The 69,924-nt window shown below is 45.9% G+C and overlaps 4 protein-coding genes across 16 annotated transcripts; 1 reads left to right on the forward strand and 3 right to left on the reverse strand.

Annotated features, from left to right (window-relative positions):
• Nucleotides 1-7,470: 7,470 nt before the first annotated feature.
• CNGA4 (cyclic nucleotide gated channel subunit alpha 4) lies at nt 7,471-13,528 on the reverse strand. Its single transcript, XM_034994958.1, has 6 exons — nt 13,467-13,528; nt 13,224-13,325; nt 12,914-13,020; nt 11,955-12,600; nt 10,837-11,186; nt 7,471-9,185 (listed from the first exon to the last, which is right to left on the reverse strand). The coding sequence occupies exons 1-6, from the start codon at nt 13,526-13,528 to the stop codon at nt 8,725-8,727; spliced, it is 1,728 nt and encodes a 575-aa protein (XP_034850849.1). The 3' UTR covers nt 7,471-8,724.
• Nucleotides 13,529-17,768: 4,240 nt separating this feature from the next.
• Nucleotides 17,769-43,371, forward strand: FAM160A2 (family with sequence similarity 160 member A2). 13 transcript variants are annotated; one of them, XM_034994944.1, is made up of 14 exons: nt 17,769-17,856; nt 21,338-21,516; nt 21,888-22,051; nt 26,548-26,876; nt 27,009-27,647; nt 28,016-28,174; nt 28,347-28,433; nt 28,641-28,808; nt 32,642-32,721; nt 32,924-33,129; nt 33,532-34,311; nt 36,689-36,867; nt 37,025-37,187; nt 39,664-43,371. In XM_034994944.1, exons 4-14 carry the CDS (start codon nt 26,739-26,741, stop codon nt 40,023-40,025), a joined length of 2,961 nt encoding a protein of 986 aa, XP_034850835.1. In that variant the 5' UTR covers nt 17,769-17,856; nt 21,338-21,516; nt 21,888-22,051; nt 26,548-26,738; the 3' UTR covers nt 40,026-43,371. The 13 variants fall into 13 exon arrangements, 12 of the variants coding, with proteins under 12 accessions (XP_034850835.1, XP_034850838.1, XP_034850842.1 ...); XM_034994947.1 differs by having other exon boundaries at nt 21,941-22,051; XM_034994945.1 differs by lacking the exon at nt 17,769-17,856 and adding an exon at nt 22,393-22,518 and having other exon boundaries at nt 17,896-21,516.
• CUNH11orf42 (chromosome unknown C11orf42 homolog) lies at nt 40,507-45,249 on the reverse strand. The gene is made up of 3 exons (XM_034994959.1): nt 45,178-45,249; nt 40,909-41,707; nt 40,507-40,637 (listed from the first exon to the last, which is right to left on the reverse strand). Exons 1-3 carry the CDS (start codon nt 45,247-45,249, stop codon nt 40,507-40,509), a joined length of 1,002 nt encoding a protein of 333 aa, XP_034850850.1.
• Nucleotides 45,250-49,182: 3,933 nt separating this feature from the next.
• On the reverse strand, nt 49,183-51,314 carry LOC118003977 (olfactory receptor 52W1). Its single transcript, XM_034995115.1, is given in 5 exon segments — nt 49,183-49,413; nt 50,357-50,505; nt 50,508-50,565; nt 50,567-50,987; nt 50,989-51,314. Coding segments are annotated over 5 exon segments (1,185 nt in total).
• Nucleotides 51,315-69,924: the final 18,610 nt, after the last annotated feature.

Here is a 69,924-nt window from a genome sequence, read left to right on the forward strand (position 1 = left end):
TGGATGCTAGAGGAATGTAGTAAGATAACTAGGGAAGTGTTGAGGACCCACTTAGGAGTTGGTGACCATGAATTTCTAGTGGTATCAGTTTCTCCAGCAGAGCTCAGATAGTTGGATGCAAGCATGGAGACTGTTGATTGTTCGGTTCATCCAAAACTGAGATTTTGCCAGTTGGGTGGGAGTGAGAAACAAAGGGACAAGGGCAAAATAATGGGCCATGAAATCCTAGCTGGACATGGAGAAGACGGAGCTATGAAGTAGGTCACAAAGTCTAAAGTGAGTAGGCTTCAGAAGGTGGAACTTTCAGCAGTGAGAAAGGGAAGAGAGTAGTGCAACGATCATTTCGAGGTGGGTCAAGGAGCAGGGGTGTATTGAGAGTGAAGAAGCAGCATTGGTGAGCACAGAGGACCCCAAATCTGTGCACTGAACTGTGAAAGGAAAAGGAGCCACCCCTTTCTGCAGAGGGTGTACTATCCTCACAGGACTGCTGGTTTTAGTTAACATGGGAGTTGGGAGAATGTTCGAAGAAGCTGATGTTGGGAAAGGGGTTACAGAGGGGGAAACTCCTCTGAGAAGCTTTCCTGGGTTAGGTGCCTCTCCTATGTACTTCCGTAACACCTTGTATCTCTCATGATGGTAATTCTTACAGTTACATGTTTTATAATTGTCCTTCTGCTTACCTATATTCCAGGGCTCTGACTCCTGTCATTCAGGTTCTCAAACCACTCTCCACACTATTCTCATTACTTGTTTGCTGTCTTTATGCTCAAGGACCTTGAATTGCTTATAGTTTCACGGTGCATTCCATGTTGTTCATTGCCCTTGTACCTTGCTCATACTGTCCCCTCTAACTAAATGCAGATGGGCAATGGTGAGGTGAGGGCCAGAAGGTGGTGGATATAGATTGTTTCAAGAAGATGGTTTATAAGAGGAAAAAAACTCCAAGTAATAGGTCGAGTGGAGAAGGGGGAATACTTTGGGCAGAAGAGGGTATGAAAATGAAGTGCTAAGATGGTGGAAGATCATTTCTCAAAATCAGGAAATTCCATCTCTGCCAGGGATTAACTCAGCCTTTAGGGAGAATGGGATTGCTCAGGATCAGGAAACAGGGGACTTTAGATCAAAGCAAGGAGGGAACTGCAAAGTCAGTATGGGTGACCAGAGGAAAGAGACCTTGACCCTCGTCCCAGAACAAGTCAGAAACCTAAGAGGTCAAGGAAGCAAGTGCAGGATGTCCTGACAGAGGGCCACGCTCAGTTCTGAGGGAAGTTGCTGTTCTGATTCAAGCCTTGACCTGCCAAGGTTGTCACGTTTTTTGGTTTCTCTGTGTGTGTGTGTGTGTGTGTGTTTTGAAGGGGAGTGCTGGCCCACCTAGCTTGACTCTTATAGCTAGAATAATTTACCTTTCCCTCGGGGAAGTCTCAATCACCTAGCTACTGCCACACTGGCTCAAGTGTGGGCACATGATCCTTCTTTCAATATTCTATATCACAACTGAGATAAGAGGGGAATGTTTAAACAACACTTCAGTAAATGTTCTGGGGAAACAACTAAAGAGGGGAGAATATAGTGCCTAATGTACAGTCAGATAACCGGCTTTAGAAGGGACTGCTTCTTCTAGGGATCTTGCAGCTCCAGCAAATATCAGCGCTTTCCCCAGGAAACCCAGTATTCACACACACACACACACACACACACACAGAGCGGTGTGAGAGTGTGGGACCTCTGGTTCTGACACACACGCACAGCTCGGGTCCAATGCTAGGAGAGGAGCCAGTCACGGTGCAGTCCTTGGGGCGCCCACTCGCCCACCGGCTCAGCCCCTCCCTCTGTGGCTCATTAGGCTGCCTTCTCTCCACATCTTTCAAGGCCCTCTCTTGTCTGCATTTCTGTGATGTGCAGCTATGTGTCTGTGCTGAGCTCCTGCCCACACACTCCCTGCCCACGTAGGAGGCTCTTCTCTTGGGATAATTAAAGAGGGAGCAGGCTGAGAAGACAGACGGGCTGCAGCCAGAGCAGGCAGGGATGTTGGTCAGAGGAAAGCAACCAGGGGAAGGAGCACCTTCCAGAGCCTGGGGCTTGTGCTAGGGAGAGCTGAGCGCGCGCGCGCGCGCACACACACACACACACACACACACACACACACACGGGCTGGCTCTCACTGAGAGCTACACTTGGCTTCAAACATGGCCTCTCGTGGGTAGGCCAAGAGGGGCCTGGATCCCCCAGGTCAGGGCCTCATTGGAAAGCTAAAAGAGCCGCAGGAAGCCTCACCCAGGAAGCCCCAGGGAGGGCTTCCACGAACACACTGGAGTTACAAGCCTGTGGGGCCCTGCGGCCCCTGTTGTGAACAGCAAGGTTAAGGACAACAAGCCAAGAGAGTGAAACTGGAAAGGCAAGGCCAGACACAGAGGGCCATGCATGTCGGATGGAAAGCACAAGGATTTTTCATGCTGTAGGGGAGGGCGGTCCTGAATACTCCCGGCCATTCGGTAATGCTGTCCCCAGCAGGGCTGCCTCAGGCTCTAGCTTGGCACAGCTTCCTCTGTAATGGCTTTTAGCATCATCGCTGCTGCATTTTAGTCTTTGTTAAAAAGTCAGGAGCTTTTACAAGCCAGTTGAGACCACGATTCTGCCCCTAAGATTCCATTTCTCCCTGTCCCGAAGATTTCCGTTCTCCCAGCTTTACATGGCCTGGGCAGGAGGTAGGAGGGGCGGGAATGGGAGCCCTGCGCCCTCTGCTGGCCAGACCTGGCATTGCCGGGGCTGGCCGGAGGCCCGGGGCTGAGCAGGGCCACAGCCCCTGGGCCCCACGGCCTCAAAGGCACAACCTCTGCCGGAGGGGTAGGAATAACGGGCACAGCTACCATTCATTATTAAGCAGTTGCTACTTGTCAGGCACTGGCAGGCAGTTTACAGTCATTATCTCGTTTACATTTTAATTCTCCAAGCATTTCTTTCGACAACCCTGAAAGATTATGTAGGAGGCTGAGAGTCGCCCAGCTAGTAAGAACTAAAATCTGACTCCGATTGGCTCCAAGCTCTTTCCCATCTGTTGTGCTTTTAGGCCAGCCTCATACTTGCCCTGACTTGGGTCTTGACTCTGACCCGCGCTCTAACCTGGCTTAACCATCCTTCTCTGATCTGAGCCTCAAGCCAAACCCTAGCTTCAGCCTCAAGCTAGGACCCACCCACCTTGCTTCCTGCTCCTGGCACCTAGTGTTTGCACTGGATCTTTCCTTGGGTTGGATGGCCCTTCTCTCTATGAATCTGATTTCTTCCCAAGCTTGATACTTAATTTCCATCTGTCTCTTGGGCCAGCAGCCAAACTCTGAGAAAGAAAAAGATGAAGTAGGGAGGCCAGAGAAGCCTCTGTATGTGTGTGTGTGTTGGGTGTGTGTGTGTGTGTGTGTGTGTAGCTAACTGGGAACATTGAGGAGGAGTGTACATCTTCAATCTTAGCCAGGCCAAGGTGTCCTGACGTTAGTGATCCCAGAAGAGACGTGGGTGAGGCCCTAGGTCCTGTGGGAGGGAGAAGAGCTAAGCTAGAAGCAGCTGGGCTCTCAGCAGCAGGGTCTTGTAGGAGAATTACAGCTCACCCCTCTAGGAATCTAGCAGCCCCTCCAAAACTTCTGCCCTCCTCCCACAGCTGTATGGGGGCAGCTCTTCTCCAGAGCACTGGGTGGTCCTTTGTCTTTGGCTGCAGCCCTGAAATGAACACTTGAGCACACTGGGCAGGCTTGCTGGTGATTCACAAGCTTTGCTCTGCACCAGCTTCTTCTCCCCAGGCTACCCCCGATACTGCTTGCAACGGTCATTCTTAAGAAAGGTGGGAGCTTGCCTGGCCTCAGCCGCAGCTGAGGCAGGCCCTTTACTTATCTCCCTAAAAGAACCAGCAAGGCAGACCTAGGTTTTATTCCATGTGACTTGGGACCCCTGTGATATTGGGCAAATCATCTAGTCTCCCAGAGCCTTGGTTTCCTCATTTTAAAATGGGGTAGTAGTAGCATCTTTCTAATGTACTTGTGAGGATTGATTGAGACAATGCACTTAACCCAGGACCTGGCATAAAATAGCTTCTGAATAAGTCATATCTAATATTTTTAGTTGTTCCACGGACTTCAGTTTCTGATTTGGAAAAATAAGCATAATAACAGTTTAAGCTTCCTAACGTTGTTATAAGAGATAATGAGGTAATATATGAGATAGCAGTTATGAACGATTCCCCAACAGTAGGTGGAAAAATGGGACCTTTCCTCGATTCCCTAAATCAGACGATCGTCATCTAAGCTTTTAACCGCCCACCTTACGGAAAATTTAATCTCATTTTATGTTTGCTGGCTTTCTTTCACTCTCTTTTCCCACAATTTAGCGTCTTGCAAAAAGCCTCTGTGGGTTTTATGTTGAACAGACTATCTGGGCGAGAGGAAGGCCTGGGCTTAGAAACCATGCTGGGTTATGGGATATGCACCTTGCTCAAGCCAGTGCTCCCCCTAGGTGGTGCTGCTCTGAGGCTCCATTGCAGGGTCTTGTAGGAGTTTGAGCCAGGGTAATCTTTCTCCCCTTTCCAAAGACTCAATTCATAGTGGTCCCTATTCTGGGCCCCCTGTGAAAGTGGGGTCCAGGCTCTTTTCCTCCCCAGAAACCCTGTGATAGGTAGAATTTTGGCTCCCATTACCTTGCTCTCTGGTGTTACTCCTGTGATTATGGCAAAAAAAGGGACTTTGTGGCGGTAAGTAAGATTAATAATCAGCTGACCTTAAAGTAGAGAGATTATCCTGGATTATCTAGGTGGACCTAATCTAACCACAGGAGCTCTTTCTCAGCCTTGTAATAGAAGGGGAAGTAAGAGATATGAAGAATGAGAAAGATTTCACAACAACTTCACAACAAATTGGCTTGAAGATAAAGGTGACATGTGTCAAGGAAACAAGGGCCTTAGCTTTACAACTGAAAGGAATTGTATTCTTCTAATAACCTCAGTGATCCTGGAAGCAGCTTCTTCCCCAGATCCTCTAGGAAAGAGGCCAGCTCACCCAACACCTTGATTTTGGCCTTGGAGGCCCTGAACAGAGGGCCCAGTTGTGCCCACTGTGCCGGAATTTCTGCCTCACAGGATTGTGAAATTATAAACGGTTTCTGTTTTAAGCTGTTAAACTCATGTTTATATGAAACATGTTATAGCCGCAAAAGAAAACGAATATAATACTCAAAAATCCATTCTTTTTCTTAGTCTTGGGGACTCTCCTCTCCTCAGGTTCAGAAGCTCCTGCTTCTTCAACTCTAAGCCCTGCAAGACAATTGGGCACAATTCACCTAGAACCCCTGGTTGTCACAAACAAAAGTTAGGGTAGAGAGTTTCTGAAAATTTCTGGTTTTGACTGTATAATTCAAAAAGCTTTAGGGCACCTGTGTGGCTCAGTTGGCTAAGTGTCTGACTCTTGATCTCAACGCAGGTCTTGATCTCGGGGTTGTGAGTTTGAGGCCCACGTTGGGCTCCATGCTGGGCATGGGGCCTACTTAAAAAACAAAACAAAACTGTGAGTCTAGGAGATACAAAGATTTAGAGGCTTTCTTATGATGGGAGGAGGGATGAAATGGACAAAAGCTAAATGAGTATCTCAATAAAGTTTCCTGCCACATATATAAGTACTTAGCTTAGTACTTAATACACAGTAACTAATATTAATATTAATATTCTGCCCATTCTGCCTGTCCTGACCTAACTCTGTCCAGTTTGATCCCAAATTGTCAAAACAGTGTCTGTCATGCAGGGATGGAAGTCACTCTAGTGCCAGAGGACCCCAGCATGGAGTTGCTGATATTCAAGATGTCTTCTGGCAAGCTGGCTCCGCCATGAGGAAGCCTCCTCATCCTGGAACTCCACAGGCAGAGCTAGACACACCTCTGGCCCCAGAAGAGTTTTGTTTCTGCATCCAGGACAGGGAAGATGGCCTTGCGTTGTAGACCAGGATTCTACAGGGATAACAGGAGCCTCCTCTTCTAAGAGAGCCTTCTCTTGGAATAGGTGTGCACACTGTGTCAATGGAAAGCTTATTCTCAGCTCCCTAAATCCATCGGGTACCACAAAAATGGCCTGTATAACATACCCACCCATTCTAGCTCAACACAATTTGAGGGCAGAGATGGTAGAAAAATCTCTCAAGAAATCGACACACACCTTTCTCCAACATTGGGCCTTTATCTGTTTCAACTCCCATCTCTTTGGTTGCCAAATATCTATCTGAGGACACAAGCTGTGTCAGGCACAGTTTTGGCCCTGAGGAGACAGAGATGAACAAGACAGACTGAGTGCCAGCCCTCATATTTTGTGAGGAAGAGATCACAAATAACCACATCTTGTTAAATGAATTAATGTGTAATGATCCTCGTGGTGCCTCCTGACACCTGGGCTCCAGCTGCAGCCTCAGTTCCTATGGCTAGCTGAGATAGTTTTGAGGGCACCACCAGTTCTGAGGGACTGTCTCCATGACTACACATCAGCAGATGCTCCCACTCATCCTGCCCTGACAGCGCCGAGGGCCCAACCCTTCATTCTCTTGTACTACCTGCAAGAATCATTCTTGATATTTGGTAATTGATGATTTAGCATCGTGAAATCATGGGCCAACCTGATCGCCAGAGTTGTTTACATCTCCTCTGTGGTCTCGCTTTCATGGGTTCTTGAAAATCATATTACAAGCTCTCCAACCACAAGCTCCCAAATCTTTGCTTCCTGCCCAGTAGGGGATGTCCCCACCTAAAAGCTTTCCAGCACTAGTGTAGTAAGAGTTTTTTTGCCCATGTTTTTCTCTTGCTCCTTCTCCTTTCTCACCACCATGGTGCTTCCCTGTGTGGCCCTGCATGGGGGGGTGCCCCTTCCTCTTGGGGACCGTAAGTAATACATTCTTTTTTTTTTTTTTTTAAGATTTTATTTATTTATTTGACAGAGAGAGACAGCGAGAGAAGGAACACAAGCAGCAGGAGTGGGAGAGGGAGAAGCAGGCTTCCTGCCGAGCAGGGAGTCCAATATGGGGCTCGATCCCAGGACCCTGGGATCATGACCTGAGCCGAAGGCAGACGCTTAACGACTGAGCCACCCAGGCGCCCCAGTAATAAATTCTTCTTTCAATGGCATTGACCTCTATGTGTCATCACTCAGTCATATTGATAAATTAAATCCAAGGTACATTTTATTTTATTTTATTTTATTTTTAAGATTTTATTTATTTGAGAGAGAGAGAATGAGAGAGAGAGAGAGCACATGAGAGGGGGGAGGGTCAGAGGGACAAGCAGACTCCCCGCTGAGCAGGGAGCCCGATGCGGGACTCGATCCAGGGACTCCAGGATCATGACCTGAGCCGAAGGCAGTCGCTTAACCAACTGAGCCACCCAGGCGCCCCAATCCAAGGTACATTTTAAAATGCCACCTGGCACAGCTTAGACCAAAGACTGGCCAGGCCCTGGAGGAGCTAAAGTTGTGAGCAGGGTGAATGTGATTCGGAGATGATATCAGATTCCTCCCCAGAGACCCCACAATACTTTCTCTGCTCCAAGCCTGCAGGCCTCCCTCCCAAGTATGCCAAGGTTACTTAAAGACTCCCCAAACACTAATCTCCAGTTGGTCCCAACCAGGATGTTCCACTCCTAGTCTCTATCTGCCACTCTGTATTTTGAAATACCATATAGAGGGAGGGCTGGATTTCTGGCAGCATCAAAGCCAGCTTGAACAACTGACAGGACAGCACAGGCCCAGGTGAGTGGCCCTGGAAGCTCTTCTCCCCTTGAAATCAGTCCCGAGCATGGGGTAGCCCGAGCCCCAGGCTCCAGGGCTGGGCCAGAGGAAGGAAGAAAGAGGAGAGGCGTCTGCTCTGGTCCACTAAGCTAGGTCAAATCACCCAGAGTTCAAAAAGTTAAGGATACACACTCTGGAATGAAATATAATCGTCAGTGTGTATATGTGAACATATCTGTGAAAGCATGTGTACTCGTAACAAGAGTGTGATGCATAACCCAGCTCTGCCTTGGCTCAGCACTGATTCTCAATTCATCATGTACTCCAGCCCCTTTGAATCAAACCTACCAGCTACTACACAGCCCGTGCCCCTCGCCCCTGTGACTCAGAATTCAGACAGAATTCATCATGGCCCACCGTCGGCTTCGCCTTTTCCTGTCCCTACCATAAATGCTTATTGAGGAAGCAAATACTTTATTGAAGTGCAACTTGCAGGTTACATTTGTGAACTTCCCATATGGGAGGCATTTAAAGGATATCCTGGAAGAAGAGGGCTCTGGGTGTGTTTCTGTGTGTTCACAAGTGTGTGCACACCTGTGGAGGGCATCTGTGTGTCCATGGTGTGTGAGTCTCAGTATATGGGTCTTTATGAGGTGCATGAATGAATGTGTATATATTATGTGGGTTTAAGACATACCTATGTTTGTGAGAAAGCATATGTGTTCTGAAAATGGAAACTGCAGAGTATTTTATACGGAATGCAGCCTTGGGTGCAGTATGTATATATGTAACTGCGTGTGCGTGTGCGCATGCGTGCTCTCGTGGCGGGTGGGGGTAAATGGGTGCTATACTACCATACCTCTAGGTGAGCATCTACACCCCAGTTCACTCCCATCTCTGTACCTAGCGGACGGGATGGCAGAGTTTCTGCAGGCAGGTTTTCCTACAACTCTGGATTCCCTCGGAGGAATCCTAGGGCTAGGAATGGGTCACTCTGGGTCTGGGGGTCCCTCCTGACCAGTCCTGCCCTCTCCACCCTGGGAAGTTCCCTCCCCAGACTCGCCCTCATCATCGGCTTCAGCCAGGTCCTCAGGCATTGGCCACTCTCGAGTCTGCCACTCGAGCCGTTCGATGCGGTAAGCGATCTTGAGTGCGCTGGACTCCAGCTCGGCCAGGAGGCGAGCGAACTTGGTCTGTAGATCATCGAGTTGCTCATCAAGGCCTCGTAGCCGGGACTCTGTGGCTTCCTGGAGGGCAATCTCAGCTGCCTCGGCATTTACGTCCAGCTTGTTCATTTTGAGCAGGATCTCACGGCCCTTTTCCTCCATGACGACCTGGGCCTGGGGATACTCGCTCAGGACTTCCCGCAGGTCCTCCTTGCTCAGGCAAAACAGGTCTGAATACCCCAGACTCTTGATGTTGGCTGTGCGGCGATTCCCAGACATGTTTCCTGTGGCCCATGGGCAGACACATGGGAGGACAGTTAGTCAGGATAGGTGTGGGGGTTTTTCAGTCCTGAAAGTCCCCATCTCCATATTTCTGCTTTTGGGCCTCTCTATTAATTCTTTCATTCAGTAATGTGACTGGGGACCAGGCAGGCCCTGTGCTGGGTGGGTAATAGTGATCTGCCTGCAAGAATTCATAGTTTAGAGGCAATAGGCATTTAACGGGTTAGTTACAAAACAGTGTAGCTGGTGCGGTGTAGACGTATGCATCCAGTGCTGTGGGAAGATAGGTAAAGAGCCCCTCACAAGCTGGCAGAAACTTTTGGAAGTGATGCCTGACTGAGCAGGCGGTCAGAGGGGAAGGGCAGGGGGAGGGGCGGGGTGGCCTCCCAGCAGAGGGATGGGGGCAGCAGCCAGTTAGGTGGCTGGAGCAAACTGTAAGCAGTCCAGAGTGGCTGAAGGACAGGGTGGAAGGAGAGTGGAAGGAGGAGCGGAGGGCGGGGCAGGCTGGGTGTGGCGAGCCATGCCAGGGAGTTCAGACCTTATGCTGAGGGCAGTGGGAAAACACTGAAATATTTTAAGTGGTGGAGCTGTATGGTATCATTCACATTTTAGGAAGATATTGGTGAGAGGTTGTGGGAAAGATCGATTAGGCTGAATGCTGCAAAGCTCAGAGCTAGAAGGACTCAGAAGGGGCATAGGAACTGAACACTCGCTATGCACCAGACACTGTCCTGAGGCCTTACCCACAGAACTCCTCTGATCCTCACAGATAACTCTTTGGGTTCTTAAAATCACCCCTGTCGGAGAGATGAGAAAACTGAGGCCTCAAAAAGGGAAATGACTTGTCCAAAATCATGAGACAGCAGCTGACTGCATCCAGGAAGTGGAGCTTGAAGGGTCCTTGGAGGACAGATGCGAGGCCTTTGGAACAACTAGAGAGTGAGATCCCCAGGCTGACAGCCTGTGTGGCTTCTGTCAGTGACAGTGCGTTCCCCCCACCCCCGCCATGTTCTTCCATCTCCTGGAGCCTCAGTGCCTTTGCTTGTGATGAGGCATGCCAACAGCGCCTACTGCAAAGGCAGATAAAGGAATCAATGAGCCAGGGTGCAGCACCCGGCCTGGCCTGGAGTTGGTGGAGTGAATGGCAATGCCTTTCTTCTACCCTCCTTTCCCCTTGGCTGTGAGAAAGTTCCTTGTACTGACTCCAAGTGTGTGTCCTTATTACCTCAATGACCTTGGACAGTTTCCCAAACATCTCTGTCCCCCAATTTCCTCACCGTGAAAGTACAGATAATAGTACTGAATTACGGTGAGAATTGAGTGAGTTGGTACATGTGAAGCACTTTGAACGTGGCATGTAGTTAGTGTGCCATAAATATTATCTGTTCTTATTCTCATCATCTCTGTCACTTTCCACTGATCTGTTGGTATCTTGGGTTGACACCCACAGAGCAGATCTACCTCCTCTTCCCAAGGATCCACGCTGTACACTAACCTTGGCTCAGCTTCTTCTCAGGGGACAGGCCCTCCATGTCCTGCTTCTCTTGTAAGCCCTCTAGTGACTCAGGTCAAGGCCAGGTTTCTGTAGCCTGTAGGCCCTGAAGTACCATTTGGTCTCAGGAGAGGGTTCTGCTGTCCCGCTGAGGTGCCTACCTTTGATGTTGATGATGCTGATCTCCCCAAAGTAGAGCCCCGCACCAAGCACAGCATACTGTGTGATGCCATCGTCTGCCACCACGGCCAACTGACCCTCACGGATGATGTACATCTCCCGGCCAACGTCCCCCTTGCGGCAGACGTATTCGCCTGGCGAATAGGTCTGGGGCTGCAGCTTTAGCACCAGCTCCTCCAGCAGGCTGGCCTCACAGTTCTGGAAGATCTGCACCCGGCTCAGAGTAGACAGGTGTACGGACACGGCCACTTCTGCCCGCAACCGCTCAGGCAAGTGCTGTAAGATGGCTACCTCGTTGGTCATCTTCTTGTTGATCTGCAGGTGCTGGTACCTGGGGGCAAGGGCAACAGTAGTTCCTCACCAGCCCCCTACATGCCTGCCTCTATTCCTTCCATCAGGGTTTAGCCAAGCTTCGGCCAAGGACCCGATCACCCTGAGATCTCACAGGGGTCATGGGAACGCTGGATAGTTGGCTGAGGAACATCTTCATTCCAGGATTACTTCACAGATATGTTTATACCTCTTCTTCCTCACCCAGGGCCTGAAAGCCTCCACCAGTTGACAATGAATAAGACACCCTTTACCTACTGTCAAGTTTGCCCCCCCACCCCCCACCATTCAGTGACGCCTCGTAGCATCTCACTGATACCTACTTCAATGACTGAACCCTGTATCTAGCGGTCCTCTGCTTTGGCTCCTAGCTTGCTGACATTTCCTTTTGTTCATCCCATCGTATAGACACCTATGACATAGTCAACCATCTTGTTGGCCATCCCCTGGGAAGTGGCTCTTCTCCCTTTACCCCTTCCAGGGCCTTCTGAGCCCTACCACGCAGTGGCAGTTTTTATTCCAGGTTATCCTTCCTTGGGTATGAGTTCCTCTCCCTATCAATCTCTTATCCAACCCAGCCCCCTAAGTCCAGATGCAACTAGTAGAAGACATTCTTTTCTAAGCCCCACCCAGTGACCCCCCCACCCCGATGAATGCCATGCCCTAGTTGCCCTGCCTGGCCCGCTAGGCAATAAGGACCCAGCCACTTTCCTCAGGCTTTATCCAGAACACCTCTCCGTGTCCTGGTCTGGGGCCCCAGCATCCTCACCAGTCAATAACTCGCCGCTCCAGCTGGCGGTTGACGTTCTGCTGCTTCATGTACTTCTTCACCAGTGCGTGGTCTGGGTAGAAAGCTGCATCTGCAGTGTTCATGTTGTAGATGACAGAGCTCATGCTCCCCATGATGGTGGCAAAACCCATGACAGCCAGCAGGAAGTCGCCCACCATGAAGAGGTACTCTTCCTCCCGCGCGGGCAACGGTGTATCGCCCACGGTGGTCAGGATCAGCGTGGAGAAGTAAAAGCTGTAGAGGTACTGGCGCCGCAGACGCTCAAAGCCAGGCTGCGCGGGGTCAGGGTACACCCAGGCGTCACGCCCGAAGCCCAGGTACCGGGACAGGGCAAAGTACAGGCAGCTGTTCCAATGGATAACAACAAAAATGTAGAGCATCAGCTTGGTGATGCGAAAGACGTTTGGGTAAGCTGTGCGGGTCTCTGTGCGGTCAAAGGCCTCAAAGAGGCGGGGCACACGCAGAAAGCGGTTCAGCCTCAGCATGGGGGTGTGTGGGCCCAGCCGCACGTAGGCCACATCTGTGGGCATGAGGGAAACCAGGTCCAAGAAGAAGCTCCAGGTGCGAACATAGCGACTTGAAATCCTGCCCTTGTCCTCCACCAGGATGCCTTGGTCCAAGAATCCTGGGGATGGGGGGTGGAGACAGGCCGGGGTCAACCATGAGATGGGGTCAGGCATGGGGCTGAATCAGGGCACCTGCCTGCTGCTGTAATAAGGGTGAGGGTGGGCAGGCCAGGGTAGGACAGGGAGACAGACATGGGGACAGGGTGGGGGTGGGCATAACCTTGCTCCAGGGTTTCTGGGATGGGCACAGGGGTGTTGGGAAGCATGGAGACATGTGAAAGTGCTCTCAAGGAGAGGGTCACTTCCTTGTGACTAAGAGGCCCTCTTTAGGAAGGTAACATGAAACAAAGGGTCAGCCTTGGGCTCACTGACCTGTGTGGAAGCGTACCACGATATCCAGTAGGTATAGCAGGTCACTTGTGTAGTCCAGCACTAACCAGGCCACCAGATAACTGTGTTGCAAGTCAGGAAAGCAGGCTCTGTGTGGTGGGGACAGAAGAGATTGGCTCAAGAGCACCCTCTGTGTAAGGCCATCTCCCCAAGGCACTCAGCACTCTGCCCTGGGCCCTCTCTTCTGTGCTGCCCCTCCTTCCGGCCTGGCCCAAGGGCCTGCCCCTTTCCTTGGCCTGACCCTTGAGCCCTTATCTCTGCTTAAGGCCCTGCTTCCAGCGTCCTGCCAAACCTGCACACGATGATGATGAGGTTATACATTACTGGGAAGACCATTGTGTTCAGCCACCAGTAGTAGTAATCCCCAGATGGGTCTAGGACAGGCAGTGACTTCCTGTGGAAGGAAGAGGAGAAGCAGGGTTTCATTTTTTTCACCAGACATTCATTGTTGAGTTTGTCACCGGGGACATCAAGAAGAATCAGGCTCCATCCAGTTAGGTGGACAGATTGGACGCAGGGGACCAGGATCTCTCACCTGGTCTTGGATGGGGCAGAGGGGCTAGACTCTGTTGTCTTCACTTTGCTGTCCTGGCTCATGCTTCCGTGGCCTGGTGCCTGGAGGTGGGGTATCCAGGGCCTCTGCCTATAGTGCCTGCCTGCCTGCCTGCCTGCCTAGAAGAGGCTGCCCTTGGTCTCCCGCTGTGATTCCTCTGCTCCGACTTCTGAAGCTCTTAGCAACACAACCAGGGCCAGCCCCTACTGAAGGTGCAGAGGCAGTGTGGCCCCAGCGCCCCGCCCTGTCCCCCAGGGCCTGGGCTTACACCTGCCCAGCTAAACATCTCTAATGAGGTCCCTGGAGAAGGTGGGGGTGCATACCTCAGAAGTAAGCCTGGGCCTTGTTCCTTCCCCCGCCCTGCCAAGCTGCACAACTTAGGGGTCCTCTAAGTCAGGAGAGGGGCCTGCCAGTATAAGCTCAGTCATTCTGTTTTACTTTGTGTAAGTTCTCCACTTGGGCCTCATTATTTATTCATTTAACAACTATTTACTGAATGGCTCATTTGTGTCAGGTGCTGAATTAGTCTCTAGGGACAAAGCTTGTCACATCAAATGTGAGCTCTGTTTTCATTATCTGCACACTTATCTACATCCGTGCCCACTTTACCTCATTTTTTAAAAAAAAGATTTATTTATTTTAAAGAGAGAGAGAGAGTGAGAGTGTGTCGTTTGTGTGTGTGTGTGTGTGTGTGCACGGGCCAGGGGAGGAGCAGAGGGAGAAGGAGAGAGAGAATCCCAAGCAGACTCTCTGAGCATGAAGACTGATGGGGGCTTGATCTCATGACCCCGAGATCCTGACCTTAGCCGAAATCAAGAGTCGGACTGCTTAACCGACTGAGTTACCCAGGCACCCCCCACCTTACCTCATTCTTACTGGATGAGTGTGATGGGGGCCATTCTGTGGAGGTTTTGCCTCATTCCTTTCCTGTTACCTCTAGTACCTGATCCCATCAGCTATTCCATGTGTTATCTAGATCCCCAACCTCCTTCAGTTTTCCCTTTCTATGAACATGCTTAAATCTCTCCCATACCAAAACAAACAAAAAAATCCTGAAAATTATCCCTCAACCTGATGTCCCTTTCACTTCTATCATCTTTTCTCAGTCAACAGGTCATAATCAGAAAAACTGCTATGAGCCAAGCCAATATTATGCTCAATATTGGGGATAAAAAATGAATGAAACACACTCGCTGCCCTCTAGAAATTCAGAGTTTGGTAGGGGAAATAGTCAGGTAGATAGGCAGTTACATATCAGTTTGATGGGTACTCTATTAGGTGGATATACATAAGGCTCTTACACTATAAGAAGGGTCCCAACTGAGCCTGGGTTCTGTAGGATGAATAGGAGTTAGGTCTAGAGATGGGAGAATAAAGAGCAGTAGAGGCAAAGTGCATAGAGTGTGCAAAGGCATAGAGACTTTAAAAAACATGGGTGACTGGGAGACATCAACTGGTTTCTGTAGAGATCATGAGGGGCTATGGGTGTGAGAGGAAGCTGAATGGAGGACAAGAGGACAGCCCAGGGAGAGCTTTCTCAGCCATTTTATAAAGCTGGGGTTTTATCTTAAAACAATGGAGAACTTACGAAGTGTTTTGCATAGTTAAGTGGTATGGTCAGATATGTATTTTTGGAGAGTTTCATGGAAGAAATGTCTATAGTCCCCAACATTTTATTTTATTTTTTTTTGAAATCCTCTTTTCCCATGGCTTCTGTGACACCATAATTTCTTGGTTTTCTGTTTATTTTTTCTTAGTCTTTTCATAAGCTTGTCTGTCCATCCTTTCTGTGTTGGCGTTTTTAAGACTCTGACCTAGGCCTTCCTGTCTTTCCATGCTCCTGGCTCTCTCTGGCCAATCTTGATTGCCCACAGGATCTTCTTTCCCATCTACTGACTCCCAGAAACTCTGAGCTGCAGACCCATCTATACCACTAACTGCTCGCTGGATGTCCTTACTTGGATATACCACAGTCACCTTTAGCCCATTGGGTCTATAATTGAGCTCATTATCTTCCTTCATCTGTTCTTTCTCTTATAATCCCTCTTTCTGGTCTTTCAGGCCAAACATCTAGCACTAGTATTTATTATTATTACTATCATTATTATTATTGTATGACATTGTATGACATTATGGCAGTTTGACACTCCTGCCTTGTGACTGTTTCAACCAATAGAATATAGCAGGAGTGACTTCTGAGGCTGGATCATAAAAGGCTATGCAGCTTCCTTCTGGTTCACTTGGGAATGCTCGTTGTCTGGAAGCTCCCCATCAGGATATTCCCTCTTGGAACCTAGCTGCCACATTGTGAGAAGTGCAAGCCACAAAGACTAGTCATGTCTCTGTACTGTGTTTGACAGTCCCAGCTGAGCTCAGCCTTTGAGTTGTACCACCCAGGCATCAGACATGTGAAGAAGAGTGAAGAAGCCTCAGATGACACTAGCCACCAGCCTCAAGTCACCCCCAGGCATTCGGGTATCTTATATGAGGCCCCAGGCATCATGGACTAGAGATACACCATTCTTGCTGTGTCTTGGTTGAATTCCCAGAATCTGTGAGCATAAAGAAATAGTCGTTGTTTTACACTACTAAGTTTGGGATGATTTGTTATGCAGTATGGTAGCCAGAACAAACATATATTAAAAAAGTGCACATTTCCTAAGTATACAGCTTGATGAATTTCATAAAGTGAACACACCCATGTAACCAGCACTCATAAGAACCCCACTCTGCCCCCTTCCAGTCCTTGCTTTTCCAAGCATAATCACTAGCCTGCTTCTAATACCATAGTTGAGTTTTGCCTGTGAATGAACTTATATAAACTAAGCATCAGTTTTTAATCCTTTGATTTTCCTTTCATATGCATCCAGGCATCAAGCCCTGGTGCCCTACCTTCTAATGTCCACATGTCCATTTCTCTGTAACTTTACTACTTCAGTTTGGGCCTTACCAATTTGACCATGTATAAAATTCTTTATAGTTCTCTGTTATCCCAAGGATAAAATCTAAACTCCTTCACATGGCATACAAATCTCCCATTCCTGACCTCTGTTCATGTCTTCAGCCTCATCGCTAGTGTTTCCTTTGCATGTTGCCTGGGCTCCAGACGTGCTGTACTGATTGTAGTTCCCAAAGCACCTCCCCCCTGTTGTTCATTCTTCCTTGCCTTGGTATGGGCTGATCCATTTCTTTTTCTTTTTAAATACTTTTTATTTTAAACGAATTTCAGGCTTACAGAAAGTTGCAAAAAAGGTGTAGAAAGTTCCCGTAAACTTCTTAGCCACATTCCCCTGTTATCATCTTATATAACCAGAGTACAATGATCAAAACCAGGGAATTAACATTGGGAATAGTTTGAACTAAACCACCGAACTGATCTGAAACTTTCATTTCTCTTAGTTTACCACACTCTTGCTTGTTTCTCTGCTCAGACATCATTTACTCCTGAAGGTTTCCCTAAGCCCCTTTTGCCCTTCTTTCCCTTAAGCGCTGAGGTCTTGCAGGGCAGATATGGGTTCTAATTGATCTGGCTGGAATCCTGCCTGGCGTGGAGGTGCTTACTCCGTGTTCCTTGAGTTAAAGAACAAGACGGTGTCCAAGGCGGATCACGGAGTAGCTGGTGTTGGGGAAGCTAGGAAGGGGCGGTCATCGGCCGGGTACAGTCCAAGCCGTGCGCGCAGATGGGGCAAAAACGACCTAGTCTGCAGTCAGCCCTCTCGTGGGCTCAGCTTTTCCACAGGCCCCGCGTACCTACTGACTCCTCCCCTCAGACCTACCTTTCGTGCTAGCTCCGCCCCGTCCAGCCCACTCTTCCACCCTAAGCACCGCCCAGGACCATTGGCCCCGCCCCCCACGCTAGTCTTCAGCCTCTGTTCTCTCCTAAGCCCCGCTCTTGGCCTTTCCGTGCCTCCTCAAGTCGCGTCCCTCCTTAGGTCCCGCCTTCTGCCCTCTGGTTCGACCTTTCCTCCTCAGGCTCCGCCCCCGCCCCCGCCCTACGGGCCTCCGCCTCCTCAGAAGTCTTTCCCTATGACACGCTGGAGTCCTTCGGAGGGGCGGGGTTTACAGAACGAAGGGGCGGGACCCAGGGAAGAGGCGGTACTCCTCGCTCGGAATGCCGTCGGCGACCCCGCCCCGGCGCTCGGCCGTTGCCAGGAAACAAGCATCGGCGCTCCGGCTCTGGCCGGGTCCAGCCAATGAGCTGGCACGCCACTGCCCAGCGGTGCGTCGCTGGGCGGTTACGTGGGGTGCGCGGGGGCGCGGGTTGCGTGTGGCGCGGGGCGGGGCGCGGCTGGTGCGCCTGAGGAGCGATGGCGGCGGCCTGAACTCACCTAGCGGGGCTGCGGCGATCGGGCCTGGTCAGGATCGGGGTTCTGTGAGTGAACGGCAAGTATGGGCCGCAGGGCCCGGAGAGGCCCGTGAGGGGCTGAGGGACTGGGGGATGACGGCACCGGATTTGGTGACTGTACTGGTTATGAGGGGACAGGGTGAGGGGCTGGCATGTGGTAAGGGGCCGGGTGTGAGTGTCTAAGGTAGGGGAGCAGCTTCAGAGCCTAAGGGTGAGCGGGCAAGTGCGGAGCTGGGCAAGAAGAGGGGCTGGGGGTGCTTTTCGAGGAGCCAAGGGAAAGGGACTTGTGAACACGGTTTAGTGAGGGGTTTGAAGCACCTGTGGGCAGGGGTGAGGGCAACCCTGGGGCCAGAGTGGGGCCTCTGCGGGGAGGGGAGAGTAAAGGGCAAAGGCGGGAGCGTGCGGGCTGGTGGGGAATGGGTGAGGGAGTTGAGGCTAGGGCATGAGGGGAGGAATGAGGATTGTGAGGCTCGGATGAGGTTGAGGTTGGTTCTGGAGCCTACTTCGATGGACTGTCCTGCCCAGTGTCCTGCCTAGTTTCAGACCGAGTAGGACAGCTTGGATGGAAATGTTGTGCACTTGGCTTTTGGAGGACAGAAAAATGAAGGCGTCATGGGCAGTAATAATTACGATAATGAAAATTATTTTGGGGGCTTAGTTTTCAACCAGAGTAATCACTGAAACTGCCGGTTTCTCAAGTTCCTCTTTGGGACTCCAAACTTGGAGATGGTCCCTCTCATGGAGGTTTTTTTTTCTTTTTTCTTTTGCCTGCGACAGCCTATGTTTGTTTTCTCTCCACTGCTTCTGGGCAGCCTTACTCCGATGCTGCTCCTCACCTGTGCTTAGCTGTGGGGCTCTTATGGTTGTCATCTAAATTGGCCTAACCATTTTCAGTAGCTAATTCTACTTTCATGAGAGTCACATGGTTTGTTACATACAACACTATATTTAGGCTCTCAAACAGAATGGCTTTGCCCTCAGTTTCTTACAGTTAAAAAAAATTCCACTTTATTGAGGTAAATTTATATACAATAAACTGCTCATATTTAAAATGTGCATAAGTTTCGCCATATGTTTACGTCTGTGAAACCATCACCACTTTCAAGATACTGAACATTTCTACTGCCCCCAGAAGTTTTCTCCTATCCCTTTGCAACTCATTCCTCTGTCCATGACACATTTTTGGGTTTACTTTATTAGTATTTTGCAGGTCCCTTTCTCCCTGCCAACCCACACTCACACGAACATTTTAAAAGTTCTAGACAGTTGGGTTAGCACTCAGTTATAATGGACACTTCACTTTCCCACCACTAAATTTTCCTCTCTAGTGACAGTCGACCACAGAGCCCAGATACCTTCCCCAACCTCAGGGAGATTTAGGCCTTTCCTATCCAGACTCTTCTCTTGAGAATTAGGGGTAGCCCAAGCCCAAGTTGCCATTCTGTTCTAGAGGCTCAGCCTCTGTTCGGACCCATGGTATGTTTTCATTGCTTCTCTCTGGAGGCCAAACATTTTCATGCTAGTGGAACCCTTGACCATCTACCCTGATGGGCAGAACCCTGTAGAACCAACATGTATCATAGCAGGGTTTGGAGCAGTGATTCCTAAACACTGGGCCAAGGATAGTGCCAGTTCATGATAAAGATTTCATCCATCCAAGGAGGAAGGAGAGAAAAATAACATGAAATATGAGTTTTTCATAAAGATAAGTTCATTTTGAGATTATTCTTTTAGTGTTAAAGTGCTTTCTGACTGATGAAATAATGGTGACAGTAGATGGTGGGTTTTAAAGAAATGGTCTTATTTGCCAAAATAAGTAACAAGCCTATTTTTAAAAATTTTTAGAAATTATTTTTACTAGTTCCTGAAATGGAGAAATTTAGAGTGATGAAGCGTGGCTGTTGTTGTTATGGTTGAGAAAGCCTGTGTTTAGACTAATTCTAGATAACTTCTGACATTTGAACAGCATTCATTCAGTCTCACATTTCACTGGGTTTACATACTTTGTGCAGTATAGATGATGAATCAAATTCATAAACCAGAGGTCACATAGTGATAAAGTGGCAAAGCTGAACCCAAACTTTGGTTTCCTGAGAGTGGGTGACTTGGGGAAAGAAGGTTTGTAGCAGAGAGTGAGAGCCATGTGGACGAAATGGCACCTTAGGTATGGGAAGAGTTGTGATGACTCGGAGGACATTATACTGGCAAAAAGCAGTTTTTATGATTTGTAGTATTAATGTGGTTCCAAAAGAGTTAAAGAGACTTTGAGGGTGACATAGAGATGAGGGTTCTGTTTAATATTGTGGCAATGACATGGGAACAGGTATACTTAATACCTGGATCACACTGTGGTCGTGGTAGGATGAGTCAAGTCGTCAGAGCATTGTTAGGGACTGTCCAAATTCTTGGGTGTTCTGGAGAAAGCACTGGGTTTGGTAAGCTATATTGAACTCTGTTGAAATAGTAGTGCAGGAAGTAAAATGGATTTTGACTTAGACATACAGCCCAGTGGTAGATCTCAGAAGAAGTAACATAAATGAGGGTAGTGATGTAGAGATAGAAACATGTTTGGAGTGCTGTATGTAACCGTTTATTCCATATCTGCTATACACCAGGCACTCTGCTAAGTGCTGGGAGAGCAAGTTCATTCATTCATATGTTAATTCATTTATTCATTCAGCACATACTTTTTCAGTATGTAGTCTGTCCTTATGAAGCTTACATTTTATGAGATAACAAGATACATAAGACACGGTCCTCTGAGGTCTCAAGGAATTCGCAGTCAGGTTGGGAGAGGTAGATACATGAGAAGATGATTTCAGTTGAGAGAGAGAGAGTGAAATACAAAAGCATATCATGGGGATGTAGTCTCTCCCTGTGTCATATATAGTCCATGGTCTACCATATATCTGCACAGGTATTACAGATTTATACATCCAAAATAGCACTCAGTGTCTTTGCTCTGAGAGTGTGCTGTTGTATCACATGCTCTATCTCAGTCCAGGCAAGGACTTCAGTGTCCTCTTCATTCTTTCTGCTCCTTCACCCCCTGTATTTAATCACTCACCAAAATCTTAATATGTTTCTCTCTAAATTATTTTCCTCTTCATCTCCATGGCTACATCTCGACTGTTAAAGCTTTAGTTTACTTCGCCTCCTCTCTCATCTGGATACCCCCCCACCCCGCAACAGTCTCCTGCCTTCAGACTTGCTCTTTTCTAGTCTGTCCCTAGAATGGTCTTTCTAAAAATACAAATGTAATCATGTAGCTCCTTTGCTTAAAAACTTTTGGCTCTTTGTGTTCTGTAGGACAACATCCAAATTCCTTAATATGGCATCATTTGGCCTCAACTCACCTCTCCAGCCTCATCTCCTGCCACTCCCTACTTTGTGTTCTAGCTTGAATAAATTGTTCACAGTTCCCTAACGAACATGTTACTGTTTTGAGCCTTGAGATCTTTGTAATAGCTGTTTCCCTTACTAAGAATATTTTTTCTTCTCTGCCCAGTGAACTTTCCTTGTTCTTTAGGATCTAGTTCATTCTCTCCTCCTCTTTTTGACATCTTCTTTGTCATCATCACCCAAGAGGGGTGGAGAAAGAGCCATGTGTGACGTGGAGATTCACTGCTGTAAAGGGGAGTCACCGTGATTGAGGTTCACGTTGTGTAAAGGCTGTGCTGGAGTCAGGTGAGATTCCCTGCAAGAAGCAGAGGTTCTTGAGGAGAGGGGAGGGAGTGAGTTGGGACCACACATTGATAGCCCATTTGTCTTATATATGTAGGCTGATGGATGGACAAGCGGGGAGGATATGTGTAAGCTGAGCTCTAGGTTAGTAGGCTCCTGTGAGGTTCCCCTCCCCTCCCCCGCCCTTTCGTACTCCTATGAGGTTTTAATCAGATCTTTCTACTTGAGAATTTAAGGTAATGGCTCATTCATACCTCTTATGTCGGTAATCAGTCATCTTGCCTAGGAAGAACCATTGTACAATGGGAGAGAACCTCAGGACTTTACTGACCTGTTCTTGAAAGATCATTTTGGTCTCTCCCTGTCTGCTGCAGGTGTTGCAGGTGTATCCCTGCTCTCAGCTCCCTCCCTCTCTTGCCTCTCCCAGGGCAAAGGTTCATAAGGAAGGCTGAGCCACTTCCTGCCCTGTGCCTGCTATTCTGAGGTTGGTGGATACCCTTGCTGAAAGTGCCTGTAAGGCTGTATTTTGTGCTGTAAGGTGAGTGACTGACCTTGGCTGTTTGTGGGTCTAAAGATCAACTCTTTCTTCCCCCTTTTCCCCTGTGGCTGAGCCTAAAAGTAAATCTGGGAAGAGGGGTCTACTCTTTTTGCTAGACTTTGCAATGAGAGGAAAGGGCACAGTAATAGGGTGGTGATTCCATTCTCTTTGTCTCGTTTTGAACTTTGCACAGTTAGCAGGGAATGAGAGTCTTAAGTAGGTGACAGGAACACCAAGCTATGGTCTTCTTTTGTGTTTTTGCAGTATGTGAAGGGGGCCCAGGTTAAGTGTTAGCTTTTGTGTTCTGAGACACTGATTTCAGTGTGGCTCTTCTCTTTGAGGTCTTTGAGAGTTGGAGATGGGGGGATGAAGAAAGGTCCTGGAGGCTATCCTGCTTGGGTCTGTGAGCAGTGCCCTTTGTTGGTCAAGCAGTGAAGCAGAAGTGGGCACCCCAGTTATATTGCAAGGTAGGAGTTGGTTGTTAATCTTTGGAATTGAGTTCTAGGAGCAGAAGGCAGTTTAGTTTTGGACATGTTAAGGCTTTACTTTGCTGAGACTGGATGCTTGGCTCTTCTTCAGCTCATCAGAGTATGAGTGTGGGGTGGTAGGGATGGACATGTGAGAGCAGGTTAGATCTCTCAGTCAGAGGTGAGAGTACCTTGGTCAGATAGGATCGGGAGAGGGAAGGGAGAAAGGAAAATGTTATTTACAGAGCACCTGCTTTATATGCCTGGTGTGCTACATAGGTTATTTTATTTTTTAAAACAGTAACAGTACTTCATCAGGAATTTATAGATAAGGAAACTGAGGCTCCCATGTGTGAAGTGATTTATTTAAAGTCACACAGCTGGAAAATGGTGGACTGAGATTCAAACTGGAGCTCCTGTTTTACCTACTACTTTGTGTTACTCTTACTTGACCTTAGGTCCTCTATTTATTTTCAGTCCTCAAATGAGATATGATTGAGAAAGCATTCTCTAACCAGTAATGCTCTTGTACCGGTTAGGGTCCTTGCAGGGGGCAGGTCGCACACATTTGGTTTGGGAAGAATTTAATAAAGGGATTATATTTACAAAGGCATGGGTAGAGTTTAAGGAAACCAGCAAGGGGAGATGCAGTCTCCAGGGCTACTAGCAGTGAGAGTGCTACTAAAAGGGGACCTTTCTTACCAGTATTCTCAACTGTTGGCTTTGCTTTCCCCAGCCCATGCTTAAGGACTTGGGCGGACAGATAAGTACCTTTTCCAGTACAACCCTGCTGCTGGTAGCTGCTAGAGTGTATGACTATTTGATGGTTTATAGGAAACCATGTGTGGAAAGACCGAGCATCCGTTTTGTGGCTCTACCACCTTCTCACTCTTCTTCTTTGCCACCCCCACTCTCTTGGGTGAGTGAGTGAGGGAAGGTTAGGTGGGTGGAGGGTGGTAGTAGATATTAGCGTCCCTGTTTCAGATTTCAGATTTACCTGAACTGGCACCCATCCTTTATTACTATTTTCCTCCTTCCTCAGAGAAAGTGTTATACCTCTTTTTCTCAGATTAGTCCTATATCTATCTGATTTTTCTGTCAGTTATCCCCATCTTATTTATCCACAACCTGTTACTTTCTTCATACTACTTTTCCTCACTTGACAGACATACTTGAGGCTCTCCATCCTAAAATAAAACAAAACCAAAGGATAAAAACTCTTTCTTTTGACTCCTTACCTCCCACCCCTCCTAGCTTCTTTAAGCTATTGCCCTATTTTCATCCTTTCCTGTGTCACTGACTTTCCTGTATTGCATGTTACACTTTTTTGCCATAGTCATTCTTTAACTAATTACTTTCCTAAGTTTATGTAAAACTTGATTGCTAAAACTGACTGATCATTTTTAATCTTCATTCTGCTTAGTCTCTTTGTAGATCATACATTATGGCAATCTCCACTTTCTGGAAACTTCCTTACCTTAATTTCTAGATTATCATTATTTCTTGGTTTTTCCTTCCATTTCTGGCTAGCTTCACAGTCCTCAAAGACACTCCTCCTTTGCTTTCCTAATTTCTGGTTTTCCCCAGGATGTCACCCTCAGCTCCTTTCAAGGTCTGCTGTTGTCTTTGGATGATTTCATCCATCTCCATAGCTTCATCTATCACCTATAAGCTATTGACTCTGGGATATATATCTGTAGTCTTGATTTCACTCGAGCTCAAGTGTAATATTTCTCTTTGCTTTCTAGACATCATGGATATCCTATAGGTGTCTCATAGCATAATGTGTCTCAAAGCTTAACAAAGCGTATTCATCCTCTTTTCTAAAACACCTTTGTTATGTGTTCCTCACCTATTAATGGCATTATCTTTTACTGAATCTCTTTACTTCATATTAGGGTCTTCTCTTATCCTCCAGCCATTTGTCAGGTCTTGTTTGTTCAAGTTAAGTGAATGCAGATGATCTGCATTTGCATCCCAGTCTTGCTACTTACCAGTTGGCTAACTTTGACAGTTTATTTGACCCTCATAGGTTTTGATTTTCTCATGTGTAAAAAGGAGATACTAGTACATCTAGAGTTTTAATGGGGTTTAAATGAGCTACTACATATAGTGCTTAGAGTAGAGCCTGCCATGTAGTAAGTGCTCAGTATATGTTAGCTATAATTATTTTTCATTTAGCATTCAGTTCCACAAGCATTTTTGAATGCCAGGCACTGTTGGCACTGTAATTGCAAAGAAGAATGAATGGTATGGTCCCTTTTGAAGGAGCTTGCTATTATTGGCAGGGATATTACATGTGTAAATAATTTCATTATCACCTGGGACATGTTAAGATAAAGGTGAATCTCACATTTATCTTTTCTAATCTTGGTCTTACCACCTTACTTTATCTGTCATCTGCCTCTCTCTATTCCACCTTAGACTGCTATCTGACATCTTTTTAAAAGCAAATTTGATCTTGTCGTTTCCTTGTCTAAAAACCTCCTTTGTTTCCAGGGTGTCAGTAGATAAAACTTAAACTTTTTAGCATGATACTCAGTGATAATTATAACCTTCACACATGTTTACTCTTCAACTCAATAATGTTTCTTTTTTCTCTAAGTACTCTGTGATTAGGCCACCCCAAACTTGGAACTGATTTTCAGATTTGTCATGTTCTTTCACAGTGCCATATTTTTGTACATACTGTTTTTAATATGAAGGCCTTTCCCTCTGCTCTCTTTGTGGCCAGTATCTCATTGCTAAGGGCTTAAGTCAGATATCACCTCTTTTCTGGAATCCTGTTATAATCTCTCAGGCAGAATTAGTTGCTTTTTTTCATGTCCCTGTAACTCTTTTGTAAATACCTCTGTTTATAATATTCACTGGAGTTTTTATTAATGCTCCCCATCCAACTGTTTTTATCTGTCTTCGTACTTCCATTGATTATTTAGCAGAGTACTCAGTACTTTATCGGTATGGATGTACTTAAGTTAATCAGTGAGTGAGCCCTGCCTGCTGTTTAGGATTGGCCCTGCCCTTTATTGTAAGACTGTGTCCTGTTGTATAGGTTTCCTTAAGCCTAGTTGCTACCTTCCTTTAGTTGTGAGTTGGTAATGGTGAGAGAGAGTATCTGGGTGGAAGGGAATGGTGTTAACCCGAGGGCAAAGTGTGGGGCTGGTGCCAGGTCTCTGGGTTCCTTCAGCCTTTGTTGAGCTTAAAGAGGAAGGACAACTGAACCACACCTTTCCTCTGAAGTTTTTGTACTTGTGAGAGATAATAATGCTGAGGGGGTGAGGGGTGTGTTGGAGAAGGAGCTGTGAGTTATTGTCTAGGCCAACAGCTGTTTTGGTAGTTTTCCCCTTTCTCTAGTGAGGGTGTCCTGTCATGTCCCCAGGAGTGAGTGTTGGATATATCTGGCAGGAGTTGGGTGTATGTGTGTGTATGGGAATGTGTCCCTGTGTTCTTTGCGGGAATGAAAATTGTTCTGCTCTTTTGGTTTGCTCTAGATTTCCACCTCTTATGTGTGTATTCAGCTAGTTAAGGGTCTGTTGGGTTATTTCCTACTGGGTAGGCTTCTAGGGAGGGACTGTGATTGGTAGAAAAAAATTTCTTCCTCAGTACTCCCAGGTGGTTGGAGTCAGATCAAGACTGTGAAGGGGGGTGGGAGGCAAGACTGGAAGCATGGAGACCAGATTGGAAGCTATTGCAGTAGTAAAACATGCTTTGAGGGTATAGGTGATAGGGTTTGCTGATGAACTGGATATTGGAATTAAGGAAAAGAAGAAATAAGGATGATGCCCAAGTTTTTGGTCTGAGCATGTAGGTGAATGTTGGTATCAGTTCTTGAGATGGAGAAGGCTGGAGGAGTAACAGGTTGGGTGGTAGAAGTGAGTTCTGTTTTAAACACATTACATTTAAGATGTTATGTGTGTGCATGTGTACGTGGAATTCTCAGTGGATTGGTGGCTCTGGGTTCCTCCTGTTGGGGAGTGGAGAGAGGCAAACTCCTGTTGATCTCTTCCTTTCTCTCTCTCTTTGAATTAGATTTGCAGGTCTGGCCTGGGCAGTGACCTCTGGGCTCACTTCTCCAGCCTGGTGTATTCTTTGGCTCCATGGCCAGCTACTGGCTCCTGCAGACCGGATGAAGCAGACTAGAGACACAAGTGGAGAAAGCCTCCAGCTGGCAGACTCTCAGAGTGTGGCCCTCTGGCCGCTGGCCCTGCCCAGCCTGCCTCATGGAGAGGATGAACTGGCTGAGCAGACTGGCCTCCCGGGGCCCTGGACACCGTGTCCCTCAGGGGGCCAGTCTGCAGACCCCTGTCATGGCTGACCCTGAGACCTGCCTCATGGTCTTCAAGAATCACTGGTCCCAGGTAGGAGATTCTATGCCAAATGGCCTGATCTACTGGCTGCCTGAGTCCTTCCAACCTTCTGTGTTCTCTCACCATCCCATTTAGTCATCATATTGTCTTAGATTCCTGCTATCTTCTGTCCTGTTCCTCTAGGCGGTGCGAATCCTGGAGCGGCAAGGTCCTCGGGCAGCTCCTGGGGGTGCAGATGATCTCAGTGCTGTGCGCAACCACACTTACCAGATGTTGACACTGCTGGTAGAAGATCGTGCTGTCCCCTCAGCCCCCACGGCTCCTGGGCCCTTGCTGGAGTTTGCTCTGCGTGAGGACCTGCTAACCCGTGTGTTGGTGTGGCAGCTTCAGTGGGATGAGCTTGGGGATGGGGTTGAAGAACGGCGAGCTGAGCAACTGAAGCTGTTTGAGATGCTAGTGAGCGAAGCTCGCCAGCCGCTGTTGCGACATGGACCGGTTCGTGAGGCTCTGCTGACCTTGCTGGATGCGTGTGGCCGCCCTGTGCCCAGTAGCCCAGCACTAGATGAAGGCCTGGTGCTACTTCTCAGCCAGCTGTGTGTGTGTCTGGCCCGGGAGCCTTCATTGCTCGAGTTCTTCCTACAGCCACCTCCTGAGCCTGGAGCTGCCCCCCGTCTTCTCCTCTTTTCTCGCCTTGTTCCCTTCGTCCATCGAGAGGGCACACTGGGCCAGCAGGCTCGTGACGCCCTACTCCTGCTCATGGCTCTGTCTGCTGGGAGTCCCACTGTGGGCCGCTACATTGCAGATCACTCTTACTTCTGCCCGGTCAGCACCTCCTGGGATGGGGGGGTGGGGTCTGGTGTGTAGACATTGGACAGCACCTTGCTATCCAGAAGATGTGGAGGGGCTGTGTATGGGGTCCTCCTTTAGGTAGTAGCCCCCTAGGTTTGAAAGCAGTACCTGGAGTTGGGGTGGGGATGAAACATGGCTTAGGTGGATAGCACAGGTACTAAGGCTCTTCATGGGTCAGTGTTCCCAGGGCCAGTGTTCCCAGCACATTCGGTAACTAAATATGTGCTTTGGGTATAGCTCTTTTCCCACTCCTGTCAAAACTCTGGGTTAATAACTCCCCTGCTCCCCTTTTTTTATATTGCCTGAGCTTTTGGTAACCTGTCCTTGGGGATGGCCCCCAGGTGCTGGCCACAGGGCTGAGTGCCCTGTACTCCTCACTGCCCCGAAAGATTGAGGTTCCAGGGGATGATTGGCACTGCCTGCGACGGGAGGACTGGCTGGGCGTGCCAGCCCTTGCGCTGTTCATGAGTTCCCTAGAATTCTGCAATGCAGTCATTCAGGTGGGACTCGGGTTCCCAGGAGGTCTGGTCTTTGGTCATTCTGGGGAGATGGGGGGAGGGGGCACATTCCCTGGAATTCTGCTATTCTGCCATCTTGGGGGTAGGGTATTCTGCTCCCTTCCAGGCAGTGGCCACCTCACATTCCTCCTCCCTCTCTCTTGCACCCCTACAGGTGGCTCACCCTTTGGTGCAGAAGCAGCTAGTTGATTATATCCATAATGGGTTTCTGGTGCCTGTCATGGGCCCTGCCCTGCACAAGGTGAGAATTATGGGTGGCAAGGCAGATTAGGGTATTAGGCTGAGGGGTGGTGACCTGAATGCCAGGACCAATGTGGGAGGCAGTGGGCTGGGTACTCCTCCCTTTTTCCCTGTCTGCTCCTGCTTCCTCCTCAGAACTCAGGGAAAATGACTCCGTATAGGTGCAGGGGAGCCCTAAATCTCCAAACTTTCCCTTCCCTTCGTCCAGACCTCTGTGGAGGAGATGATCGCCAGTACCGCCTATCTGGAACTTTTCCTACGGAGTATCTCAGAGCCTGCTTTGCTCCGTACCTTCCTGCGATTCCTGCTGTTACACCGGCATGACACCCACACCATCCTTGACACCCTCGTTGCCCGTATTGGCAGCAACTCCCGGGTATGGCCCCTACCTCTGTCCTGGCTTACCTGGGTGAGCCATCTTCTCTCTCTGACCTTTGTTCTGGGAGGGTGCGCCTGCCCTTCTTTGGCCTTTGTCTCCAGCAGTCACTTCAAAGTTAGGTGGCATTTCCTTTCCAGTATTAAACTTTTGACCATTTTGGGTACAGATTTTAGTCTACTCCCTTGCTTTTGTAATATATGAATCTAGAACACAGTTACTTTTTCTGGATAGCTGGCTGCTCATCATGACTAGAGGTTTTGCCATTGTGCTATACTTGTAGCCTTGGCCTAAGGTTCTCTTTAGCTGTGTATTGTTCTGTGGCCTGCTGTGGGTGACTCGGGATCACTTCTCCAGGTTTTGTGTCTGCTTTGATAGGTGGTCCTGCTGCTACTGGTATGCTTAGCTTTTCTCTGCTTTGGATTTGCTGCATTTGAACTATAACTCGGGGCACCCATCCGCCCACCTACCTACTTAAACATTCCCTTTTCCTGAGCATTTATACTGAATGTTCACTACATGCCTTACTGTTTTCTCATACTAAGGATAAATGGTAAACAGGGTAGACATGGCTGCTGACTTCATTGAGCTTCCTTTAGAGACATACAAACCCATTAATAAAATAATTAAAAATTGTGGTCATTGTTATGAAAAAACTAAACAGCGTGCTTATAAAATAATAGGGTGGTCAGAAACCTCTCTGAGGAGGTGACATTGAGCTAAGACCTAAAGGTCATGAGGGAGTTTGCCTATTGAAGAACAAGTGGAAGAAGAGTCTGGGCAGGGGGAGCAACATGCAAAGGATATGAGATGGGGGTGAGCTGAATGTATTTGAGGACATGAAAGACCAGTATGAATGGAGGAGTAGTGAGCAAGGGGGAGAAGGAAATGAAATGAAAGTTGAGAGGCAGGTAAGATTCAGATCATGCATGGCCTTATAGACCATGGTGGGAAGTTTGGATTTTAACCAGTAGAAATATATATGGCAATAGGAATAAGTAGTTTCCAAGTAATGAAGACCCAAAGTCTGTCTAGGGGAATAAAGCATTCGTTTAGTCATGGATTTTATGGCATTTATTTGGCTCTGGAACCATTTTTGTTTCCTTCTTATTACAAATAATTGAAGTTCCCTAGGTCCTTGTGTTTAAAATAGAAGTTCTTGGATTACTAAAGATTATGGAAAACTGTTCAAATAATTGAGATACCTTGAGATACCTGTAGTCAGCCTCATGGTAGGTGAGGTTTCAGGAGAGCTATGAATGACGGAAGGGTATAGAATAACTAAGGGTATCTGAAGGGTATGTGAATAACTAAGGGTGTGGATGAGATATTCCACACTGGATGAGACCAGTGTTTCTGAACCAGGTGCACACTTCAGAATTTGAAAATGGCAACAACGACAACATACTCTAGGCTCTGCCTTAGCTCTGTTGAATTGTAAGACACAGGGCATATGAAACTTTACAATATTCCAAAAAGTAATTATGGTACATGCCTGAATTAATTAAGTATTATTGGTAAAAACCAATAGGGAATAGGTGTCAAAGGTTTAATCTTACAAAGATACCCAAAAAGGTTTATTTCTCACTATGCTAAAGTTAAACCATGGTCTTATATCTGTTTGGCCTGATGGAATGTTCTGTTCGTGTTTTGTGACCATTGATTTCCTTCTTGAGGTTGTTTTTTTTTTTCCACTATGCCAGGCTCTATCTGTCTTTCTTTTGTCCTAATCTTGTCCTCACTTCTTTGATCCTCTCACATTGTCTTTAGTCTTTAGCATTTGTTTCTATTAGTCTTGCATTTGGTCCTCTGGTCTCTCAGGGGCCTTCATGTTCTTGGGCTATTCCTTCTTGGTTCCTGCTTCTTGGAGGAACCAGATTGCTTCTTATTTCAGGATGCCTGTGTTAAACATGAAATTGCTTTTCTTTCCATTGTTTGGCCTTTTTAGGCATGATTCTGTTGCCCTGACTTTGAATTTCTTTAAGCTTGTCTTTTGTGGCTTAAAGTGAATCATGCTAGTTTGTCTGCCTGTATACCTGTAATTTCCTATTGCTGTCATAACAAGTTACCACAAACATAGTGGCTTAAAACAACACAAATTTATTATCTTGTAATTCTGTACATCATACGTATGACACAGATCTCATCGGGCTAAAATCAAAATGTTTGGTGGGGCTGTGTTCCTTTCTGGAGGCTCTAGTAGATCCGTTTACTTGCTAGGTGGGGTTGTTGGTAGAATTTGTTTCCTTGCAGTTGTAGGACTGAGTTTCCCATTTTCTTGCCAGCCCCCAGCAGAGAGGACCATTCCCAGATTCTGAGGCCAACCAAATTCCTTGGTTCGTGGACCCCTTCCATCCTCAAAGCCATCAGTGGTGGATCAGGTTTCTCTCATGCTTCAGATTTCTTTTCCTTTTTCTTTCTGACCCAGCTGGAAAAGGTTCTCTGTTTTTAAGGACTCATGTGATTTGATTGGGCCCATCTGGGTAATCCGGGCTACTCTCCCCATCTCCGATTCCATAACCATAATCATATCTGCAAAGTACCTTTTGTCATGTAAGGTAAAATACTTACAGGTTCTGGAGATTAGGATCTGGACATCTTCGGGGGGCCATTTTTCTACCTACCACACAACCTTTCAATGAGTGTTTAACTAGCAAGGAATGTTTTCCTTGCTAGTTAAAATGGTCAGGGTAAATCTGAACGTTTGTGATGTCCAAAGTGTGAATTGCTATCTCATCTCTTTCCCACTGCAGTTGACTTTTAATCCTCCCACAATCGTTTAGTAACTGATGAGCACCTAGACTGTGCAGTGGTGCCCTGGCCTAAGACTCAGTAGTTGGTCTTCAGGGAGCTCCAGGTATACTTGCCATGAGGGAAGTAGAGACAAGGTGCTGTGGGGATTTAGAGGAGTGAGGGAGTACTTACACGGGTCTCTTCTCTTCCCCTCTCTTCGCCTAGCCACAGAAGAACCACCTTCTTATTTCCTTTTTTTTTTTTTAAGATTTTATTTATTTATTTGAGAGAGAGAGAATGAGAGAGAAAGAACACATGAGAGGGGATAGGGTCAGAGGGCGAAGCAGACTCCCTGCCGAGCAGGGAGCCCGATGTGGGACTCGATCCCGGGACTCCAGGATCATGACCTGAGCTGAAGGCAGTCGCTTAACCAACTGAGCCATCCAGGCGCCCCACCACCTTCTTATTTTCTAAAACAAATGGTTTCCTCTATTCTGGACCCACCTATTTTTTCCTTTTCCTGTCAGCTGTACTTGAGCTTCTCTTTCTTCTACCTTCAGAGATACACAGTGTTGGAGAGGTGACTCAGACTCCCCGTTCACAGCCCTGCCCACTTCCCAGCTGGGATTCTTCCAGTTTCCCTCTGGCTTCTTATTGGTGGGCATTTAGTTGCTGTGCTGCTGTGGTCTCTGCTGACAGGCATTCACTCAGTTATCCTATTGCTGTTGTCTCCTAGTAGTCATTCACTCAATCCCAGTATTTCTTAGAGTCTCTTTTTATGGGTACTCATTCCATTAAGTACTGCTGGAAACTCTGCTGACCAGTGTATATGGCCAGAGAGTCTGCTGACGTGTGTAGTCTGTAGAAATACAGACTCTGACACATGGTTCATTCCTATCTGTGAACAGTGAAGTCTTGCCTATAAAGATCATATGAGCCTTTATTTAATAATTGAGTGATTATTATGTGCCAGGCCCTGTGTACATTGTTACTCCAGGAGTGGTTGGTTGGGCCTGGGGCTGGGGGTTCCCATTTGGTAAACATCCTGGAGGGTAGAGAGCTCTTATGGTGACTCCCTCCCTCCTCCCCCACCTCCCCAGCTCTGCATGGTCTCTCTGAGTCTCTTCAGGACCCTACTGAACCTCAGTTGTGAGGATGTCCTGCTGCAGCTGGTTCTCAGGTACCTGTGGGGGCAGGGCTGAGGGATGGCTGATCCCGAACCCTCTAGGCCTTGTGCACTGCTGGGCGATGGGTTGTATTGGGGTTGCTCATGTGTTTCCTCTTGGAGCCTGGCTTAGTCATGTAGTTCCATTGGCTTGATGTTCTCCCAGGTCCTGTCCTTCCTGATCTATCCTGTGTCCTTTTTCTGCTGTCTTTCCCAGGTATCTTGTCCCATGTAACCATGTGATGCTGAGCCAGAAGCCAGCTGTACGTGATGTGGACCTATATGGACGGGCGGCAGACAAGTTTCTCTCCCTAATCCCACGCTGTTGTCGGCATCGTGCCCCTAGCCCACCCCATCCAGAGCATGCCCCATGGGCACGAGGTGGGCCTAGCAGAGAGGCAGGGAGAAGGGAGGACACCACGGGTATGGCCTGGGTTCTGGGGAGCCTAGCAAGAAGGTGGGACTAGGGTGGGGGGAGGCAGGATGTGGCCATGAGTGGCATTCCATCTTTGGAGAGGTCGATGAGGGTCTTGCAGGGTGGATCCTTAACTCCACCAAAGAAATATAGCTTCTGAGTAAAGCTGCTCCTCTTCTTCATTCCAGTCCTGTATTGTTTCTATTTTCCATTGTTTCTTTGGTGTTGGGGGTAGTGAGAGGGGGTGGTGGATGCTGAAAAGCTTAATTAGGAGGGTGGAGAATCAGCTGCCTGAATAGGTCGCATGTCTTTGTCGCTTCATTGCCTTCTCTATTAGTCTCCGTAGGTGTCTTATCCTTCCTCCTAGCCCTCTGTCTCTTTGATCCCTCTTATGTTTTTTCCCTCTATAGGCCCTGGAAGCCCAAGTGTTGACTCCTCTTCTGTGGTGACAGTGCCCCGGCCCTCCACACCATCTCGACTGGCCCTCTTCCTGCGACAGCAGAGTCTGGGTGGCTCGGAATCCCCAGTTCCAGCCCCTCGCTCACCAGGGCTTGCTGCATCCCCAGCCTCCAGCCCTGGCCGAAGGCCCAGCCCTGTGGAGGAGCCTGGTGAGCTGGAAGACAATTACCTGGAGTATCTGCGTGAGGCACGCCGTGGTGTGGACCGGTGTGTCCGAGCCTGCCGTACCTGGTCTGCCCCCTATGATGGCGAGCGGCCCCCTCCTGAGCCCAGTCCTGTTGGCTCCCGGACTAAGAAACGCAGCCTACTGCCTGAGGAGGACAGGGACAATGTGGGGGAAGGGGAGGAGGAAGAGCTGGGGAGTGGGGGGCTTGCTGGGGGTGCAGGGGAGGGCCCTGGCCTCCTGCCCCCTCCCCAGCTCAATGGGGTGCCTGGACCATGGCCTGAGGGGGCCAAGAAGGTTCGTCGGGTGCCTCAGGAGGGAGCTGGGGACCTGCCAGAGGGCACCTCCGAGGCCATGGCAGGACTAGAGGGCTTTGGGCAGGAGCTCCGGGAACTCGAGGTGGCATTGAGCAATGGGGGGGCTGGCTCAGGACCCCTGCTAGAGCCTCCACTACCTCTTGAGGAGGAGGAGGCCTATGAGAGCTTCACCTGTCCCCCTGAGCCCCCTGGCCCCTTCCTCAGCAGCCCTTTGCGGACTCTCAACCAGCTGCCAAGCCAGCCCTTCACTGGTAAGCTACTTAGCCTAGGCCTTCTCCTTTGTGTACTCCTTGCATGTACTCGACATGTTTGTGCTAATATCTGAGACTTCTTGGCCATGTCATTTCTGTGTACTTGCCTAGCTCCTCATCCATTTTGCTTGGGTCCATTCCAGATACATACTCTGTTGTACTTCTGTCTCTGTGTTTGTGTATACGTCTTCCATGCTTGTGCTGGTTTGAGTATTGATTTATGTCTGAGCCTTATATGTCTGTCCTATGTGCATGTTCCTCCTCTTCCCTAGTCTGGCCATTTCCTGGGATTGTGATCAGGATGTTCTGTGTTTGGTGTTTCCTGGTGAATCACAGCAATATATCTGAACAATATATATGGAGTCGTACATGCTATTCTATATGTGAGGTACCTGTAAGCCATGCCGTTCCATGCTGTTCCCATGTTTGTCTTGGGTGTTGGGTCTCCTGTCAACTTTTCTGCCCAGGATCAGCTCTTCTGGTGTTTTTCCCATACTCTGCCCTGGCCTCCTTTCTTCTCCCTGTCTTCTCAGAGAAGGACTCAATTTCAGGTTTTTCCTGTTCTCTGTCCTTGTACCTTGTTGGTTGCTATGACTACCCAGTAAGACTTTCTTCGTCTTACGGTTAATAGTAAGGACTGAAGCAAATAGAGTGAAATACCTCTTTGAGGGCAAATGACAAAAGTGTGGCCCCGAGCTCCCGAGCTGAGTTCTTTTGGTCTTTCCAAAGACCCTGGAGCTAGACCTGACCTGAGTGGCTGGGCTAACTTCTCTTCGGTTTTTGTTTGAGAGCCAGCTTTACCAATCCTGCTCTTACCTGGTTCTTATCCTTACTCTCCTTACTCTAGGGGGCAAAAAACCACTTCTAAGAAGCAGTGTAGTGCTTTGGACTAGACATACCTTGAATTAGTGTCTGTTCACATCACTGATGCATTTAAACAACTCACCGTGATGCTGGTGCATTGGGAGAGCTCAGCACATGGAAGCTTTTCACTAGGATTATCATCTCTTGAATGCATGGCAGATAAAAGTTGACCAAGGTATCCACCCATCTTCTGGTTGTTTGCAGTCAAGTTATCATGCCTTGATCAGTCCATGTCCTAACTGGGCCTGGGATATTCTGCCATCCTTCTTGTACAACACCAAAGCTTCTGCTCTAGAGTCCTGACAGCTCCCTCTTGCAGACTACAGAAAATGGCTTTCCATTTGTTTAGGCTTTGCTCCTTCCTGCTCAATACCACTAGAAGGTGGTATGCAGGTTTTACCACATTGTTGAAGTGTCCCTTTTCTTCTTTGTAAACTCACCTGAGCTTTTTGAATTTTCTCTTGGAAGAGAGTCGCAGGAAATGAGAGAAACAGAAGGACAAAGTTATGGAGTATCTTAGGGACCCTGTTAAACTAGGGTTGTATGGAGCTAAGGCTAGTCATGTGCATCTGGAGTGGAGAATGTTCTAGGATCTTTTTCAGAACTCGCTGCCTCTTTCCCTTCATTCTTCTCCTGTCTTAGTTCATAGTGCAGTTCTTAGGTATAATCCCTTTTCCTCACAGATCCCTGGTCAGACAGAGTGTGATGGTTCTAGTAGATCATTCTGATCCCTTCTGTTTTTCCCAGCACTTTGCTTAATCCATTTTCTCTGGCTCTGAACTAAACTTTTTTACCTTCTTGGTTCTTAGTACCCGAACAGAGCTGATTTCTTCTTTGGGCTTCCAGAGATTTCTCCCCTATCTTGAAGTTGGCCTGTCTAGTCACCTTTGTCTTTGCTACAGTTCATTCTTGCTTTCTTCTGACCTAGGTGTAGTGTTATCCTCTGTCTTGTGTGTAACCTGATTCTTCTTTTGGTCCCATTTACTTTTCTTGCTTGTTTTTTTTCTTCTGTGCCTCTTGGGTGAAGCTTTTTAAAAAACTGAGAGATGTTATGTAGCTTATAGTTATTACTGAATACGTATAATTTGCTAGATCTTGGGCTAACTGCTTTATAAGAATATCTTTTTGATCCTTTTAGTAATACTATGAGGTGGGTATATTTCATTTTGCCAAGTAGGAAACTATGCTTGGAGAATTTTGATTCATCCAGTAACTTAACTAGTAAAAGATAAACCTGGAATTTGAAACCAGGTCTTTCTGACTCCAGAGCCTATGATCTGGCTCTTCATCTGAAGTGTGTGTAAAGCTGGCATCTGGACTCCTGTGGGTCCATCTGGTGTCTGCCATTTCATCTCCAGAGTAGGTGATCACAGGATATTTAAACATACCCAGGGACTGACCTACAAGTAATTTTCATCTAGTGGTTGGGGGGGGGGGGTCTCTTGGTTTTGGAAAGAATGAGCACGATGTGCATTGTGTTTAGGCCTTGTATCCTTGTACCCACCCCTCCCAGGCCCCTTCATGGCTGTGCTCTTTGCCAAACTCGAGAACATGCTGCAGAACTCCGTCTATGTCAACTTCCTGCTGACGGGGCTGGTGGCCCAGCTGGCCTGTCACCCCCAGCCCCTGCTCCGCTCTTTCCTGCTCAACACCAACATGGTCTTCCAGCCCAGTGTCAAGTCCCTGCTGCAGGTGTGCGATGCATGCATGCATGGGTGCGTCCAGGCTCCGTGGTGGGCCAGGCCCGCAGCTGGAGTGGCCCTGGGGGGGCTGGGAACAGGCCCAGTGGGACTAGAAAGGACTGTCAGTCTAGAGCTACACAGAAATGTCATGAAGTTGTGCTTCATAGGTGCTGGGTTCTGTGAAGAATAAAATTGAGAGCTTTGCGGCCTCCCAGGAGGACTTCCCAGCACTGCTATCCAAAGCCAAGAAGTACCTCATTGCCCGTGGCAAGTTGGACTGGGCCGAGGGCCCTGCAGCAGGACCTGCCCCCCGCCGCTCCGATCCCCTAGGTGAGGCCTATCCCACCACTCCACCCCTCTCCCTGCCTTCCCTAGACAGCTAATTAGTCCAGGTTAATTAGCTCTTATTAAGGGTGAAGTCTTGTGCCATGAACTGAGGAGTTGCAGAAAATGGAGTCTTGATGTTTGTAGTCTGGCTCTAGTCAAAGGGTAAAGTACAGTTATGTCCACCAAGAGCCAAATTAGCAGCACCAGCAAAAGCTGTTCTAGGAGTTGAGGATAGGCAAGGGGACAGAGTAGTCTCTAGGTTGAGGTATTGTTACAGTTTGGGAAAGGACATGGTATTTGACATGGTCCTTGAAAGATAGGACTTGGGTAGGCAGAGGAGTGGGGTGGCTTTATTCTTTTGTCCAAGGGACCGCATGAACTATTTAGTTGGAGCAGAGGATTTAGAAGGTGGTGGAATAGTTGATAGTAAGCCTGGAAAGATTTGGCCAGAGCATTAGGTGCTCAGATTAGAAGTTGGGCTGGGTAGAAGTTGTGATCTTTTAGGCAGTGAGAACCCATTGGAGGTTCTTAGATATGAGAGTGGAGAGATAAGCATGTTAGTTCATGTGGACCCAGGAGAAAACAGAGTGCAACTGTGACCAGCAAGGCTTGAATTAGAATAGTGGAAACAGAAAGGAAGAATTGGATAAGGTAGAAATGGGAAGAAAGTATTGGCAGAGTTTGATGAATGGTTGTGGGGTACAAGGATGAAGGAAAAGTTAAGTATGACCATGCAGCTTTAAATCTAGATCTTCCATCAGCAAGTGTCTGAGTACTTGCCATATTTGCTCTCCATTGTCTTTGGTACAGGGGACTCAGGGAGTAGTACAAGGACTCAGAGAGTAAGTACAACATGAGACCTTTGCTTTCTAAGAGCTGACAGTCAGTCTAGAGAGTGACTAGAGAAGTATCATTAACTGAGAAAGCAAGGTCCCAAAATGTGGTGGATGTAGTGGGATCCAGTGTACCAGGACAGGATTAACTGGATGGGAAAGGTTTTTTTTCCCCCCCTTTGAGGCAAATGAGGGGTAGGTCAAAGGAGGAAGTGATATGTATCCATGGAGTTGTGAGGTGCAGAGGGGAAGGGCAGGAATTGAAGTACTTTATTTGCTAATCAAAGTAGGAGGCAAAATAATATGCTAAGAGCAAGAGAGCAGGGGTGAGATGGAGGATCTTGAGAAATGTGGGTTGGGAATACAGTACCAGAATGGTTATTATACAGCTGCGAAAACCCAGCTGATGTTCCTTAGCATGATTTCCTCATGGTACAGCACTGTGAATGTATCTTACTTCCATGGTTCTGGTACTGTGTTCACTGTGGAGGTAAATAAGAGTCTGAGCCCTTGAGCTCACAGATTATACTGTATGAGATAGAAGACCTATACACAAGCCATTACAATACAGTGTGATAAAGGTGGTGAAATGGGAAGTCAGTGGAGGGCAAATCAGAGGAGGTTTCTCAGAGGGGTGGGGATAATGAGATTAGGCCAAGGATGAAAATAGTGGGGAGAGTAAAATTAAGGCAGAGAGGGCTACAGAAGCATAAAAAGAGCCTGGAAGGTTTCAGGAAGAACAGATAGGTATGGGTACAAAAGCAGAGGAGGGTGTAAAGAATTTGGAAGAAGGGTTGGAAGGGGCATGTGATCCTGGTTGTGAAGGGTTTTGAATGCCATATTTAGTAGATCTGTGTAGCATATTTTTGTAGCCAGTGTTCGAGATAGAGAGTGGGAACTGTAGCATGATCTAGAGACTAAATCCCTAGAGTCTAGGCCCTACATATTGGGCAAAGATCCAGAACCAGTAATCTAGGAAAAAAATTAGAGGAGAGAGGGCAATATTTTAAATGGTTCGTTTGAGTCTAAGCTGAGGTGAAGTTGTCTGGCCATGTGAAGTTGTCTAAGCTGATGTGAAGTAGGAGGATGGCTTTGGTGGATACAGGAGAGGGACTGGTGGTAGGCAAAGTGGTGGCGCAGGAGAACAGATTTTGGAAAGGTAGTAGAGTATGAGATAGATGGTAAAGCCCCTGGACTGTGATTGCATATATGGCCCTGTGGGTGTGGAAGGAGCAGAGGATGTGGGTCATGTATTATAGACAGGCAGAGGGAAGCTGGAAGTGGTTGGCTCCAGTTCATGAGCATAATGTAAGGGCGTGTTACAGACTGAGGAGACATAGCTTAGAGATGGTAGAATAGCAATTGAAAAGGGAGGAGTATTAAGAGTCCCTCAGGGTGAGAGGGTGTGGAGAAGGGGTCTCGGTTGGGAATGAAGTGGCTGAAGTGTTGACTGACAGAAGACTGAGGGTAATGGTTGACTGGGTGGGGAGGCTGGATAAAGGGAAGAAGGCTAGGCAGGCAGCATTTTGGTTTTCGAGTCCTAGTTGAGATGTCCCTGAACCCAGGGAGGGAGGCATCTCTCTCAGACCGAGAGAGTGTGCCTGACCCCAGCACCTTCACCATCCCCAATACCCATTTATTCCCAGTGAAGAGCCGGAGGCCGTCCTTGGGGGAGCTGCTCCTGCGGCACGCACACAGTCCAACCAGGGCCCGGCAGGCGGCACAGTTGGTTCTTCAGCCTGGGAGAGACGGTGCAGGACTTGGCCTAGGTGGGGACTCCCCTGGGGCTTCAACTCCGGTGCTGCCCCCTCGGGGTGGGGCCCCTGAGCGCCAAGGTGAGGCTCTGCGAGTCAAGAATGCGGTCTACTGTGCAGTCATTTTCCCTGAGTTTCTCAAGGAGTTGGCTGCCATCTCCCAGGCCCATGCTGTCACCTCGCCTTTCCTGTTGGATGCTTCAGAGGAGGGATCTGGCCCTCCTGTCTCAGGCTTCGGGCCCCTCAATCCTTAACTTTCTTCCATGGACAATCAGGGCCTCAAGTGGCCTGGGCTGGGGCCGGGATGTAGGCTCCTTTTTATGTTTGGAGGCAGTGGCAAGAGGACTTTTTAATTTATTTCCGATGAATGTTTTATGGAGAACTTGTTGCAATATGTATAAAAGGGAAATCTCTATTCTGTGCTCATTCTTCTTTCCCACCCTTTTTTAAGGGGCTGTGGTCCCAGGAAGGTTGTACATAAATGGGGAGGTCAGGGGTACTTTGTCTCTCGTGAGGACATTGGTGCCAAGGTTTCAAGGTGCTTCTCATGCCCTTAAAGGGTGAGGGGGTCGTGGAGCCTAGGGAAAAAAGTAGGGACTCTCCATCAACCCCCAGAAGGAAGAAGCAGCATGGGCCAAGGATGGTTTTGGGGAGCAGCAGCTGATGTTTTATTGGGGACCAGTATCCCTATTCCAGATCTTGGGGGCCTCGCCCCCTGCATCTCTCGCTTCAGCTTCATTCGTCGCTGTCGAACTCTGAGGACAGACCCTGCAGCAGGGGCAGGGACATGGAGTGCCGGTCGGGGTCCCCGGGGCCCCCACCCTGGACTCCTGGTGGGGGGCTGCGGGGGCTGAAGAGCCAGTTCTCTGCCAGGGTTGGGGATAGTCACAGCTTGACTCATGCCCTGATCTTTCTGCCTCCCTGGTCCCTCCCTGGCCCTCTGTGCTATGCCCACCCCCTCACCAGGACCATGCTTCCCCCTCGTTACCCTGGCTCCCTCACTCCATCCCCCTCACTGGGATCCAGTGTGGAGTAAGGGGTGCCCCACACATTCCTGGGCACACACTCCTATATTCCCCATGCCCTCTCCCCTCTACCCGATCTCATCCCTCTCAGCTTCATATCCCCTAGCAGTACCTGACAACATCTGGGGCCCCCTGCGGAAGGGGTTTCGGCCCCTGTAGGAGAATCTGGTGGGTCTGCCCTTTGGCCCTTCTTGAGGAGGTGGTGTAGGTGGGGCTGGGACAGGCGGGGGTACATCAGCAGCTTCAGGGGTATCGGCAGCGACTGATGTGGGGGCCAGAGGTGGCATGATGCCGAGGTTGGGTCTGACCCAGTTGGCACCATGGGGCAGTGGATCTCTGGTCAGAGGCTTCTGTGGTCCCAGCACTCCTTTGGGGTGCAGTGAAAACTTGAGGCAGGAGAAGGCAACAGGCAGTGACCGTTGTAACCGGAGCAGCTGGGGCTCACGGGCTGTAGGCAACAGCCCCAGCTGCAGCCAGGAACAGGAGAAGACCTGGTAGATGACATAGATGCTGTGGGTGCTCCGGAGCCAGGGAAGGTTTTGCTGTAGGCTTACCTGCCCTGGCGGCAGCAGCAGGAAGGCCATCTTCTTGCGCAGGCCACCCATGTGCAGGCGGATCCGGCAGGGCTGCCCATCCAACAGTCGCATTTCTTCATAGGCTATCTCTGCTCGGCCGTTTGGTGAGTATTCCCGAGTGCAGTGGGCAAAGGCACCCTCAGACCCTGCCTGCTCCAGGAGGTTTGGTAGTGGCCCCACTGGTTGTAGTGCCCGCCGACCCTGCCGACCTGGTAGAGCCAGGCGGGTGTGGGCTGGGCGGGACTGCTTCACTAGCACACCCAGTAGGTCATAGCACGCTGCATCCGACAGGAAAGGTACCGCCACTACATTGGGCCCAAAGCGCTCTTCGATAACCTGCAGATGGCCAGTTTACAGGTCAGGGACTGAGTTAGGGTCAGGAGTTACCTGGTAGCCTATTCTAGATTGACCCTCCCATTGTTCACTGTGCAATTACATCTCCACAACGTGCTCAGGCTGTTATGCTTCCTGCTTATTTTATAGTTCTGTCCTGTAGCAAAACCTTGAATGTCTACTATGTGTCAGACCCTGCTGGATACTGGGAGTACATAAAAGCATGAAGCTTTGACCATGCCTTATTATAGCTCAGTCTAATGGAGGAGACGAAGATGTAGACAGTAGTAGTCAGCTAAGTAATAATAGCAAGGTTAAATCACCAGAAGTGATGTAGTAGCCTTTGTCTTTGATAGAAGAGGATCAGAAGATGTCTAGTTTCTAGGTGGTAATACTTGAGTTTTGAAGGAATTAGGTAGGAGGATGGTCAATCCAGGGAGAGGATACAGCCAGTTAAAAAACCTGAACTTATAAACTAAGAAGGGCACATTCCGGAACACATAATTTCATAGTACTTAAACAGGGTCTGAAGAGCGACAGGCACACAGGAACTAGACGATGAAAGATCTAAAGTGTGCTGACAGGAATTTAATCCTGAGGGCAATGGAAAGCCATTTGAAGGGCTCTGGGTGAGAGGGACGGGATCAGAAAGGTGCTTTAGAAAGTTAATTTTGAATAGCAAGACAAAATGAGAAAAAGATCGGGTAAGAGTATTGTATAACTGCAAGCAAAACATGGTGAGGCCTTCAACTAAAATAATGGGGGAAGATCGTTAGGTTATAGAATTAGTAGAACTTGGTCAGTTAAGGAGTATGGGAAAAGGAATCATGAAGGATTAGTCTTAGATGATTGGTTAGATGGGAGATGTCGTTCACTACAATGGGTACACAGAGATAGGTTTGGAATGACCTTTTTTCAACATCTTCTGCCCTGGCTACAGAGAGTAGTTCTTTTAGGGATTTGAGGCCTCATCTTTGTAATGCTGTCCTAATATGCTTTTAGGGATTCTAGTTCCCTCTTGGTTTTGTCCTTCTTGTCTTGGCTTTTTTGGTTTGATAATCCAGTTCGGCAAAGTTTAACTTCATGACCAACTGGGAAACCTTGTAAGATCCTCTCTAGTAATTGTACGTAGGTATGATCTCGACTCATCAAAGATATTGCTGGCCGAGACTTCTGGCTCTGTGTTCTGCTAGGGAGTACATAAAATTCCCTCTTTGGGTCCCTTTCCTGTTTGAGACCTATTCTGAAAATACTCTGTTCTACTCCCCTTCCTCAGCTCTGCATTCCCACATGTCTGTCTCCCTACTGCTGACATTGCCCACTTTGCTGGTCTTCTGGTAGAATTCATCAATGATCCCTTAAGGCCAATCTGTTTTTTTGCTACATAGAGCTGTTTTAGAAGTGCTGCCCCAGAGCATAAGAGGAGGATAGCTAACTGATGGAGTTGTGTCTGCACTTTGTCACCTAGCCAAGGAAATAAATGGTGCTCTTTCTTAATGTGCATGGAAGAATTTCCCATCATTCCTGTGCTTTATTCAGACATGGCATACTTTCTTTCTGGTGGGGGCATCAGGCTGAAGAACAGGGCTCTGAGAAGGTCCATTTGGGTTTCCCAGGGGTGACAACAGAGCACTGGTGGATGGACATTTTTGTATAGAATGCTCTGTCCCATGACAAAAAAAGGGTAGTCACCAAGTATAACTTCAGAATCCTACCCTAGCTGCTCCTTTGGTCCCTAGGATCCTATACAAATAAGACAAATAGGAGTGTCCCCAGGAGGTATCTCTCTAATAGGATTTTGAGAAATACCTGGTTCTTATGGTCTAAGTGTCTGTTAAAAGGTGAATCCCTAGTTTAGCTGGAGGCTTTTTCCCAGAATATAGACATGAATTTGCCTTGGGGGTGGGGGAGGGTTATTAGGCCCTCTTTCTTACCCTTGAGGCTCCCAGTAGTTATCCTAAAATAGGGAAAATAAGATTTCTATGCTATGGTGACTATTCTTGGTAGAGTCATCATTTGAGACCATTACCTATCGTTCCCACTGCAGTTTTATTTCTGGGTGAAAGTTCTATGGAACATAGAGGCCTGCAAATATAGATCTCTCAGGGGCAGCCTGGGAAAATGAAGGTGGAAGACTATCTTCCTGGATGTATCTTGGCTGGTTTGAATTCTGAATGAGGAGCTCTTGAGCCACATTCTTGTTAGCTATATGTTCTACAAAGTGCTCAGTAAACTCTCAGCAGTTCTGGAGAGAGGAAACCAGGTCACTCAGAGGTGTCCTGCTCCTTGAATTTGCCACATACCACAGTGATTTATTCTGAATCTCTGCCTTGCCTTTCCTGACAATTTTCCATTTAAATAGGGAATTTTTCTGATGCTGAGAGATAGTGTAGCTTTCTACTAGTTGATGATCACGTTTACTTTCCGCCTAATGAAATGCTTGATCTTGTCCGGACCAACCTTTTACACTGCTGAATCCAGGTACTTTGATACTTGGGAGGGCCTTGACTCTCCTGTTTCTGCTTCCCTGGGAAGCTGACCTTCGTGGTGACCTGCTGCTCCATTTCAAATGGGAGCCACATGAGCCACATGCTGTTAAGGCTGCTTTGAGTCTGGTCGGCACTACTTTAAGATGGTGGTTTTAAACTTGGTGGGCTGCCTTCCACGAGTGCTTGAAATTCACTGTCCTTGAGGTTACATAACTGGAACCTGATCCCCAAATTCTCCAAGTTCAGAAATTGTAGCCATCTAGATTTGGTGGGATTTGTTGGGTACCTGCAACTCAGATACAGCTGACATATGCCTGCTCCTAAAAATCTACATATTTTGCTCAAAACCCAAATTTCCCATTCTGTGGAAGTTAAAGGGGGAGGAGGTATCTGTGAAGAGGTCGAAGGTCCTTTAGAAAGTTTAAAGGGCCCTTCGTGATCAGCCCCTGTACCCCTTTGACCTTCTTTTCACTACCCATTTGAACTCTGTTCTAGAGGACTATTTGCCGTTCACAAATAAGCATTTTTCTTTTTCCTCTCCTGGCTTTTGCATATGCTCTACCTTTAATTAGGACACCATTCACTTACCCACCCACCCACCTGCTCATTAACTGATTTAGGTGTTTAGTAAGCACCATTTATGAGTCAGGAATTCCTTTACCCTCTACGTGAGAATAATTTCTATTTGCTTAGCTAGAATATCACTCTCCAGGAAACCTTCCTGCCCTCCTAAGCCCTACCCTGACTTAGCACTTGTTTCAGTTCTCCTCGATTCCAATTGCCTTTCTAGGAACCTCTTACCGTTTTTCCAATTGTGATGAAATTGGACACTGTATGCAAAGCACTTAGTGCAGTGTCTGGCATGAGAGCAAGCCCTGAGTAAATATTAGTTGTTACTATCTTCAGGTTTCCCACCCCTTCCTACTCATAAGTTGCTCAGACCCATCTAGGTCACACTTTTTACTTTCTTTTTGGCCCTCTTACTTTATCCTTGATGAGGGTCCAGGTGGCATCAGCTTCATCCAGTGTTAGCAGGTGGGGGGTACCAACCAACATGGTAGGGTGTGGGAGGGGTTAGGCAGGGCAGTGGCTGCTGCAGGAACCCCAAGTTGCCCAGGGAGGTGAGGCCCCCAGGCAAGCCTACTACAGCATGAGGTCATAGAGGTCCTGTAGATAATGGGGCCTTGGGTGGGGAGAGGGCAGTTACTTTACTAGCTTCACTATGCCCACAGCCCGAGTCCATATCCATAATCTTTTTTTTTTTATTTAAAGATTTTATTTATTTATTTGAGACAGAGAGAATGATAGACAGAGAGCGTGAGAGGGAGGAGGGTCAGAGGGAGAGGCAGACTCCCTGCCGGGCAGGGAGCCCGATGCAGGACTCGATCCCGGGACTCCAGGATCATGACCTGAACCGAAGGCAGTCGCTTAACCAACTGAGCCACCCAGGCGCCCCTTTATCCATAATCTTTTTAAGAACAGAAGTCCTTATCCATTCTCCTCCTTAGGGGAGAAGAATGCAGGTCTCTTTGGGTGCATTTGTATATGTCTGTGTGTGCTTGCAGAAGTGCATGTGTGCATGTGTATGTGTTTTTTTCTTGGTCTGAGTTCTTTAAGGAAGCAGAATCAGGCTTCCCCCTTCAGCAGCCTCCTGAAGCAATTTACTGTGTTATTTTATCAGCTGCAGATGACTTCTTTGTGAGGTTAGATAGGGGTCTTGAAGGACATGGGAGAAGTTTAAATCAGGACTTAGACGGAGAACCAAGCAGTAGTTCTCAACCTTGGTCATATTTTGGAATTACCTGGGAGCTTTAAAAACTATAGATACCTGGATCCTACCCCCCGGGGATTCTGATTTAATTGGTTTGGAGTGTGCCTAGGCATCAGGATTTCTAAAAGCTCCTCAGGCAATTCTGATGTGCAGCCTAGCTTGAAACCCATTATTAATGAGTGGGTTACAATTGCAATGAAAACCAGGTGTGTGTGTAGGAGGGTGCCATATGAGTGGTGACAATGTGGAGGATAAGAATCTAATTGGGATAATGTTGCCTTAGTAACTGGAGAGGACTTTCAGGAAGCCAGAATTACCCAGGTAAATTTGAGGAAATTTTTTTTCATGTGCCACTCCCTGTCCTAGGCTGATCTGCGTCTACCTGGCACTTTCCTACTACAGCCCTAATCTGTGTGTGATTTCCCCTTGTCTCTCTGTCCAGAGATTTCAGCCTGGTGTTTGCTGGAAAAAAGTAGTTTTTCCTTGGAGAACCACCACTCTGGAGAGCCTTTCTAGTAGCTACTCTCCCACTCTGCCTCTTACCTGTCCAAAGAGTCTTCTCTTGAGTCCCTATGGAGAGTGTCCTGCGTGCTCAGGAAGACCACTTCTGTATGGGGAGCATCCTTTCCTATCCTGGCCCAGCATGTAGGGCTGTCCCATGAAGTTGGCCATCATCTGAGCTAGGTGAAGTGGTATGAGAATAAGGCACGGGGAATGGTCCTACATGATGTAAGTGGCCTCAGGGGAGGGTAGGCCTCTGTAGACAGAACTATAACTGTGTGGGTGCTAGGTGTTTACGCAAAGATTTGACAGTGGGCATGGGACTGTGCTCCAGGAGAGGAATTGATGTCAAATATTTGTTGAAGTTGTGTATGTTAGGGGCTGTGCCAAACACTTTGAATCCATTATCCTGGTTATTCCTTTTAGTAACCTCTTGAAGTATTTCCTCATTTTACAAGTGAATTAACAGGCTCAGAGAGGTTAAGTAGATTAGTGCAAGGAATACAGTGAGTTAATGGAGGATCTGGGATTCAAATCCATGTCGGCCTGATTCCAGCTTTTAAGTTAAAATTTGAATGGTAGTTCTTTTTGGTGAAGGAAGAAATTGCTGTATCCCTTCTGTTCTCCTGAGTGTATGGTGGGAGGGCGCCTGCTCAGTGGATATGCAAAGTCGTGTAGTGAAAAGGAAGTGGGCAGGATGAGAGAAATGCTGCAATAGGCCAAACCAGAAACCCCAAACATTCTTGTCAGGGCAGGCAAAACCAAATTTCTTCCTCTAGTGCCCTCCTAGCCCTACACCAGGAGAGGTCATCTGGTGTAGTATAGTTGGCATTTCTGTTCCCTCCAGAAAGGAATCCTGAGTGAGGTAAATAGCAGTGGGGGAGAGAGACATACACCAGGACAAGGGACACAGATGTGGGGCAAAACAGACAGTGCAAGGAGGCAGAGATGCAGAGGTACAGAGACAAGAGTTACTGATAAACACAGGCAGAGAATGATGTACATCCATATCCTAAGGGGATTCCAGAATGAGAAGGGGGTGAATAGGGGAGGGACAGGGATGATGGGCTATTGGTGAAATGTGAGGAGGATCTCTTTCAGATTTTCATAGAGGGGCTAAGGGGGAAATTGGGTATAGATGAACTCCTCAGTCAGAAGCCCATATCTTCATCTCTTCTGCTGCTGATGATTCTTTAAGCTCCCTGCATTCCACACTGCCCTAAATGAGACTGTCTTTCCCTTTGGCTCATAGAGTCAGATTGAAAGTTGCTGAAGGGAAACAAATGACAACTGAGTTCTGGATGGAGTTGAGCCTAAAGGCTGGGCTGTTTGGGCCACAGCCTGCTCATGGGGTTGCCTCCAGTGTGGCACATTCTGGGGTTTCCCTGGACACAAATGATCTGCAACATATCTGAGTGGTGACTGGACTGGAGAGCATGAGAGGAACAAACAGGCAGGGGCTGGTTATTTAGGGAACATGGGGTTCTCTGCAAAACCTCCAGAGTAGTATAGAATAGTGTTGATAGCAGAGCTTTTGGAGGGATACAGAGCCCTGACCAGTCTCTTCACTTCTCTCAGGCTACAGGGATAACTGTACAAGTCCCTCATCCCTTATTTGAAACCTTTAGGGATAGATGTGTTTTGGACTTCAGATTTTTCCAGATTTTAGAAAGGGAATATAGTGCCTTTATCATATATAAAGGAATACCCCAGTGAGGTTTAGGGCAGTGCCCTATAATCAAACACATCAATATTTCTGAAGCTAAATGTATGAATATTCACACCAAGTAAGATAAATAAGTACTATAAATACCATCCTGATGTTTCAGGTCAGGTTTTGGACCAAAGTTATAAAAAAAACTATTGTTTCTTCAGAGATTATTTTTAGTTTGGAATTGTGGATAAGGGATTATTCTCAGGTTGTTGTGAGGAGTAAGGGAGTGCTGGTAGTCTTCTAAGCATATCACATGGTAGGTGTGTATCTCAATCCAAAACAAAATACTAATGTCCAAGGGGGTGGATTTTTGGCTTGAAGAAAGAAGGTTCTTGCAATGAACAATGCACAACTTTGGAATCAGCTGCCTTGAGGAGCTGTGCACAACCAGGGAATGAAGGTGCCTTAGACAAGAGGTTTCCTGTGGTGGGAAGGTGACAGAATTCATTGCTTATCAACATTGACTGCCTAGGATTTCCCTTTTCATGTACCAGAGGGGAAAGGCAAAAAATGTGTGTGTGTGTATGTGTGACACAGGACGTCACATATATATTTCTTTATAATAATGTTGTAATAAATATCTTACTGCATACATCTTTGTTTACATCTCTAATTATTTTGTCAGGATAGATTTATTGAAGAGGAATCCCTGAGAGAAGGATATGGATGTCTTAAAGACTCATGACCAATTAGGATTAGGATTTTGTCACAGTTATCCACAAAATCATTGCCTGAGGAGTTTTTTAACTCAGAACCTCATGAAAAAGATTAGTCTTGAGAATGACTAAGCCCACACTCGAGGACAACTGTAGATCTCAGAGTGACAACACCTCTGAAAATCATGTAAAGTTTCTGCACTGTCTCTTCAGCTCCCCGTTAATGAGGACCTGGTAAGAAGACCCCATGTGGCCCTGGAGAGGATATCACCTGCTTTTTCAGATCTGCAGCCTCCTCTTCTGTGTGGTATCCCATGGTGTTTGGTCCAGCTATCTGTGCTGAGTGGTCAGCACTGCACTTGCCTTAGGTCTTCATGGCTGACTGCAGTACCTGTGGTTATGATAGTTTTCCCAGAGAGCTTGGGTCTGCCTGTGCAGCCTGCAGCTTTCTCCGACCGTATAATGGTGAATCCCTGGGTTTTGCCTGAGATTATATTCATGCTTGGCTCCATGCTGGTGTGAAAGATCTTTTGCACAATGTCCCTTCCAGTGGAGAGTCTTAGCTGAAAGTCAATCCCCTGTTGGGCAACACCATGACACTTATTGTGTAATATCTCTATTTTCTGTTAGCCACAATGGAGCAAAATATTCCTTTTTAATCATATTGCACCAACATCATGTGCTTCTAGTGATGTTGACCAGGACAAATGGGGGTGCTGATGTGGATTTTATTTGGGAATTCAGCGTTCTTGGCTGAGGATGCAGAGAAGAGCAAACTGGTAAGAGACCACAGTGACTGGACTTCAGGCAAGCAGGTGAAGTGGTTATGATTTCCTGGGATATCAAAATTTCTTTCAGTTGGACCTCTGACCCCTATGGCTGTAGGCCCAGGAAAAGAAGTTCTAGCAATTAATTCTTGAGATATTGACAGGAGAGTGGGGGTAGGGGAAATAGTAATTACACATGAGACCAAGAGGATTCTCTGGACTGGGAATGGCAAAGGTCAGTGTCCTGGCCAACTTTGGGACCCCAGTCTGGGCACATTATCCAGAATAAGCCTGTGACTCTTTCCTTAAGGACAGGCTGAAAATAGAATCTGGCTGTAGAAACGGAGAGGACTGTGATCCCAGACAAGTACACAAACACTTGCCTCCTGAGGCAGCGTCACTCTTCCCAGACCCCCAGGTCTAGCATCTGTAGAGGAGCTTTTGTGTGGCACCATGGGGAGACTTAGGTTAAAATGATGGAGGAGGGGAGGAGAGTTTTCTTTAAGTTAAATCTTGTGTACTATGAACCATGGTAATTCCTGATCTTATTTTCCTGCATGGTAACGTGTAGCCCCCTGCCTTCTGCCTCCCGAGCAAGATACGTGGATAGGCCAAAGCCTGCAGATGCTAGTGATAATGTAGAGACTTCACAGCAAATATTTGTTGAGTGGTTATCACAGTCATATGTTTACAGTAGGTAAAGATGATATAATCCACACCTCCAGGCCCTAGACTCTTCTGTATGTCCCCTCACCTCCACCAGCAGGCTCCATTGTTTTCTGCCCATTAGAACTGGCTTTTTCTGACTTGAAGGTTTCCAGGAGCGGTCCCTGATTTGCTTGGTGCGGACCCCATAGATGAGTGGGTTGAGGGCAGGGGGCAGCAGCAAGTAGATGTTAGAAGAATGTGCACAGGCTTTGGGACGGTGTGACGACCAAAGCGGTGTGTGAGGTAGGAGAAGAGAGAGACCAGGTACATAGAAGGCCAAGATGACACAGATGTGAGAACTACATGTGCCAAAGGCCTTGGCCCGGGCCTCCCGGGTAGGCAGCCTCAGTACAGCGTGGGCAATGAGCCCGTAAGAGGCAGTGATGCCCAGGAGAGCTATACCTGACCCGGCCAGTGAAAGTGCCAGCCCATACAAATGGTTGGCCCGCGAGGTGCCCACCACCAGCTCTACCACTGCCATGTGTGCACAGTAGGCATGACCGATGGTCTTGGCTTGGAAGTGCTCCAATCGCGCCACCAGCAGAGGGAAAGGCACAACGAAAGCCACGGCTTTCAGTGCCAGTGCCAGTGCTGCAGAGCCTACACGGGCTTTGGTGACCAGGAGAGGGTAATGCAGGGGACGCCCCACCGCCACAGCACGGTCCCAGATTCCACAGCAGTCAGAACATCTGGGCCAGGCAGGCAGCATGTGGCACAGGCCGGGGCCCGAGCCACAGCACAGCAAGCAACCCCGGGGCTGTAGATGTAGCTAAGCCCAGGTCTGTGGCTGCCAGTGTGGCCAGGAGTAGAAACATGGGCTGCTGCAGTGTGGAATCTATCTGCACCGATGCCAGTAGTGTTCCCTTGCCCAGCAGGGCTGGCAGATCCATGGGCCCGAAGACCAGTGTCAGCCAGGCCTGGGTACCCTCTAGCCCCGGAATGCCAGTCAGTATGAAGAAGGTTGGGCGTGGGAAGGTGCAGTTGGGATGCGGACCTTCTGCCATCCTGTGGGGGGCGAAGCTCTAAGGCTCATGGGGGCATGACTTCTGATAGGGGAGGGAGGGGGAGAGATTTTGGAGGGTGTCACAGTGGCACAGGCCCATCCATGGGGTATGTGTAGGGGTAGTGCAGGATTGGGGGATCACAGGGTTATAACTTTTGGTTGGGGTTTTGGATGGATAATCAAGGCCACTACCCCAGCTTGGATGTGAGAATCCTTTGTGCCTGAAAGCGCACGAGTGTTGTAGGGGGAGAAATGGGGAGACACCGGCATTGAGAGAAAGGAGGGCCTCCCTGTTGCAGTGGCTGCTATAGCTGGAGGTCACCTGAGAGTTGGGGCTGAGATGAATGTTTTTCTTCCTCAGGATCCAAAGTAGAGTCCGCCTCAGTCTCTGTAAGGTGGGGAGAAAGCCAGAGCTGGTTGGGGATCAGGCCCCAGGCTGCACTGCCCTTGACTTATATCCTTAGGTAGAGCTCCTGGCCTCAGCTTCCTCAGCTCCACACTGGGGGGTGGACACAATGATTGTAGCGTTGTCCAGCTTGAACATTCTGGGCATCAGCCCTCGGAGAAGAAGAGTAGAGAGGAAAGGAGAAACAGGAGGAGGAAGATTGGACCTGGAGTGAAGCTGGAAGCCTGCTGTGACAGGAGGAAACCTGCTGCATTTTTGGGCTGCTTACGTTATTAACTTGATGCTGAAGGAGTGAACTTGAACACTGGCTGGAGAGTTGAAGTTGGGAACAGAAAGAGATGGCAGCAAAAAGGGAGCTTCGATGTCTCCCTTCCTTCTTCACGATCCAGAAAGGGGTCCCACTAAAGTCTTATTCCTGGGGTGCCAGAGGGAGTGGAGGTGCCAGTGGGGGAGGAAATGGCACTCAACCCAGAGTAACAGCCATCTGTGGAAGAAGCGTCTCTGATGTTGGAGGAGGCAGGGTGAGTAGAACCGATTCCACCCAGAATCTAGCTCACGGCAGAAGATTAATAAACATTGAATGGATAGTTGAACAAGGAGGAAAGCACCAGCAGAAGACTTGACTGGAGAAAGATCCTGAGCACTCTTCACCTTGGCCGATGCCTCTGGGGCCCTTTATGAGGCTGTTCCGCCTGCTTCCCTCAGGGCCCTTACCCCTCCCACCTGTGCCGCATTAACTCTTCCCTGTGCTGCCTCCTTGCTCAGTGTGATGGCACGGTAACTCAGGAAGTAGAGATGGGAACAAGGAAAGAGACCGATTAATGGGAGTGGAGAGATCTGGGAAAGAGGAACACTTCCTCGGGGAGGTCCTTGCCGACACCCTGAAGTCTAGAGAGAAGACCTTGCTGTATTCTTGGATAGCATCAGTCCCGCTCTATTGTAATTACTTCCCTGCTGTCTCTCTCTAGCAGTGCTTCCTATTAGCCAGCATCTCCACAGCTCAGTGCCTAGTATGTCGCTGTCTATGAATAAATACTCACTGCTTTTAATTGTGTGACAGTCCTGATGGCCAGGCAGCATTTGCTGACTAACAGCGGCTCCTACAGTTTCAGGAGCCTTCGGGACCCGTGGAGATGAGAAAGGAAGCTATTTACCATCAACCACTGGATATGATTCAGCTCCAACGACACATATCCTAAAAATCACCACACTATGCAAGATAATGTAATAAAAAATGGGGCTTGCGGGAAAGGTGGCATTAGGGTACAACATTCAAAAACTTCGTCAGTGACACATTTAAAAAAAGGATAGGACCCTAATAAAAATGGTGGCACTGCTTTACACATATTAACTGGTTAGAAAGTGCATAAATACACCAATAAATAGGACACTCTACCTTGAAAAAGACCTGGAGTTTTCCTTGTAGAAGTGTTAGAGGCAGCAGGTGATTAATGGAGAAGCGGTGGAAGGGGAGACTACGGTAGTCCCCCTTATCTGTGGTTTTGCTTCTGCAGTTTCAGTTGCCTGCTGCCCTCAACCACTGTCAGGGAAGCAGACGATCCTCCTTCTGACGAATCGTCAGAAGGTCAGTCCGTAGCCTAACGCTACGTCACAATGCTGCATCATTCCCCTCATTTCACGTCCTCACTAGGCATTTTATCCTCTCGCATCATCACAGGAAGAAGGGTGAGTACAATGCAGTAGGATATTTTGAGAGAGGGAGACCACGTTCACATAACTTTTATTACAGCATACTGTTACCATTATTCTTATTACCAGTCACCGTGAGTCTCTTGCTATGCCTGATTTATGAATTACACTTTATCACAGGCACGTATGTATAGGAAGACCCCGGTACAGGCATAGCTCATTTGATTACGCTTCACAGATAATGTGTTTTTTACAAATTGGAGATTCATGGCAACCCTGCCTCTAGCAAGCCTATCGGTGCCACTTTCCCAACAGCACTTGTTCACTTCGTGTCTGTGTCACATTTTGGTAAATCTCAAAGTATTTCAAACTTTTTCATTATTATTATATTTGTTATGTTGCTCTGCGATCAGTGATCACAACTCACTGAAAGCTCAGATGATGGTTAGCATTTATTAGCAATAAGGTTTTCAAAGATTTATTTATGTATTTTAGAGACAGATTGAGCTGGGGGAGGGATGGAGGGAGAGGGAGAGAATCTCAAGCAGATTCCCGGCTGGGCGCAGAGCCTGACATGGGGGCTTGATCTCATGACCCTGAGATCATAACCTGAGTCAAAATCAAGAGTCAGATGCTTAACCGACTGAACCACCCAGGCGCCCCTAGCAACAGTTTTTAAATTAAGGTACTCACATGTTTTGTTTTGTTTTTTTAAAGACCAAATGCTATTGCACACTTAATAGGCTACAGTAGTGTGTAAACATAACCTTTATATGCACTGGGAAACAAAAATTCATTTGACTTGCTTTATTGCTATATTTGCATTATTGCAGTGGTGCGGAACTGAATCAGCAGTATCTCTGAGGTATGCTTGTATATATAGGGTTTGGTACTATCCGAGGTTTCAGTCATCCACTGGGGTCTTGGAATGTATAACCGGCAGATAGCTGGGGACTACTGTAATCTGAAGTTGGGTGAAATGTTGTAACACCAGATATGGATGATGTGGTTCATAACCTAAGTGGTGATAGATGTTTCAGGTGTGTGCATGTTGGATTTTCCTTTGCTGCTGTGTTCAGCAGTTTTGAATGCAGTTGTGTGCATTCACCTAGCTCCTGGCAGAGGGAATCACACATAAGAGAACATGAAATTCACATAATACTCAGTTCCCCAATGTGTCAATTGGTTGGAACAAATTTGCTTTTCAAAACCAACTTTATAGCGATCTGATTGAATCTCTGTTGTACCTGGCCCTGTACCATATGGTGAGGATACAATGGCAATAACAAGACCCTGCTGCCCTCAAGGAGCTCACTGTCTAGTGGACACAGTGATGCAAACAGTTATTGGAAGGCTATAATTGCATTAATTCAGGTTAGTACAGATATGGTGGGAGCACAGAGAAAGGAGCCTTTCTCTCTTCCTGGGGAGTCAGGGAATTCTCTGAATTATAGTAATGGCTACATCCTATGGAGTTTCCTATGCGCAGGCACTGCTCTAAGTCCTATTCCTACCACATGCATTTGCAGTAAGTACAATGATTTACCCCATTTTACAGATAAAGAACTAAGGCACAAACTTGTCCAAGGTCACACAGTTCGTAAATAGCAGTTAAATACTAACTGGATCTGGCCCTAGCATTCTTGCTCTTAGCCACTGCTTTAAACATTTCTGCTGATATTTAGTACATGAATAGGAGTTTTCTAGGATATTTGGGCCAAAAGGATCTGTACCTGGGAGGAAAAATTCAGGTTGTCCTAGGATTACTGAAGAAGGAGAGGAGCACTTGGGAGCTGGGGGGCAGTGGGTGGAGAGCCGTGAAGGGGATGATTGGGAAAAAATGCCCTTGAGTGCCATTACATTCAAACTAATGGGATTTTTGGCTGATATATGCCTGTCCTGGGCACCAACTGTAAAAAAGATTGCTCATAAGATAAATCACAGATCCTTTAAGCTCAACACAATTGAAGTCATTAAGTTCCTGCAAATCTTCTGTATTCTGTGTTGCTCACTGTCTATTAATCCAGGATGTACTGGGGGATATCATTGACTTATCTCTAGAAAAGTTCCTTTGTTGGTCTCCTAGGCCCCAGTCCAACATTATAGAAGCTTTCTGAACACATTTGGGGTCACCTGGCTGGTCTTTCCCTGAGACATTGGGAGGAGTGGATCTGACATTACACCTGTGACCTTGTGGAACTGTATGCGAGAGCCTGCCCCTCAGGGGTGGGATGCCAGCCCTGTAGGGAGGCGAAGGTAGAGTGGGAGGAGGAGGGGGGCTCATTGGACCTCTCAGTTGCTTCTTGAATGGTATGGGAAATAGGGTAAGAGGGCTCTGTTTGGGAATTGACCCTGAATTTCTCACTTCTTTGACTAATGCAGCTACCACCACCATTTGCTATCGAATAGGGTTTCCAGAGATCAGCTTGTGTCCAGGTAGGCTTGTTCTGATTTTCTGCTTACAGTGATCAGTGAGCAACAACATGTAGCTGTAAATTACCCATTTATACAATAGATTACAGATCAGAAAATCTTGGGTCCTAGTGGTGCCACTCAACACTGGATCCTCTTCTAGAAACCTCTTAAGGCAAACTCTCAGTTGGTCAAGTCTCAATTCCCAGTTGAGTATGAGACCCCTCTCTGACCTCTAGTACCACAATAGCCCAGGCTTTACTTTCCCTCAGTTTCTGGAGGGATAGAGAGATTCTATAAGCCCAAGGTAAGATCAGATGGCACTCCATATCCTGTGGAGATGTGGATGACATGAAACCACCACACCACTCTGTTTTCTAGGTCTTCTAGCTTCACTTCCCTCCTCCATCCAGTCCTTCCATGAGAATATCTTTAATAATCCATAAAGCTCTGGGGGTACTTGGGGACCCCAATACTAGGATAGTGGATATTCTGGCACTAAGGTTGTAAACTTGTGAGGGGAACTGTTCTCCCTATTATAATAGGATCTGGTAGAAATCAGGTTCTGGTAGGGGTATGGAATAGCTCAGATCTACTTTTTATCAGTTCTCCTGTAATATTATCTACTGTCCTTATCCATTTTCCCTTCCTCTGCAGTGGGGTCAGTCCTTTGGGTTGACTCTATCTTTGACCATAGATAGTGGTGACTCTAGTGTTCCCTTGCATGCTGAGGTCATAGTCCTTGTCTCCCAGGTGACACTAAGACAGAAAAATTGGGTTATGATGCTAAACACTCCCCCACCGCATGCCTTAACTTGTCCAATCATTCTTTTCCTTCAATGTGAGCCATGGAAGAGGCATTTTCTGACTAAGTCTCTCTAACCAATAGTGGCTAAGGAGACCATTGCTGGGTAGTCTTCCAAAGACTTTCCTTGCAGAAGATGAGTATTTCCCTCCAAAGGTTCTCTAGCATTTAGGAGGGGACTTTGGAACTGACTGCGTTTGTTGGGGCCATCTTTGGAGAAATTAATTCCCTAAAGTTCTATTCTGAGGTAATAGGTAGCGCCTTTATCTTTTCCACCATTACCTCCCTTCCTCTAAGCTCACATTGCATGGCTGAAACTCTTACAACCAAGAAAGTACTAACGTCATCCACGGAATCCAGCAAACATTATTAAGAACTCATTACATGCCAAACATAGTATTATGAATGGGGAAACAGCCTCTCTTATCATTACATTCACACAGCCACCGAGGCCCACTTCCTTAAGAGCTCATGTATCTGTTTCCTTTCATCCCCACTGGCAGATGTCCCACTGTATACCCCACAACCTTATTTTAGAATATTGCAGCAGTCTCACAACTGATACCCTTGTTTCTAATTAACTTCATTATGTTTTCTTTTTTCGTCATACCTTTATTTGAGAAGTGGGTAATATATATAAAAGTACAAAGAATAACAAATGCACATGTTATCAAGACATCCAGAACTGATCATTATTACCGTTTTGTCCCACTTGCTTTCAGTTCCTTTTTAATCAAGGCAATAAAAGTTAAAGATAAAATTAAAGTCTCTTTTATCTCCTATGTTTCATTCTCACCTTAGGGACAGTAATTATCATGAATTTGGTGTATCTTTCTAATTCAGTTTTTACTGCTTTTGCTGGTTGGTGCTTTTATTTTTTATTTTTTTATTTTTTATTTTATTTTTTTAAAGATTTTATTTATTTATTTGAGAGAGAGAATGAGATAGAGAGAGCATGAGAGGGGGGAGGGTCAGAGGGAGAAGCAGACTCCCTGCTGAGCAGGGAGCCCGATGCGGGACTCGATCCCAGGACTCCAGGATCATGACCTGAGCCGAAGGCAGTTGCTTAACTAACTGAGCCACCCAGGCGCCCATGGTTGGTGCTTTTAAACATTTACATAAATTATTTCGTACTGTATACAGGAAATTACGTTTTGAGTTCTGTTTAAGCAGATATACAGATCTTTATCATTCCTTTACATTTCTACATAGTTTTATAGCATATGGTTAAGCCAAATATTATTTATTTATTTACTGGTGGACTTATTGTTTCTGGCTATTTTGCTATATATACTGCTATTTAATATTTTTGTACATGCCTCCTTTTTCACGTGTATAAAGATTTCTCTATACATCTAGAAGTGGAATTTCTGGGTCATGAGATATGCATATTTTCATCTTTAGCAGATTAGTTCTTCAAAATGGTTGTTCCACCTTGTATTCCCACTAGCAATTTATGAAAGATCCTGTTTTTTTAACATCCTTGACAACACTTTATATTATCAGACTCTTACCTTTTTGTGAATCTGGTTAATTAGAAATATTAGCTCATTATTTTAATTTATATTTTTAATATATTTATTGGTCATTTATATTTCTTCTTCTATAAATTGATCATTTCTTTTGCCCATTTTTCTGTTCAGTTGTCTTCCCCCCATATATTATTTTGTACACTTTCTCTGTGTATTCTAGATACTAATCCTTTGTTTTACATTGGAAATATAACCTTCTAGTCTGTTAATTACCTTTTAATTTTGTTTATGGTGTCACTTGTCTTACAGAAAATTTGACTTTTAATAAAAAGCACATATAGGCCATGTACTTTTGTGTATTATTTAATAAGTTCTTTCCTATTCTGAGATTGTAAAGATATTATACATTTTATGGTGTTTAGATATTTTTTATGTTTAATTCTTTTGATCTATCTGAAATTTATTTTTGTGTGTATGACATGAGACCAGGATCTAGTTTTATTTGTTTTTCTTAAAAGGAAATGTAGTTCTTCCAGTACTTTTCTGCAATGATATACAATTATTACACACTAAGTTCCTGTATATAATAGATTTAATCTAGGCTATGTCTTTATTACATTAATGTTATTTCCTAATTCCTCACCAGTATTAATTACTGTAATTGTCTTTATATCTGGCAGGGAAGTCACTCTTTCTTATTCTTCTGTGTGTGTGTTTCTAGACACATCTTGGCTTTTTTTGTGCCTTTATTCTTTTACATGATTATTAAAATCACTTTGCTAAGTTCCATGAAAAATCCTATGGGATCTTAGTTGGGAATGAATTTAGTTTTTAGATTAACTTAATTAATATCCTTCCAGTATGGAATCTTTCCATTCATAATATGTTATATCTTATCATTTATTCAAGTCTCCTTGTATTTTATTCAATAAAAGTTAAAGGTTTCTCCATGATGATAATGCACATCTTTTGAAAATTTATTCTCAGTTTCTTATAGTTTTAAAAATCAATTTATTGGGGTAAATGCCCCCATATTAAGGGTATAATTTGATGAGTTTAGACAAATGTCTACACTCATATAAGCACCATCCAATCAAGAAATATAACATTTTTATCATCCCAAAATGTTCCCTTGCTACTCTTTGCAGTTAATTCCCTATACCCCTGGCCCTAGCCCCAGCCTCAGGCAGCTAATGGTGTACTTTCTGTTCTTATAATTTAGTTTTACTTTTTCTAGAATTTTTATAAATGGAATTGTGTAGTATGTACTATTTTTTATATGGTTTCTGTCACTTAACATGTTTTCGGGAGTCATCCATTTTGTTGCAGGTATCATTAGCTCATTCCTTTTTATAGGTGAATAGTGTTCCATTGTATGAATATTCCACAATTATTTATCCATTATTCCTTTGACAGACATTTCAGTTGTCTTTATTTTTTAACTATTATTAATAAAGCTATAGTGAACACTTGCATACAAATCTTTGTGTAGAAATATTTTCATTTCTCTTGGGTAATGAAACTTAGGAATGGTATTGGTATGTCATGTGGTATGTGTATGTTTAACTTTATAAGAAACTAACAAATGCTTTTCCAAAGCAGTTGTACTATTTTGCACTCTCAACAACATTGTACGAGGTTTCTAGTTATTCTACACCCTTGCCAACTTTTGGTATTGTCTCTCAAGTTGTGATTTATTGAACACTTACTGTGAGTCAGGCACTGGACTGAGCACTCTCCATGTGTCATCTCACTCAATATAATGTCCCTCTGAGGTAGGTACTATCATTATTTCCATTTTACAAATAAACTAACTGAGACGTGGATAGTTGACTTCTGATCACAAAACTTCAAATGAGTCCGGATTTGGAAGGGGGCGGAGCAAGATGGCGGAGGAGTAGGAGACCTGGATTTCGTCTGGTCCCAGGAATTCGGCTGGATAGGGATCAAACCATTCTGAACACCTACGAACTCAACAGGAGATCGAAGAAAAGAAGAGCAACAACTCTCTCATCAGAAAAGCGACCACTTTCTGGAAGGTAGGACGTGCGGAGAAGTGAATCCGAGGCGATATTCGGGAGGATAGATGGCGGGGGAGGGGCCTCCGTCGACCGCTTCTGGCAAGTGATAGAACCACGGAGCACAAAATCGGAACTTTTAAAAGTCTGCTCCGCTGAGGGACGTCACTCTGGTGGCTAAGCGGGAGGTGGAACCCTCCGGGACAGTGTGGTCTCAGGACCCTCGGGGTCACAGAAAGACCGGGGGTGCCTGAGTGTGGCCGAGCTCCCAGGTAACAGAGCAGGGAAGCCGGCTGCAGAGGCGGAGCCCAGGTGGGGGCTCTCAGCTCGGGGTGGCCATAAACCGTGATCCGCGGCACAGTCGGGCCCCTGCTCCTCCAGCAGGGACTCAACAAGCGGCAGATCCGGGGAGACTCACCTTCCTCCCCTGGGAGGAGCCGCGCGGGAGCGCACCGCAGGGATCTGCTGGGTTTGGAGACTCCACCCGGGGTCGGGTGCCAGAGACAGAGGCGCGCGGTCACAGGCCGGGCGAGCACGGAGTGCGGCCAGAGACCAGGGAGATGGGAGTGATTGACGGCTTTTCTCTGGGGCTCACTGAGAAGTGGGGCCCCGAGTTCTCGGCTCCTCCGGGGCGGAGATTGGGAGGCCGCCATTTTCACTCTCGGCCTCCAAAGCTGTACGGAAAGCTCGCAGGGAACAAAAGCCCGGGAGAGCAAACCCCAGCAGATTACTCAGCCGGGAGGGGGCAAGGGCGGGGCAATTCCGCCTCCGGCAGAGACATTTGGGAACCACGGCAACAGGCCCCTCCCCCAGAAGATCAGCGAGAACAGTCAGCCAAGACCAAGTTTACCGATCAATGAGAACGGCAGAACTCCAGCGCTAGGGGAACAATGCACATAGAATTCATGGCTTTTTCCCCATGATTCTTTAGTCTTTCAAAGTTAATTTTTTTAACTTTTTAAAAAAAATTTTTCTTTTTTCCCCTTTTCAACCAACATCTTATCAATCCCTTTTTTAAAAAACACTTTTATTTTTCATTTTTAGAGTCATATTCTATCCCTTCATAGTAGTTACCCTTATTTTTGGCATATATATATATAAATTGTCCTCTTTTTAAAATTTTGAGGTACAGTTTCTTCTAACAGATCAAAATATACCCTAAATCTCTAGTGTATGGCTTTGTTCTACTCTCCTGCCTGATCATATTCTCTCCCTTTCTCTCTCTCTCTCTTTTTTAAATCCTCTTCTTTCTTTTTTCAAACAACTTCTTATCAATTCCTTTTATAAAATTTTTTATAATTTTCATCTTTATAGTCATATTCCATCCCTTCATCATACCAACCCTTATTTTTGTATATAAATAAGTTTTTCTTTCTTTAAAATTTTGGGAGGCAGTTTCTTCTAATAGACCAAAGTACACCCAAAATCTAGTGTGTGGCACTGATCTATGCACCAGCCTGATCATATTTGATCATATTCTGTTTTTTTTTCTTTGTTTTGTTCTGTTTTTGTTTGTTTTTATCTTTTTCTTTTTCTTTTTTCTTTCTTTCCATTCTTTTCCCCCAGCTTCAGGTCTTTTCTGATTTGTTTAGAGTATATTTTCTGGGGACATTGTTACCCTGTTAGCATTTTGTTCTCTCATTCATCTATTCTCTCTGGACAAAATGACAAGATGGAAAAATTCACCTCAACAAAAAGAACAAGAGGTAATACCGACTTCCAGGGACCTACTCAATATGGACATTAGTACGATGTCAGATCTAGAGTTCAGAATCATGACTTTAAAGATACTAGCTGGGCTTGAAAAAAGCATGGAAGTTATTAGAGAAACCCTTTCTGGAGAAGTAAAAGAACTAAAAATCTAACCAAGTCAAAATCAAAAAGGCTATTAATGAGGTGCAATCAAAAATGGGGGCTCTAACTGCTAGGATAAATGAGGCAGAAGAGAAAATTAGCGTTATAAAAGAAGAAATGATGGAAAATAAAGAAGCTGAGAAAAAGAGAGATAAACAACTCCTGGATCACGAGGGCAGAATTCGAGAGATAAGATACCATAAGACGAAACAACATTAGAATAATTGGGATCCCAGAAGAAGAAGAAAGAGAGAGGGGGGCAGAAGGTATATTGGAGCAAATTATAGCAGAGAACTTCCCTCATTTGGGAAAGGAAACAGGCATAAAATCCAGGACGCACAGAGAACCCCTCTCAAAATCAATAAAAATAGGTCAACACCCTGACATCTAATAGTAAAACTTAGGAGTCTCAGAGACAAAAAGAAAATCCTGAAAGCAGCTCAGGAGAAGAGATATGTAACCTACAATAGTAGAAACTTTAGATTGGCAACAGACCTATCCACAGAGACCTGGCAGGCCAGAAAGGAATGGCATGATATCTTCAGAGCACTAAATGAGAAAAATATGCAGCCAAGAATACTATATCCAGCTAGGCTGTCATTGAAAATAGAAGGAGAGATAAAAATCTTTCAGGACAAACAAAAACTAAAAGAATTTGCAAAAACGAAACCAGCCCTACAAGAAATCTTGAAAGGGGTCCTCTAAGCAAAGAGAGAGCCTAAAAGCAATATAGACCAGAAAGAACACAGACAATATAGAGTACCAGTCACCCTACAGGCAATACCATGGCACTAAATTCCTATCTTTCAATAGTTACCCTGAATGTAAATGAGCTAAATGCCCCAATCAAAAGACACAGGGTATCAGAATGGATAAAAAAACAAGACCCATCAATATGCTGTCTGCAAGAGACTCATTTTAGACCCAAAGACACCCCCAGATTGAAGGTGAGGGGGTGGAAAACCATTTACCATGCTAATGGACACCAAAAGAAAGCTAGGGTGGCAATCCTTATATCAGACAAACTAGATTTTAAACCAAAGACTGTAATAAGAGATGAGGAAGGACACTGTATCCTACTTAAAGGGTCTATCCAACAAGAAGATCTAACAATTGTAAATATCTATGCCCCTAACATGGGAGCAGCCAAATATATAAACCAATTAATAACAAAAGCAAAGAAACACATTGACAACAATACAATAGCAGTGGGAGACTTTAACACCCCCCTCACTGAAATGGACAGATCATCTAAGCAAAAGATCAACAAGGAAATAAAGACTTTAAATGACACTCTGGACCAAATGGACTTCACAGATATATTCAGAACATTCCATCCCAAAGCAACAGAATACACATTCTTCTCTAGTGCCCATGGAACATTCTCCAGAATAGATCACATCCTAGGTCACAAATCAGGTCTCAACCAGTACCAAAAGATTGGGACCATTCCCTGCCTATTTTCACACCACAATGCTTTGAAACTAGAACTCAATCACAAGAGGAAAGTCGGAAAGAACTCAAATACATGGAGGCTAAAGAGCATCCTACTAAAGAATGAATGGGTCAACCAGGAAATTAAAGAAGAATTAAAAAAATTCATGGAAACAAATGAAAATGAAAACACAACTATTCAAAATCTTTGGGATACAGCGAAGGCGGTCCTAAGAGGAAAGTATATAGCAATACAAGCCTTTCTCAAGAAACAAGAAAGGTCTCAAGTACACAACCTAATCCTACACCTAAAGGAGCTGGAGAAAGAACAGCAAATAAAGCCTAAACCCAGCAGGAGAAGAGAAATACAATGAAATAGAAACCAAAAGAACAGTAGAACAGATCGACGAAACTAGGAGCTGGTTATTTGAAAGAATTAACAAGATTGATAAACCCCTGGCCAGACTTATCAAAAAGAAAGGAGAAATGACCCAAATAAATAAAATCATGGATGAAAGAGGAGAGATCCCAACCAACACCAAAGAAATATAAACAATGATAAGAACATATTATGAGGGACTATATGCCAGCAAATTAGATAACCTGGAAGAAATGGATGCATTCCTAGAGATGTATCAACTACCAAAACTGAACCAGGAAGAAATAGAAAACCTGAACAGACCTATAACCACTAAGGAAACTGAAGCAGTCATCAAAAATCTCCCAACAAACAAGAGCCCAGGGCCAGAGGCTTCCCAGGGGAATTCTACCAAACATTTCAAGAAGAATTAATATCTATTCTTCTGAAACTGTTCCAAAAAATAGAAATGGAAGAAAAACTTCCAAACTCATTTTATGAGGCCAGCATTACCTTGATCCCCAAACCAGACCAAGACCCCATCAAAAAGGAGAATTACAGACCAATATCCTTGATGAACATGGATGCAAAAATTCTCACCAAATACTAGCCAATAGGATCCAACAGTACATTAAAAGGATTATTCACCACGACCAAGTGGGATTTATTCCTGGGCTGCAAGTTCAGTTCAACATCCGCAAATTAATCAACGTGATACAATACGTTAGCAAAAGAAAGAACAAGAATCATATGATCCTCTCAATAGATGCAGAAAAAGCTTTTGACAAAGTACAATATCCTTTCTTGATGAAAACTCTTCAGAGTATAGGGATAGAGGGTACATACCTCAATATCATAAAAGCCATTTATGAAAAACCCACAGTGAATATCATTCTCAATGGGGAAAAACTGAGAGCTTTCTCCCTAAGGTCAGGAATGCGGCAGGGATGTCCACTATCACCACTGCTATTCAACATAGTATTAGAAGTTCTAGCCACAGCAATCAGACAACAAAAAGAAATAAAAGGCTTCCAAATCAGCAAAGAAGAAGTCAAACTCTCACTGTTTGCAGATGATATGCTACTTTATGTGGAAAATCCAAAAGACTCCACTCCAAAACTGCTAGAACTCATACAGGAGTTCAGTAAAGTGGCAGGATATAAAATCAATGCACAGAAATCAGTGGCATTCCTATACACCAACAACAAGACAGAAGAAAGAGAAATTAAGGAGTCGATCCCCTTTACAATTGCACCCAAAACCATAAGATACCTAGGCATAAATCTAACCAAAGAGGCAAAGGATCTGTACTCAGAAAACTATAAAATACTCATGAAAGAAATTGAGGAAGACACAAAGAAATGGAAAAACGTTCCATGCTCATGGATTGGAAGAACAAATATTGTGAAGATGTCAATGCTACCTAGAGCAATCTACACATTCAATGCAATCCCCATCAAAATACCATCCACTTTTTTCAAAGAAATGGAACAAATCATCCTAAAATTTGTATGGAACCAGAGAAGACCCTGAGTAGCCAGAGGAATGTTGAAAAGGAAAAGCAAAGCTGGCGGCATCACAATTCCGAAATTCCAGCTCTATTACAAAGCTGTCATCATCAAGACAGTATGGTACTGGCACAAAAACAGATGCATAGATCAATGGAACAGAATAGAGAGCCCAGAAATGGACCCTCAACTCTATGGTCAACTAATCTTTGACAAAGCAGGAATGAATGTCCAGTGGAAAAAAGACAGTCTTTTCAACAAATGGTGTTGGGAAAATTGGATAGCCACATGCAGAAGAATGAAACTGGACCATTTCCTTACACCACACACAAAAATAGACTCCAAATGGTTGAAAGACCTACATGTGAGACAGGAGTGCATCAACATCCTAAAGGAGAACACAGGCAGCATCTCTTCGACCTCAGCCGCAGCAATTTCTTCCTAGAAACATCACCAAAGGCAAGGGAAGCAAGGGCAAAAATGAACTATTGGGACTTCATCAAGATAAAAAGCTTTTGCACAGCAAAAGAAGCAGTCAACAAAACCAAAAGACAACCGACAGAATGGGAGAAGATATTTGCAAATGACATATCAGATAAAGGGCTAGTATCCAAAATCTATAAAGAACTCATCAAACTCAACACCCAAAGAACAAAGAATCCAATCAAGAAATGGGCAGAAGACATGAACAGACATTTTTCCAAAGAAGACATCCAAATGGCCAACAGACACATGAAAAAGTGCTCAACACCGCTCGGCATCAGGGAAATCCAAATCAAAACCTCAATGAGATATCACCTCACACCAGTCAAAATGGCTAAAATTAACAAGTCAGGGAACGACAGATGTTGGCAGGGATGTGGAGAAAGGGGAACCCTCCTACACTGTTGGTTGGAATGCAAGCTGGTGCAGCCACTCTGGAAAACAGTATGGAGGTGCCTCAAAAAGTTGAAGATAGAGCTACCATAGGATCCAGTAATTGCACTACTGGGTATTTACCCCAAAGATACAAATGTAGGGATCCACAGGGGTATGTGCACCCCGATGTTTATAGCAGCAATGTCCACAATAGCCAAACTGTGGAAAGAGCCAAGATGTCCATCGACAGATGAATGGATAAAGAAGAGGTGGTATATATATACAATGGAATATTACACAGCCATCAAAAGGAATGAGATCTTGCCATTTGCAGTGATGTGGATGGAACTGGAGGGTGTTATGCTGAGGTAAATAAGTCAATCAGAGGAAGACATGTATCATATGATCTCACTGATATGAGGAATTCTTAATCTCAGGAAACAAACTGAGGGTTGCTGGAGTGGTGGGGGATGGGAGAGATGGGGTAGCTGGATGATAGACATTGGGGAGGGTATGTGCTATGGTGAGCACTGTGAATTGTGCAAGACTGTTGTATCACAGACCTGTACCTCTGAAACAAATAATACAATATATGTTAAAAAAAAATAAAAGGGGAAGATAGCAGGAGGGGAAGAATGAAGGGGGGGAAATTGGAGGGGGAGACGAACCATGAGAGATGATGGACTCTGAAAAACAAACTGAGGGTTCTAGAGGGGAGGGGGGTGGGAGGATGGGTTAGCCTGGTGATGGTTTTTTTTTTTTTTTTTTTTTTTTTTTCTGGTGATGGGTTTTAAAGAGGGCACTTTCTGCATGGAGCACTGGGTGTTATACACAAACAATGAATCATGTAACACTACATCAAAAACTAATGTATGGTGATTAACATAACAGTAAAAAACTTAAAAAAAAGAATATTCAGAGAAAAAAAAAAAAGAGTCCGGATTTGAATGTAGGTCAGTATGAGTCCAAAATGATTCTTTTAATGGCTATATAGTATCAGGGTTATGTTGGCTTCATAAAACTAAATCTGGTTGGCTTCCATTTTCTTGTCATAGGTAATTCCATATCTCCTTAGCCTTCATTTCTCCTTCCTTCCCTAGACCAATGCACCAGTTCAAGTTGCAGGACCAGACACCTTGCTTTGCCTAAAATCTGTAGGTAAATAAGATAGCTTTTCTCCTAACCTCTAAGTTTACTTGAATATTCTTGCATTTACCCCAATCAATGCCTTCTTTCTCTTCATTACAGCTTCTGTGCATGATGCTCTTTCTGCCCCTCCTCTGTAGTTGCCATTGTGAACTTTATGTCACACAGTTCTTTCCCCCAAAGACCTGCAGCTGTGCCCTCCAGCTTCCCTAAAGACACACTCAATGTTCCCTAACTCCCTGGCCTGCATCCCTTTTTGTCTTCCTTCCCTTGCTCACTGAAAGCATGTAAACCCCGCCTAGAAGTTGCTACACTCTAAGTGTGTCACTGATCTGGGCTGAGGATTCATTGCAAATGTCAGTTTTGTCTCAGTTTTCACATCACTCAAATCTGTCTCCTCTGCAATATGAACCATGCTGGTGCCCCTTTCTGTATTTGATAGTCATTTTGTGTTTGTGTTCCTGACCCATCTTTCTCCTTTTCTGTGTGGAGGGCGCAATGCCGTAGAATTGTCTGGTAGTCTAGGGAGTCTGGGTATGGACTGTCTCTTGAGTCTGGTGAATATGTTGTCAGAGTTCTCTTCCTTGTTCTTATTGCTTCTTGTGCTTAGTCTGTCATCACTGAACCTCTGGCTTTCTTCTCACCTTGGGGTCTCGCCACCACTTCCTTGCAGATAAGAGCTGCATTTGCCTCATTTTGCAAACTTTGTACCATTTGAATATCAGTGTGCTAAAAGCATCCTACAGTCATATTCATACATTCATATTCTTTGACTTTCATTGTATTGGGTTGTTTGCTTTTTTACAAAAATCTAAAAATATTTTTAAAATATTTTTTCTTAATTGTCTCTTTCCTAAATCTTCAAATTTCACAGGTGCTTACTGTAACCAGAATTATAAAGACATATAAAGAAAAAATTTAATAATCTCTCTCCATCTTGTCCTCTTTCCAACCCCTGCTCTACTCCTAAGTAATTTTTGTTAACATTCTGCATTCTTTTATACTTTTCTCCATGCTCATATGTACTTACACAAACACTTAGATTTTTAGTTTTTAATTTTTATAATTTTGGGATCAAATAGTATATTTTATGTAATTTTCTTTTGTTCATTTGACAGATATTTATTGGAGCATTTACTTTTATCAAGTACTACCCTTAGGTGCTATTACTCTTACTATTATTAATTACTATTAATATATAGTATAATAAATTATTACTATTAATAGTAATATATTGTATATTTTTCAGGTCAATAGATACAGTGCTAATATATTCTTTTTAAATAGCTGTATATGCGGTGCGCCTGGGTGGCTCAGTCAGTTAAGCGTCAGCCTTCAGCTCAGGTCATGATCCCAGGGTCCTGGGATCGAGCCCCACATTGGGTTCCCTGCTCAGCGGGGAGCCTGCTTCTCCCTCTCTCTCTGCTGCTTCCTCTGCTTGTGCTCTCCCTCTCTCTCTCTCTGTCAAATAAATGAATAAAATCTTTTAAAAAATAGCTGTATATGCACATATACAAACACAACAGATTTTTGATTTTGAGATAATTATGTATGCATATGCAGGTGTAAGAAACTATACTGAGAAATCCTGTGTAACATTTATTCAGTTTCCCTCAGTAGTAACAAATTGCAAAACTATAATGCAATATCACAAAAGGAAGTTGACATTAATACAGTCAAGATGCATAACAATTTCATTACCACTAAGATCCCTTTTTTTTTGCCCTTTTACAATCACTACTTCCTTCCCTCCCTCCTACATCCCTTTCTTATAACTCCTAGCAACTGATTACCTCTTCTTCATTTTCTATGCTTTGTCATCTAAACAATGTTATATAAATGGCATCATATAGTATAGTACCTTTTGGGATTGCTTTTTTGACCCAGCATAATTCCCTCGAAATTGTTGTACTAATCAGTAGTCCATTCCTATTTGTTGCTTGAATGATATTTCATGGTATGGATGTACCAAAGTTTGTTGAACCAATCATTGTTGAAGGACATCTGGGATGTTTCTAGTTTTTGGCTATTACTGATAAAGTTTCTATGAACAATCTTGTGTGAGTTTTTGTGTAAACATAAATTTTTATTTGTCTGGGATAAATGCCCAAGAGTTCAATTGCTGGGTCATATGGTAGTTGCATTTCTAGTTCTATAAGAAACTGCCAGACTGTTTCCCAGAGAGGATGTTCCATTTATATTCCTACCACCAATGTATGAGTGATTCAGTTTTTCTCGTTTTTGTCAGCATTTGGTGTTGTCACTATTTTGTATTTTTAGCTGTTCTAAGAGGTGGGTATTGAATATCTCATCATGGTCTTATTTTGTATTTCCTTCATGGCTACTGATGTTAGACATGTTTTTTGTGCTTATGTGCCATCTGTATATCCTTTTCAGTGAAATATCTCTTCCTGTCTTTTGCCAATTTTGAATTGGATTGTTATTTTTACTCTTGAGTTTTGAGAGTTCTTCATATATTCTAGATAGCAGTCTTTTGTTAAACATGTGGTTGCAAATATTTTTCTCCCAGTCTGTAGCTTGTCTTTTTATCTTTTTTCACATGGTCTTTTGCAGGGCAAATTTTAAATTTTGACAAAGTCCAACTTATTTTTTCCCCTTTTATGGACTGAGCTTTTGATGTCAACTCTAATAACTCTGCCTAGACCTAGATCCCTAAGATTTTCTCCCAT

Source organism: Mirounga leonina, unplaced genomic scaffold (assembly GCF_011800145.1).
Source record: "Mirounga leonina isolate KUSES-001 unplaced genomic scaffold, KU_Mleo_1.0 Mir_92, whole genome shotgun sequence".
Classification (NCBI taxonomy): Eukaryota; Metazoa; Chordata; class Mammalia; order Carnivora; family Phocidae; genus Mirounga; species Mirounga leonina.

Bases quoted from the DNA above. Each gene is read 5' to 3' on its own strand.
- CNGA4 (XM_034994958.1), bottom strand. From the start codon at position 13,528: ATGAGCCAGGACAGCAAAGTGAAGACAACAGAGTCTAGCCCCTCTGCC. The intron at 13,326-13,466 runs GTGAGAGATCCT...TTCCTTCCACAG, and splicing joins TCTGCCCCATCCAAGACCAG to GAAGTCACTGCCTGTCCTAG. The intron at 13,021-13,223 runs GTTTGGCAGGAC...CCCACCACACAG, and splicing joins CTCATCATCATCGTGTGCAG to AGCCTGCTTTCCTGACTTGC.
- FAM160A2 (XM_034994944.1), top strand. From the start codon at position 26,739: ATGGAGAGGATGAACTGGCTGAGCAGACTGGCCTCCCGGGGCCCTGGA. The intron at 27,648-28,015 runs GTCAGCACCTCC...GATGGCCCCCAG, and splicing joins ATCACTCTTACTTCTGCCCG to GTGCTGGCCACAGGGCTGAG. The intron at 34,312-36,688 runs GTAAGCTACTTA...CACCCCTCCCAG, and splicing joins GCCAAGCCAGCCCTTCACTG to GCCCCTTCATGGCTGTGCTC.
- CUNH11orf42 (XM_034994959.1), bottom strand. From the start codon at position 45,249: ATGTTGGTTGGTACCCCCCACCTGCTAACACTGGATGAAGCTGATGCC. The intron at 41,708-45,177 runs GTAAGAGGGCCA...GGCCATCTGCAG, and splicing joins GGACCCTCATCAAGGATAAA to GTTATCGAAGAGCGCTTTGG. The intron at 40,638-40,908 runs GTACTGCTAGGG...CAACCCTGGCAG, and splicing joins GGGGCCCCAGATGTTGTCAG to AGAACTGGCTCTTCAGCCCC.